A 72089-nucleotide genomic window follows, 5' to 3' on the forward strand; every position below is an offset into this window, starting at 1 on the left:
AACTCTTCCAGAGCATGGAAATAATATTCCAGAATATTTTTGCCAATGGAAATAAGATTTCAGAATATTTCGTTCATTTTAGTTCTATTCCATTACAATAGCGCTACATATAGAATCTATAACAATGTGGTACCACATTAATCGATTCTTGTACACGAATATCTCGTCATACTTTCAAACGGACATTGATTGAAAAAATATCTTGTGTGATTTTTTTACCCCTAAAATTAAACTTAAAAAGAATTAGTTATTTGAATTAACCAGGAAACAAAACCATAAACGTAAGTAAATTGCAATTCCATAAAGATTACCTGTAAAAACAAATACAGTTCAAAACATCGTGATCTGATTGGTTGAGTTTGGATTTGATTTCCAATAATATGTTTCATTAATGTTACTCAATATAAGCAATGTTATGAAGTTATACATACATAAATTTTTAATAGCTTATAGAGAATGTTCATTTCTACCAGTATTAGATATTGTTATGATATTGAAATCGGATGGCATTGCATATAAACTAGGATTGTGTATATGAGGATAAGTTATAAAAACAGTTTAAGGTAATGTGAGATATATATTTTTGATATTTTCGAAACCGATTTTTTTACATAAATAATGCCGTTAGTTTTCTTGCTTGAATTGTTTTACATTGTCCTATCGGGGCCTTTTATAGCTGACTATATGCGGTATGGGCTTTGCTCATTGTTGAAGGCCGTACGGTGACCTATAATTGTTAATGTTTGTGTCATTTTGGTCATTTGTGGATAGTTGTCTCATCAGTTGGCAATCATGCCACATCTTCTTTTTCATATTTTGAGACATCATTCATATTTTTCCATTTGCAATATAACGTTTTTTCCCTCCCAGAACCCAGCACAATGGTCCATGGTCGTATGAAATCTCATTTCAGAATCATACAAATTCCCCGAATGTGTCCTACAGAATTACAGAATCACCAACAGGAATGCACTAACATGAACAACATGACGGGTGCCTTACGGTGCACATGAGTCTCCTGAAATTACCCCCCGTTTTAGGTGGGGGTTAGTGTTGCTCAGTCTTTATTTTTTATGTGTCGTTTTGTGTACTATTGTATAAAAATTCTATTTTCAGAAGATAGAAGATCTGGGTGCTTTTTACCTTTCTATGCAGATACCTTAATTATGTCACGAAGTTTCCGTCTATCATATATCCATTGTCCTTGACCTCATTTTTATGGTTCAGCGACTGCTTCAACAAAAACCTTGTCATGTGATTCTCTCACTTTAATGAGTAATTTTATGGTTACAACATTTGGCATATGGGTTCCTTGCAATGTTAAGACTATTATTCGTGTGTTTCTCTATAGATCCTATATGTTCTGTCATTTATTTGTTTTGTAGTCCCATCATGTAATTTCATTGTAATGTTCCTATATGTTCTGCCATTTATTTGTTTTGTAGTCCCATCATGTAATTTCATTGTAATGTTATATTTTACATTGTCATTGAACCGGGAGGTTAGGCATGCCACAAAAACCATATGTTCAATCCACCATTTTATTTAATAAAATATCCTGTACCAAGTCAGTAAAACGGCCATTGTTATATTATAGTTCGTTTCTGTGTGTGTTACATTTTAATGTTGTGTTTCTGTTGTGTCGTACAAAAAATGTAGTTCTCCTTTTATATTTGATGTGTTTCCAACAGTTTCAGTTTGTAACCCGTATTTGGTTTTTTTTCTCAATCGATTTATGAATTTCGAACAGCGGTATACTACGGTTGCCTTAATTTATTTTAAACTTGTAGTAAAACCTTATTTTTTCTAGACTTTTTAACATAAAATCATTGACCAGTAAATCAGGAGGGACGTTTCAATGTGCCCACACTTGTTTTTAAACATTTTAATAATTCATTTCTCAAACCACAATGCAATTTTACGAAGCGTCAAGAACAAAAGCTTAATTATTGTCAAAAGACAATATCCAGAGCAAAATTTCAAAACTATGTCTCTTCATATTCTCTTATTTTGATGAAAAGACATATAAAATCACAATATACAAAATTGTGTAGTCCGTTAATGGTCATACAGTGAAACCTTGCTAAACCGAATCCTGCATGAAACGAAAATCTGTATAAACCAAACATGTTATTATGCACCGTCATATCAAATCGTATGCGTTATGAACCTGATGAAACCAAACATCGGCCAAAACTAAAAAAAAAAATTAAGTCCCGAAGAGGTTCGGTTTTAACAGGTTTCACTGTACATGCATATTGATATAGGTACAGAAAGGTCACTTGCACTGCGTATATCATATTAAGAGTACATAAATATTTGTATACCATTTATATTTGTTTTTGTATAAGGATAGTGAGGCACCTCATGGGGGGTCCTAGTAATCACCATTTTTTTGCCAATATAATCACATAATCATTAAATATTTGCTTATCTTTAGTAATCAAATAATCATAAACTAAAAATACAGTCCTAGGTAATCAAATAATCATGAAATATTTGGCTTAACAATCAAATAATCATTAAAAAAACGGCCAAGTAATCACATAATCAAAAACCCCATGAGGGCCCTCGATAGTGTCGTGAGAACCCGGATGTCGTAAGATACGATCTTAGCCAGGAGCACATACACCTTTCTTGATACGCTTTATAAATTTACAAATTTTTATTCATAGTTACTGTTTGGTTTAGTTTAAACATATTTATTTATAGTGGATTGGGAAACAAGTTTTACAACTTATATTAATCCCTTTCCACTTTGCGGGTGCGAGTGCTGCCTTGTAGCGGCATTAGCCTACTCTTTTTCGAAATCTACAAGGGTGTCTTTAACGTGCAAGAGATATGGCTCTCTCTTAACACGGGTCAGCCATTTATCGTCCCCGTCCGACGGACTATCATCGTTTCCTCAAGACCATACTCGCAAATGGTGTCAAGGGAGAGCCGAAAATTGAGTTTGGTTTGTTTGGTACTGTTTGGTGTCATAATCTTCCTACATTAAATTAAATATGAGTATTATTAATAATATTAAAATTTCGATATTATGAAATACAAATTAATTCTGAAATATGATGAAATTTATCGCGAAATAACTTTATTTTCTTTGAGGGACTTGATTGGGGTCCATTATTTTTGCATTTCTTCTATAATGATTTTTTTCTTGTCTTCATATCATTTGTGCCAAAATAAAGTATTATGATTACACCAATTTAATTAAAAAACAAAACAAAGACAACTTCTTTCATACTTAATATATGTATGAAGAGGTACTTAACTTCTTAAGACACTTGCATGTTCCTTTTACAAATATATATTCTGCAAACCCGTTTTGAATAGGCACAAAATATTTGCCACTGGACTCTAAGCAACCAACAATTAATCAATCTTTTGTATCTAGCCCCCCCCCCCCAAAAAAAAAAAAAAAAAGAATACGTAAGCTTCACTATCCAAAATCACATTGCATATATAATAATCATTAAACCTCATCTGTATTTTTACAATTTAACTACATGATATTTTTTCTTTAACTTTTTTAGGGAATTCACCTCCATATGAAAAATCTTCGATCATAAGATCTTAATATACTTTTTTTTTAATGGTTAACTCACCTTTCATTTTATATTTTAAGCAGCAATACTGTAAACCAACTTATTTTCGCGGATACTTTATTTCGCGTTTTACCCTTTCTTGACCACTTCGCGGCTATTTAATTTCGCGATTTTCTGATTTATTTGATTAAGTTTAATAAGGAAAGATCCAAGATTCACATATGATCACATATTCGCGACGAATTACATTCGCGTTATTTTTCTACTCGCGAAAGACGCGAAAAATAAATCGCTCGCGAAAATAAGTTGGTTTACAGTAGTCATATTCATAACATGCACTATACTTTTTAAGGTATGACTATCTAAATTTATCTATGATCATTTTGTATGATCATTATGAGTCCAGGTATAAATAGCGCAAATGAATTCTGTTTATTGGAGCATTTGATACCATTGTAAAAATAATATTTGGCTGAAATGATAAATTTCAAAAATAGTAATTGGCGAAAATTTACTTTTATTTTTAGTTCTGAAGAAGAAAAAAAGATTGATAGCGTCGATTAACTAAAAATAACCCCCTACTTGAAGTTAAAGGGTTGCTCCCTTTGATGGAACAATTATACGTTCGCAGTTGTATCATTGGAATGAAGAACAAAAAGTCAAAAGACAAAATTCTATAAGCAAAAAAAGTCAGACAAAAAGTCGCAATACAGTTTCGAGATTATTTTCTTAGGATAAGAAAACACTTCTTGTTTTACTAGAAACAAATCTAGCTATTTTCTTGAACTTTTAAAAAAATTATTTTTATTTATAAAACAACTTTGGAAACATCATCTATCCTAAAAAAAATGTTAAGGGGGGGGGGGGGGGTGTTGGTATTAAATGGTTTCATGGTGCCAGATATACCCTTTCTAGGATAAAAAAAATGATAAATATTTAGATGGACAATTTTTCTAACTGTAAAATGAATACATGTAACAAAAAGAAATTAATTCAAAAAATCTTTCTCATATATTAATTAACACAAACAATTTGTGACTTTTGTGACTTTTTGTCCCATGACCTTTTGTTCTGTGACTTTCAGTCCTGTGACCTTCTGTCCTCTAACCGTCTCATTGACTTCAGTTCTACCGCACATCACATGGTCTTCCGGTGATATAATATTATGTTTCCTTCTCTGACATGAATTTCCGCTATAATAGATATCAAATATAAGCTCGCTCATTAATAAGTAATAATTCTAGAACATTGTTATATCGACACCGAATCTTCGTGAAAAATCTTTTCTGTACAATTTCTATTACTGCATGTTTACGACAATAACAACAATTGTTCATTACATGTAAATAAATAAAAATTACACAGGCACACGTAATTGTTTTTTACACATTAAATGCTCTGATTACAAACAATACAGCTATCTCTAGACTATAACAAAACCCTTTGTCATACAGCCGGGGTACGTTTGAACTAATTCTAAAGGGTCTAAACGGGGTCTATAGAAATGTACAAAAAAAAAGGGGGGGGGGGGGTCTACGGAAAAATGGACCGAAACATAAAGAATAGAGAAAAATTGAGGAATGAAAGAAGATAATAATTGGTTGCTTAGATAAAAAGATGATAGTAGGATGCTAAGACATAAAGAATATAGAATAATTGGGGGGGGGGGGAGGGATTGATGGTATTTTTTTTGGGGGTGTGTGTGTTAAAATGGTAAAATTCAAAGAATTAAATAATATTTTTGGGTGCTAAAAGGGGGGGGGGGGTTAATTATAAAGAATAGAGAATACAATTCGAGAATATAATTCGGGGCTCTAATATCGGGAATAGAGAATAATGGGTTGCTAAAATATAAAAAAAATAAAGAAAGGAAAGTGGCAAAACAGCTAAATCAATTAAAGAACACAGAAACAAAGAAACCCCAATCTAGACCCTCACATTTTAAAGACTTTAAATTACGTAAAAGAACGAATAAATTCAACCAACCAGAACAGAGATAGCGATATACCCATTACAGGGTTATATAAAACAAAATTTATTAGCGAATGTATTTTTATTATACATTTAAAAGGAACTAAAAATGTGAAAGTAGGTTTTTTTTCAATGAAAGAAAAAAAATTGCTAAGTCATTTAAGGATTTGTTTATAAGTGTTGTTTTACAAATAATGCGTGTTTGTGTGTACAGGGACATATATTACAATACCATAGCGGATATATTCTAGTTATGTGAGTATTTATGTCTATAATCCGTTCAAAAATATTTGTGGTTTAATAATGAATACAAGGTTAAAAGAAGGTAGGCCTTTTTAATTATGTTTATAGTATTGATTATGTAAAACATGATAGAGAAAATGTAAAATCTGACAGCTGACCACACTATAATGACAATTATTCTAGCTACGTTTTAGGGGGCACATGCACTTAATATAACAGGTATATAGGTGTTTTTTTTCTGAGAAATGCGCCTGTGGGCAGGGGTCACAATTTCAAAATAAAGGACTTGAGTATCTATGGTCGGGTTGTTGTCTCTTTGACACATTCCCCATTTCCATTCTCAATTTTATTATAGATAAAAATTGAAACACTCAATGTAATTTTTGTGGTTGTGAAAAGCTTTTTTTTGTGGTTAAAAGGATGTTATATGTAATATGTATTGATATATTGGTGAAGAAATAAATGACAGACTATGAGAGTAGTGATATGCTGCAATTGTTTGCACTTGTCCTAAGTCAGGAATCTGATGTTTAGTGGTGCATGGTCGTCTGTTTATGTGGTTCATAAGTGTTTCTCGTTTCTCGTTTTTTATATAGATTAGACCGTTGGTTTTCCAGTTTGAATAGTTTTACACTAGTAATTTTTGGGGTCCTTTATAGCTTGCTTTTCGGTGTGAGCCTATAGGCTCTGTGTTGAAGATCGTACCTTGACCTATAATGGTTTACTTTTATAAATTGTGACTTGGATGGAGATTTGACTCATTGACACTCATACCACATCTTCCTTTATCTATAGACGGAAAGACGGGATAATAGAAGTTGTGCAGGTTTTTTGGGTCTTCCTTTAGGATTCTTGTTATATTGTTTGAAAAATACCATCTATTAATACATCATTGATTGTAAAAACCAATGTTGTATTCTTATTAATTCAACTTACATAATACCAAATTAACTCAAAAATTCAGAGAACAAAAAAAAAGGTCTCCCACCCTCTGAAATGAATGAGTATGAAATGAATTCGATCCATAATAAAGACCTTGAATGGAGATACAAAATTTACTATCTTTCCTTTTTGATAGGTGATAACCCTTCTCAAATTGGTAACCTATACAACTTCAAAAAACAATGAAAGGGTTTCCTCCTAATTATCCGATAGCCTTGTCTCCTCTTATATTATGGATAACATTGTCTCTCAATAAAATCATGTATAACAGTTTCCTCCGAAATTATTAAAAAACATCTACGCATTTTCCCATATAACCATGTCGCCTAAACACGTCTGCTTAAAAGAAATTGATAAATATACCTCCAAAATAATTGATAACACTGTCTACTAAAGTTCTCGGTATTCACTTCTTAGTATTTCATTAATGACAGTCTTCCCAGAAATGATTAATAGGACTGTATTCTTGATAATCATTGATGACATAGTCTTCTCAGTATTCATTGATGGCATAGTATGCTCTGTAATAATTGATGTTATAGTCTTCTAAGTAATCATTGGTGATACTGTCTTCTCAGTAATCATTGATGACATAGTCTAGTCGGTTATCATTGATGACATAGTCTTCTCAGTAATAATTGGTGACACTGTCTTCTAAGTAATCATTGATGACACTGTTTTCTAAGTAATCATTGATGACACTGTCTTCTCGGTTATCATTGGTGACACTGTGTTCTAAGTAATAATTGATGACACAGTCTTCTCAGTAATCATTGATGACACTGTTTTCTAAGAAATCATTGGTGACACTGTTTTCTAAGTAATAATTGATGACATAGTCTTCTCAGTAATCATTGATGACACTGTTTTCTAAGAAATCATTAGTGACATAGTCTTTTCAGTAATCATTGATGACATAGTCTTTTCAGTAATCATTGATGACATAGTCTTCTCAGTAAACATTGATGAAACTGTCTACTCGGTTATCATTGATGACACTGTCTTCTTTGTAATCATTGACGACATAGTTTTCTCAGTAATCATTGATGACATAGTCTTTTCAGTAATCATTGATGACATAGTCTTCTAAGTAATCATTGATGACACTGTCTTCTCGGTTATCATTGGTGACACTGTCTTCTCGGTTATCGTTGGTGACATTTTTTTTAAATTATCATTGGTGATATAGTCATCTAAGTAATCATTGATGACACTGTTTCTCAGTAATCATAGATGACATAGTCTTCTCAGTAATCATTGATGACACTGTCTTCTAAGTTATCATTGATGACACTGTTTTCTAAGTAGTCATTGATGACATAGTCTTCTCAGAAATCATTGATGACATAGTCTTCTTAGTTATCATTGATGACATAGTCTTCTCAGTAATCATTGATGACACTGTCTTCTCGGTTATCATTGGTGACACTGTCTTCTCGGTTATCATTGATGACATAGTCTTCTAAGTAATCATTGATGACATAGTCTTTTCAGTAATCATTGATGACATAGTCTTCTAAGTAATCATTGATGACACTGTCTTCTCGGTTATCATTGGTGACACTGTCTTCTCGGTTATCGTTGGTGACATTTTTTTTCTAATTATCATTGGTGATATAGTCATCTAAGTAATCATTGATGACACTGTTTCTCAGTAATCATAGATGACATAGTCTTCTCAGTAATCATTGATGACACTGTCTTCTAAGTTATCATTGATGACACTGTTTTCTAAGTAGTCATTGATGACATAGTCTTCTCAGAAATCATTGATGACATAGTCTTCTTAGTTATCATTGATGACATAGTCTTCTCAGTAATCATTGATGACACTGTCTTCTCGGTTATCATTGATGACATAGTCTTCTAAGTAATCATTGATGATATAGTCTTCTCGGTAATCATTGATGACACTGTCTTCTAAGTAATCATTGATGATATAGTCTTCTCAGTAATCATTGATGACATAGTCTTCTTAGTAATCATTGATGACACTGTCTTCTCGGTTATCATTGGTGACACTATCTTCTCGGTTATCATTGATGACATAGTCTCCTAAGTAATCATTGATGATATAGTCTTCTCGGTAATCATTGATGACACTGTCTTCTCAGTAATCATTGATGACATAGTCTTCTAAGTAATCATTGATGATATAGTCTCCTCAGTAATCATAGATGACACAGTCTTCTCGGTTATCATTGATGCCATAGTCTTCTAAGTAATCATTAATGACACTGTTTTTAAGTAATCATTGATGGCATAGTCTTCTCAGTAATAATTGGTGACACTGTTTTCTAAGTAATCATTGATGGCATAGTTTTCTCAGTAATCATTGATGACACTGTCTTCTCGGTTATCATTGGTGACACTGTTTTCTAAGTAATCGTTGACGACACTGATTCATAACAATGTATATAGAGAGCATTTTTTCTTAACAAAAACCAAAAAAATCGGGTTCACCAATAAAAAAGAATTTGTCCAGGTCTTGAGGTGCTAAAACTTTATAGTACGATTATAAATGTATATTAAGACTAAAAACAATAACCAATCAAAACACTGAATTTGATCTTTCAAGCAAACCCTTTGTACACCGAGTACTAATAGAAAATGTATGACCGATAGAGAATAATGTGGTGCTCAAATATAAAGGATAGAGAATAATTGGCAAACATAAATTGAGAATACTGGAAAAATTATGCCGAAAAAATAGGAAAATATAATAAGAATAAAAAAAAAATAAGAACAAAAATAAAGAATAGATAAAAGAGGACAAAATAAATAAAAGAGAGAAATTGGACAAAAAAAATGTTTTAGAAAAAGTGGACAAAAATAAAGAATTGTATAGGACAAAAATAAAAGATAAGAGAATAATCAGCTGTTGAAATATTTATATTTTTAATAGTGTATATATGTAAAACTATACGTATCAGAGAAACATAGCACATAGTATAAAAACAAGAATGTGTCAATGCTAGTACACGGATGCCCGAATCGCACTATCATTTTCTATGTTTATTGGACCGTGAAATGGGGGTCAACACTCTAATTTGGAAATACAATTTGAAAGATAATATCATAGGGAACATGCGTACTAAGTTTAAAGTTGATTGGACTTCTTCAAAAACTAGCTTGACCTTTTTTTTAAACCCGAAGCGGGACAGACGGACAAACGAACGAACGCACAGCCCAGAAAACATAATGTTCATCAATGAGGCATACATATATACAGAAACGAAAACCCATCCATCCAGTCCCTCAATTTCCCACGTAACAAACACGACAGTGACTTAATCATAATGAATTATGCATCTCATTATTCTCTGTTTATTGTTAGTTCGTACCAGTTTCTTACTCCCAGTTCATTTAGAATTTAAATTATCTGTTTCTAACAAAACAAAATGTATGTGTTAGTTTTGTTCTATTCGTGATCTTAGATCGTAAATCCCAATTTTCCTCGCCAATTTGAACAAATGACAATTACTCTATCTCATCAATTCGTAATTCTAAATTTATTACAAACTTGTAAATTCGTGCAGGATGTTGCACTATATAAAATTGATGCAAACACGTTGCATTTACGTCATTCTCTAAAGGTAATGTGCAATTTCAAATTCGATATATGGATATTAATATTTAACGAGCTTTTGTCATAATGAAAAAATCAATGTATACGTTTATAAAACAGAAGAACTTGTACTCCACACTCGAGTACATGCATGTAATTAAAAATAAATAAAGGAAATCAAGAATATACCATTACAGGATCAATTGTCTATATATATCTTTATTACTATATCAACTAGTACAGGGTACAGAGACGGCATATATAACATCATAAAAAAAATAAATGAATTACAATATTTATTGGTGAATTCTAAAATACTAATTCCCAGGTTTTCCTTTGATTATTTAATGCCACTGGCGTGAGGACATGGCTCGTCTTTTTATTTCAGTGTTTAACTTTTTTGATTGATTTCTTTAAAATAACAACTTATTTTCACTTATCTATACGATCTTACAATAGCATAAGTTTATAAGTGCTGTCCCCTTTTATTTGTAATTCAATTATTAAAAGTATTCTGGCTCAAACGATCTTTCAATAAAAGTACTTTTAGAAGTTTATAAGTGCTGGCTTATTGTTCACAAATGATATTGGGGCATCAAGTCTTAACTTTAATGATATTGCAAGATTGTATGCATAGACAAGTGCAATTAAGATAACATCAAACAAATTTACATCCGAGGCCAAAAGAGCCAATCGATTTCATTAGATATGATTATATTGTCGAAAAATGTAGTTGCAATTGCCTGGGATGACATACTTAATAAATTAATGTGTAATTTGTAAAACTGTTAATGACTTCCACCTCATCCGTCCGCATTTTTAACTGGGCGGTTGCTATATAGTGACAGAAGAGTCTATCCGTGCGTCCGTCCGTCCGTTCGTTCTGTTCGATTTTTTTTTGTATCCGCAACTGTCAATTAATTGAACACATGATGTACATTTGCAGCTCCTATTTCATTCCTTTTCAGCCTTCGGTTGTTTTTCTGCTCTTTGGTCGGGTTGTTGTCTCTTTGACACATTCTACATTTCTATTCTCAATTTTACTTTATCTGAAAGATTTTTGGGTTTAATTTGGAACGGCATGGACACATACCTCCTTATGTCTGCACGTTATAGTACACATACTTCGTCATCTACATTTTGTATCAACCTCTTCTTCTAAATCCCTTTACACAGTTAAACTTTCTAAAAATCTCAACAGTATGACATTGTTGGTCTCCTATTTTGTAAAGGGCGAGGGTATCATCTGATAAACTGTTTTCACAAAACCTCTTGTTTCTATTGGAGTCTTTGATAAATTTGGAAATGTTAATGAACCAAACGTGACTATAACAATTGCAATTGAACTTGAATCAATTAACAAATAAGCACATTCATGCTTCCCAGGGTTCATTGGGGCAAAGAAATATGACTATCTCTTGGTATCCCAGAACCTTACTGTTGTATAAGTTGTCAATGTTATCTCTCTCTGATCATGTTTGAAATATTTGCCACTTGACGCCAATCCATGATTTTGTTGTTGCAGAAACAGACATGGCCAGTGACGAAACATCTAAACCGGCTTGGTCAAACAGTGATGAGGCAACAACACAGGATGCGGAAAAATTACAACAAGAACGAAGAAACCGGAAGCCATTTTTCTACTGTAGATGGGTGGCAACACGTCCTTATCTTATGTTTTGTAGGTATTAATTAAAGGAATGAGTGAATGTCTATGAAGAAATAACACCAAAAATGTGGTGCACATGCACATAATTAACTAATATTTTGTCTGTCCATTCGAAATAATAACAAAAGTGTGATGCACACTTTGAAATAAAGTCGCTACGCGGGGTTTTCAGTTTGCACCTCAGTTTTGATGTTATTTCGAATAGACCATTATCAAACCATTCGGCCATTAAAGCCCCTTATATCCCTTTGTTACGCCGGTATCACAACCCTAGGATCTCTTTTTGGTTACAAGAGCGCAATTATTTGTTTACATTTTTACCCCAAGATGGTACTCAGATTAGAATCCTATACGGCTTCTGATTGGTTGATACAGGATTGGAATTACATTTAATCGAAAGCTTATCCAATTAGGTTTAAAAATTGCCGAACATCATATTCACATTTTACGAAGCATAGAAAATATCTTCAATTTCTGCACGTCGGAGCCATTAAAAATATGCCTTTTTCATTAAGCGAAAAAAGTAGACGATTTTTTTCAACTGCATTTTAAGTCAATTTGAGCCGCATGACCCTATATATTTTTTTAGTTTTAATGCAACATTGGCATTTCTAGAAACAGGAACTGCCACCAGTTTTTTCCTAGTTTGTGTAGTCTTCGAGAAAAAAAATACGGAACACTAGTGGTACCCTATGGAAAATGCATTACGAATAATTGCGCTCTTGTAACTTTTTCCTGTAAGGTAGTTTACATGTTTTTAATCCTTCAACCCTCGATATAACAGCCAGTCGCACTGCTATATTGTTTATAGATGATTTTCTTGATTAAAACAAGAAATAATGGAAATTAATGTCTCAAATTTCAAAGAATCCATCAAGAAGCTGTTAAAATTGGAGAAAATCAATATCGGTATAAACTCCGGATGATGCATCGTAAAGGTTAAATTCATACGCGTGGTTGAGATCAATTATTACCTGTTTTTGGTTCTTCTTTTGACGTAATTCTCAGCATTTTAACAGTCAATATAAGGAAAGAATTAATTACAACATAGAACACTAATGAAAATGTTCACGCGGTAAAAAGAGTGGTATGAAACGAGGGAGGTTCTCTTTTCTTTATTATTTTCCACGCCATTCGCTGTTCTTTATAATTAAGCAATCCTTTATTCTCTATTCATTATTTTATTTGGCTTGTATATTTTTCTTCAATTCATTCCTTTATCTTTTCTTCTTTATTTCCCCCTTTAAATATTGCTCATTATCCGTCAAAAAACTATTCAGACCCTCGTATACGGAGTTATCATGGACAGTGTAAAAAACTGAACATTTTGTACGTCATTAACAAAGTTTTTGGTTAATAACTTCCGCTTGGTAAATATATCTCAATCACGTTTTTGTAAATGCTTTTTTTAGCAACTGGCAAATGAGGGTCTGGAACTCCCAAGGGGATATAAGAGAAGAGATAATGATGTGTCAGAAAATAAAGAATAGGGAATAAAGAGTTGCTAAACTATAAATAGAAAAGATTCGTTGACACAACAACACAACAAACAACACCATCAACAACACCAACATCATCACCATCATTAAAAACACTATCACAAACAACACCATCAACGCATAATACCACCATCAACAACAACACAAACAACACCACCATACCAACAACACAAACAACACCATCAACATCACCCCCAAACAACACCACTACCAACAACACAAACAACACCATCAACATCACCCCCAAACAACACCACTACCAACAACATCACCAACAACAACATCACCATCAACAACAACACCACCAACACAAATACAAACACCACCACCACCATCAACAACAACAACACAAAAACCACCACCACCACCGTCACAAACAACACCACCACCAACACAAAAACCACCACCACCATCAACAACAACAACAACACAAAAACCACCAACACAAACAACACCACCACCACCATCAACAACAACAACAACACAAAAACCACCAACTCAAACAACACCACCAACAACACCACCACCACCACCACCAACAACAACAACACTAAAACCACCAACACAAACAACACCACCACCAACAACACCACCACCACCATCAACAACAACAACACAAAAAACACCAACACAATCAACACCACCAACAATAACACCACAACCACCACCAACAACAACAACAACAAATTTGGGAATTCTTTTGTCACATGTATTAATTTGATAGTCTTTCTAGTTTATTCCCTAGTTCTTAAACAATAAATTAAAAGAGAAAAATACAAAGTAAAGAAATAAAGAAAATAAAAAGTAAAGAAATAAAGGATCCACAGCCAAGCAATAACTTATGACGACTGTTACTTTATTTTGCAGTTGTGACACTTATTCTACAGTTGTTTCCGGTCGTTATAACTGGGATTCTGTTCGGTGCCAACTATGATTTGTTTCCGACAAACTTTGAAGTTTTACCTATGGAACTTTATGACATACCGTACAGAGTGAGAGATTATGCATATAGGGACAAACACATATATGACAACAGTATAAGCAGATCACTCACAGATACAGGGTACCCTACGTACGAAAGAGGACTCTCATATTCGTTTTCAAATATCGAACTATTTTTTGATGCGGATGGCGGAAACATTTTAACAAAAGCAAAATTACAGACTATCAAATATATTGAAGAACATTTGATAGCATCGGATGGATATAGTACTTCATTTTGTCATACTAAAAATTCATCCTTGATCTGCAAAGATCCGACTTCTCTGATAAGATATTTTGATGGAACTTTTGCATATGTTAGCCCGATTTTTAATGATCCGACATTCAGCAACATTGCTGGTGTTATTTATGAAGCATATACCAATAATTTGACGAAAGCAGATTTTGAGTATTTCTTGCCAAAGAGCTTCAGCATTACTCCGACAACATCCTCGGTCTCGGTCACCAGAACACAAATTGCAATTGGCTGTTCCTTATCCGGAAGTACAAAATGCCTTTTAATGAGAGATACAGCCAGGGAATGGCTTGGGAAAACAATGAAACCGAGGCTTGAAACTCTTCTTGATGATATTTCACAGTTTGATTTTTATTATATTTCGTCAAACCTATTATTCTATGACGTTATTCAACAAGCAATGAAAGACATGATGTTCGCTATTGGAAGTATGCTCTTCATATTCTGTTTCATGACATTCCACACGCGGTCCTTGTTCGTTTCCGGTTTGGCTGTTATGAGTATTTTAACGAGCTTTGCCGGGACCAATTTGATATACAGATGTATAATAGGATTTGAGTATCTAGGATTCTTCCATGTTTTGGCGATATTTATAATCTTGGGTATTGGAGCAGACGACTTGTTTGTTTTCTATGACTCTTGGCGGTTAACAGCATTTTCACCGTATCCCTCACTAGCACATCGTCTGACAGAAGCATATTCCAAATCATGTAAAAGCATGTTAATAACGTCCATCACAACGGCCGTCGCTTTCACCGCTAGTGCTTTATCCCCTTTACTTGCCACCAAGTCGTTTGGTGTTTTTGCCGCCATTTTGGTTATCTATAATTATCTATCGGTGATTATTTTCTTTCCAACGGTTGTTATGGTTTATCATATAAAATATGAGGACTGGACATGGCCCTGCTGCCGATGCAGTAAAAAGGGAGACAATGGCAAAATAGAAAATGACCAAAGAACGAACTCGATGTCCAAAGTCGTACCTGAGAACGTGTATACAGTACAGTCAAATGACTCTAAAGATCCTTCAAGCCCAATTAAAGGAGATTTTGTTCGCCCATCGGCTCGATTGAGTCCTATTAAAGCCAAGGAACTTTCTGATAAAAGTAAGATTGAAAACGGATACTCTACACGGAGCGTTTCCGAATACGACAATGATATTAACAAACATATGACTACAATACAAAAACTTAACTCTCCATGCATTCCAAAAGCGAAACAAAAGGAAAAAAAGCTAGTGGTTTTTTTCAGAGATCATTATTGGCGTTTCATAACATCAAAATGGACGAGATTTGCTCTCTTGCCGGTTTTCATAGCAACAGTGTGTGTGTTTGGTTACTTTGCTTCTACACTGGAACCAGACAACGAGAACGTAAGTAATACAAAATATTCAAATTTGTTGAAGTTTCCTAGTCTAAATAATTATGACGTCTTGAAAGAGTATTTTTTTCTTCTTTGACGCCTTATACATCGCCAAAGCAAAAACATGAAAATAGCCTTCAAAGACGTCACAATTATTTGGACTAAAAGTTTCCTTAAGTGGTAAATTGTGCTATTTTTCACAAAGCAGGATCGGAAGAGAGGCAACATTTATAAACTGAAGGATACCGTATTGATCCGTATTGATAAGAGAAAGACCAAATAAAATAAGTGAAAATATTTTTATAAATATTACAATTTAGATGCTTGAAACTTTAAGTTAAAAAACACACAAACAAATATAAGACAAGAGGGTCCTTTACTCAAGCGCCTGTTATCAAATCTAGTATGGAATTTTAAAGACCGGTCAAAGCAAACCATGAGATATGGCCGATAACCAACTTTTAACATAGAATTAAACTAAGTACGTTATATCGTTAAAGATCTTTTAAACACCCCATTGAATAAACTCAATGTTGATGTGTATTCGTCAAGGTCGTTTTATATTAATTATAGCGTATCAAATGAGTTCACACAAACCTATTGTAATTTATTAGGAAAATAATTAAATAAATCTGTTGTGTAATTTAGGGTTTTAAATCTTACAAACAAGTACGAGCGTAAAAAACGACGATGTGGGACAAAATTCGTACCCCCTACTTTTGTTAAATGAAATTGAGAACAAATGTTATTTTGTTTTATGATCGAGAGATTGCACCATGAAAGCAATTAGCCACTTGGCGTGCACTGACTTACGTGTACTGCATTTTTCATCTATGCACAATCGATCAATGTCTAAACTTTTCTTGACGTTTCATGTTGGGTATTTCATTAATAAAGATTAAAAGAGACCTGTTTTTTTTTACCTTAGGTCTGACATTCAAATATATAGGACACACTTCCGATTTTGAATTAACAATAACCTCATTTCCGTTTTTATCAAGAATTTCCGTACTATCTAGAAATCAAAAGGTACACTAATCAGATTATTTCCCCTTTTTGATTACGAATTCGGTATTGTCTAGAAATCTGAAGGTCAGAGGGTGTACGTTCAAAGAGAACTTGTGGTTTTGTCAGGGAAAGTATTTTTAGTTTTGATTTGGGTATGAATAATTATAGATACATTATTGGGTGTTGGCATGAGGGCGGATATGATTTTTACAAAGATAACTACGTTGAAGGTAATTAAAATTCCCAAATTCTATCTTATCAGATGAGTAAAAAAATCGTCTATGGAACTTAAAATGTCCTTTGTTGTTAATCTTCTCTAATCAACTCATTTGACATTTAATTTGTAACACTGAAGGAAAACAAGGACTAATTTACACTTGCTTATGTATAAATATTTTTTATTTTTTATATTTAATTTGCATGTCCAGTGGCAAATATTTTAAACATACTAATATTAAAGATTTTGTTGATTGGTTGATATCCAGTGGCAAATATTTCAAACATATCCAGGACATTGTGGATTGTTTTCAAGATGCACAGTGGCAAATATTGCATGCATATTAAGGAAGTTGTTGATTGTTTAATGTCTAGTGGCAAATATTTCATCCATAGTCAGGACGTTGTTGATTATTTAATGTTCAGTCGCAAACATTTTATATCTTTGGTGACATTGTTGACTGTATGATATGCAGTGGCAAATATTTCATTTTTATTGAGGACTTTTTTTTTATCCAGTGGCAGATATTACGTTTATAATCAGGACTATAACATTTATAATCAGGACGTTAGAATACAAAAAAAAAAATGGTTTAGGTTTTTAAAATTGATATACCCCATCCACACCATCATGTATATTTTACACGATTTGAGTCGAACCATACATGTATCTTATGTAAACGTAACAGAATATACAACGATATACCCACTAGTGTAATTACGGATGGATAAAGCTATAATTAAACCTAGTAAAATGTTGGTTGAATAAATAATAATATAGAAGAAAATATACAAGAATATACAGTGTAATTAAGGGATAGATTATAATTGAAATAATTATATCAACTGGCATAATGTTCATTTGGTATTAAAGACAGATATGAACTTTTCACTGGTGATTGAACCATTTGAGGCCAAGTTATTGTTGAGAGTACAGTCGATAATCTGGTAATTGGATATATTCCCTTGGGAAAGCATCACCGTCAGTACTGGTTTACCTTAATACCTACTTATATACAATATATCTATCTATCTAATTACTGGACGAAGAAAGTGCTGTGTTGGCAACTGTTCGAAACAATATATATTAACGTGTATCTAAATTTGTCTTCGTGACCAATGGTTTACAGCAAATTAGATGCCTTTCTCAGTCAGAAGCATATAGCTTAGTGGTTGTCATTGTTTGATGTCTGTCATATTTATGTTTACGACGTTAAACTGCTTATAATTCATACTTATATATCTTAGTATCTAATTACTGAATGAAGATGATGCTTTGTCAGCAACTGTTCGAAACAATGGCTTAAACTTATCTTAATTTCATCGTGACCAATTGTTGACAGAAAATTAGTTTCATACAGACAGCTGTAATTAGATATCATTTAGACATAGGGCTTTGCTCAATATTGAAGGCCGTACGGTGAACTATATTTGTCAATTTCTGTTTTATTTGGTCTCTTGTAAAGAGTTTTCTCATTGGCAATCATACTACATCTTATTTTTTATATAGTTCAAACAATTTTGACTCTCATTAAATATAGGTCTGAAACTCAACGTTAATTGGACCAGATACAACACTATAGATATATATAACAAGGACAATATTTCACTTCACAGAGCATCATCGTCAGAACCCTTCTAGTGCCTAAATGCATATCTGCTTAATTAATGAATGAAGCCAGTTACTGTTTGAAACAATGGCGTTAACATGTTATTTGGATTTCTTAAAAATGGATGACAGCAATTTGATTCACACAGACAGCTTAAAATTGATATAAAATAGACTTCACTCAAACCATTAGTATTACATTAGAGATAGGTCTTAAACTCATCGTTGACGAACCATATACAAGTTCTTGTCAAAAGTACATTAGATATATAACAAGGACAATATTTTATGATATACGTTCGCATTTCACTCCACAGAGCATCGAACTCGGTACCCGTCAAGTATCTAAATGAATATCTAATTAATTACTGTATGAAGGAAGTGTTTTTTTAGCAACTGATCGAAACAATGGCTTAAACATGTTTAATATCTTAATTTTTTCGTGACCAATGCTTGACAACAAATTAGTTCCATACAGACAGCTTAATATTTTATATAAACTTTGGATTTCAAATATTTTGGCCACGAGCAACACTGAAGAGACATGTTTTGTCGAAATGCGCGTCTGGTGCAGAGAAAATGCTACCGTTAATGTTATTAAAATTGACATCATTTAGACATAGGGCTTTGCTCAATATTGAAGAGCATACGGCGACTGAAAAATTCTTATTTCTTTAATTGTTATTTGGTCTCTTGTGAAGATTTGTCTTATTGACCCTCTTTACACATAGATGGTCTGTTGTGGGGAGTTGTCTTATTGGCAATCATAACACATCTTCTTTCTATATTGCTCAAACGATTTTGACCCTCATTAAAGATGGACCTGAAACTTCATCGTTGATTGGACCATATTCAAGTTCCTGTCAAAAGTACATAAGATATATAACTAGAACAATATTGTTATATACGGTCGCATTTCACTTAAAAGAGCATCATCGTTAGTACCCGTCTATTACATAAATGAATACCCCGGTATCTTCTTAATTACTGAATGATGGAAGTGTTTTGTCAGTAACTGTTTAAAACAATGGCGTAAACATTTTATCTGAATTTCTTCATCTAAAATGAATGACAGCAATTTAATTCACAAGGACAGCTTCAAAAATTGATATAATATAGACATTACTCACACCATTTAGAATAACATTAAAGATAAGTCTGAAACGTCATCGTTGATTGGATCATATTCAAGTTATTGTCAAAAGTACATTAGATATATAATGTTTTACAAGGACAATATTGTTATAATATACGTTTTATATATTCGCATTTATAACTTCACAGAGCATCACTGTCAGTACCGGTCTAGTACCTTAATGAATATCTAATTAATTACTGTATGAAGGAAGTGTTTTGTTAGCAACTGATCGAAACAATGGTTTAGACATGTTATCTAATTTCTTCGTGATTAATGATGGACAGCAAATTAGTTCCATACAGACAGCTTAAAATAGACATCCTTGAGACACATAGGGCTTTGCTCAGTTTTTTGAAGGCCGCACGGTGACCTATAGTTGTCAATTTCTGTGTTATTTTGTCTCCTATGAAGAGTTGCTTCATTAGCAATCATACCATATCTTCTTTTTATATAGCTCAAACCATTTTCAAAACCCTCATTAAAGATAGGTTGATTGGACCATATTCAAGTTCTTGTCAAAAGTACATTAGATATATAACAAGGACAATACTGTTATGATATACGTTCGCATTTCACTTAAAAAGGTATCTTCTTAATTACTGAATGATGGAAGTGTTTTGTCAGTAACTGTTTTAAACAATTGCATAAACATTGTATCTGAATTTCTTCATCTAAAATGAATGAAAGCAATTATTTGATTCACAAGGACAGCTTAAAAAATTATATTATATAGACATTACTCACACCATTTAGAATAACATTAAAGATAAGTCTGAAACTTCGTCGTTGATTGGATCATATTCAAGTTCCTGTCAAAAGTACATTAGATATATATAATAGTTTACAAGGAAAATATTGTTATAATATACGTTCGCATTTATAATAACTTCACAGAGCATCACTGTCAGTACCCGTCTAGTACCAAATGAATATTGTCTTGTAATTAGTAATTTACTAGTACTGAATGAAGGAAGTGTTTTGTCAGTAACTGTTTGAAATATTGGCGTAAACATGGTATTTAAATTTCCTCGCGATAAATAGATGACAGCAGCAAATAAGATCCACTATAATTGAAAAGAATAAAAAGATGTTTTTTAAACGAAAGACTGTTTGTTCTTTAGCTGACTGGTTGCCTACGCTCAAGATTTATCAATTCGTCTCAACTCGGACGATTCCGTACCCTCATGGAGAGTAACGGATTCTACCGAGGATTGCCGAATGAAGATATATCAATCAGACTATCCAACAGAGACAAAGCAGTAAACGTGAGGACATTCAAACATTAATTAACATAGTGGGAGTATATAATATATACAGTGAAACCTGTTTAAACCGATCTTCTCCAGGACTTAAGATTTTGCTCGGTTTTGGCCGATGTTCGGTTTAATCAGGTTCACAACGCATGCAATTTGATACGACGGTGCTTTCGAACATTTTTGGTTTATACAGGATTCGGTTTCACTGTACGAATAATCTTTGTTTCTATTTTTCTATGTTGTGTTTTGTATACTATTGTTTGTCTGTTTGTCCTTTTATTTTTTAGCCATGGCCTTGTCAGTTTATTTTCGATTTTTTGGGTTTTGTATGTCCCTCTGGTATCATTCGACCCTCTGTTTAAACCAGTTATATGTTTAACAACACATTCAGTGAGGTCAGTTAGATTTGGCTTAGAAAATTGATAGAAATATCTGTTTCCCAATCAAAAGCACAGTTCCGGGTCCATTTTTACTTTTGATATGGGGGCGTACCAAGGCAGTTAGTTAAAGGACCGGTAGAAAGTTTATGTATTAACCATAACGTGTAGCTTTGAGGGGATGGCGATGGTCCTCCTGAATTCACATGGAAACACATAGCTATTACAATTTATGATAGGAAATCCACATTAATATCCCGAGGGGTTGAAGACATATGAACATTACAAAGATATACACCATGCACAAATTGTAAGATATTAAACATATATAAAAAGAGATAATATTATATGTACTCTTATGCCTTATTGTTATTACATTCAAAGGGTTATGGTCCTCTTTTATCTTGTTAGGAAATTTGAACGATCCGTAATCTGCCCTAGTTCTTAGTCTATTTTGCATAATATTAAAAGTATCTAGATTTAATTTTAGATTACTTATATATTGATTTAGTATGTCATTATGTATATCTGATTTCAGTAGCTTGATAAGGTGTAGGATTTCATGATTTCAACAGATTGATGAAGTGTAGATTTCATGATTTTTTGTAATGATTAAATTTATATGATAAACATATCTGATTATAGCTGTAAGCTTTTATATGATAATTCCGTTACATACATTGATATGATTTCAAGAGAAAGAAAAATCATCCTACACAATTCATCAAAGTAAATTCACTCAAAAGAGATACCAAGAATAATTTTATTTTAAGAAATACGGCCAATTTCCTCTCTATTTGCTTCACTCACAAGATCAAAGGTCAGATTGTGTTATAAGCCGAATTTGAACAACAACATATTTAAAATATATTCAAACAATTAACAGATATCAATTTAATCCCAAAATGTAATTCAATCTGCTGACAATTTTGATACGACATTGAAAATTTTAAAGCATTTTCATCACATCATTAGATTAAACTTGAAAGTTTTATCTTTTTGCACGCATACACACATACTATCGGTAGCCATGTACTGAGAATTTATTTCAATTGTTTCGACACAATGGATCACAGTCTCTGTATTCTAGATGGTGAATTATTTAGAACGATAAAAGCAAAGGGGAAAACCTGACTTTCTGTATAAATAAATAATGAAAAAGATTCGATTACACATCAACATACGTATGTGCCGATGGATATGAAATATACAGAGCAAACAGTTGCAGTGTATGATTTCCGGAAATGTATTTGGGAAAAATGGGAATTAACAGGCCACTAAACAGAAAATTTGCTCATTGATGGAGAGGCTACCTATAGTTGTTAATTTCAGTGTAATTTGGTCTCTTGTGGAGAGTGGTCTCATTGGCAATCGTACTCCATCTTTGTTTTTTTTATATAATACATATTACTCATTTATTTATTAAGGTGGTACCCAACACTTTCACTAAAATTGATTTGGCTCGTTTAATTTTCATAAAATTTTGTCAAAGTATTTACTTTGACCCTTAAACAAAATATAAACATTTTAAAAAGTTTGAACCAACCATTTTCTCAGAAAAATTACGCTGGTTATATACTAGTAGCAGTTTGACAAACACCAAATTTGATCATTTAGAAGCTTAATATTCCTTTCAAAACACACTGTAATTAAAACGGTTAGCTGCCTTTACAGAGTTATCTCTCTGCAGTGTAAGGTACCACCTTAAGCTGTAAAGACAGTTATGCTCATGGAAAACTTGATCTATTTAGTTTTCATTTAACTTGATTATTTACTACAAACAAAGGGCTATATTACAGTCTTATTGTATTGTGAGTGTATATTCAAATTATATGTATCCATACTAATCAATCTTTTTTTTCTTTATACGTGTATTCCCTATGTAGCGGGGTTGCTTCCCCTTAGTACAGGTAGAACATATATAGCCAGTCTTAATCAACTGAGCTAGGGAATCGATTCTTTGGATCAGTGGGTCACGCAGACGACCGGGGTTCGAATCCCGGTGGTGACAATATGAATTTGTAGAGTAGATACGTGCTCTCCGGTTACACCTATATGCCCCGTGATAATTTTATATATTTTGTGATATTGTGTTCATTCAATATATGGATGATTTGTCTTTCAGTTACAACTTTTCCAAGACGACCACCATTATTCCAAAGCCCAGTACGCACAAGAGTATACTATGTTAGTTAGCACAGACGACAGTCTCGTCCAAATCCACGTGGTCTGGGGACTAAAGAACAAGGATCGTAGCCATTGCCACTTTTCTTCTATACAATGTCGGGGCAATAATGTATATGATGATGATTTTGATCCGAATACAGTGGTTAATCAGCAGGCATTGATGGTAAATATATGATTTAACTAACAAGTTATTATAAAAATTGGCCATGTTTTCAAATAAACAACACTTATCTGTGTCCACACTTATTAATTTTAAACACTTTTTGTCTATATAATGTGGTGGCAATAATGTATATGATGATGATTTTGATCCGAATACAGTGGTTAATCAGCAGGCATTGATGGTAAATATATGATTTAACTAACAAGTCATTATAATAATTCGCCATGCACTCAAACAAACAACACTTATCTGTGTCCACACTTTTTTAATTTTAAACACTTTTTGTCTATATAATGTGGTAGCAATAATGTATATGACGATGATTTTGATCCGAATACAGTAGTAGTCAAACAGCAGGCATTGATGGTAAATATATGGTCATTATAAAAATTCGCTAGTCATACAACATAAGTTTGTGTCCACACTTGTCTGACTTTAAAAACACCTTTTGGTTGTATTACGTCGTGGTTATAACGTATATGACGAGGATTTTTTTTTTATCAAAAATCAACGGTTAATCATTAGTTATAATTAACTAGTAAGTCAATATAAAAATTTTCCTTTCAGACAACACAAGTCTGTGTCCACACTTGTTTAACTAAAAAAAACCATCCTTTTGTCTTTATATTATGTCGTAGCAATAACGTATATGACGATGACTTCGATCAAAATCAATTAATTAATCAGCAGGCATTGATGGTTAATATATATGATTTATCTTATAAGTCACAATTAGTATACACCTATTGACTGGATGTGAGGGTAATAGCAAGTTTGTTGTTCCTGAGGTACCAACTATTGCTCGAGGCAAAGCCGAGAGCAATAGTTTGTATGTGAAGGGACAACAAACTTGCTGTTACCCGCACAACCAGTCATTAGGTGTTTTATTATACTGAACAACACAGCCATTAAGTGTTTTATATATATATATATATATATAAACGAGTCTAAATTGAAAACTACGTTCAAACCTATGACTGCGTTGGATAAAAACCGCAATTTTTATACGTGTGCATGTCAAACAAATTTCGTTGTAGAAGGGTCTAAAAACAGCACAAACAACATTTTCCAAAAGACCAAAAGAGTGAAAAAGTATATTTAAACAAAACGCATGTGACTAACAGGTCGAACAACTGATGTTCTTTAACCCTGCTGACTGCCATTGGCGATTGCCAAATAAAATTGATCACAAGATGTAACAAAATGGATTCTCATATAAATTTAATACGTCACAGAAAGAAAAAAAAAATTGTTAACTTGTGGACAGGATGTTGTGCCACAAACATTCGGTGTCAATATTTCTTTAGTACACCATATCCGGATTTCGACAATAAATGTCTCTTCAGTGATGTTAGGGATCGAAACGGTATTTGGAAGGCCAAATCAAAAGTACCCTCATTTTCAGAGAAAGTAACCTCATTTTTAGATTAACTCTTGAATTTTAAGAGTCAATATATAGGATGAACGGATCATATAAACCGGAGGGAAAATATGATACATGCCCAAACAAAAAATATAAACGAGTCTAAATTGAAAACTACGTTCAAACCTATGACTGCGTTGGATAAAAACCGCAATTTTTATACGTGTGCATGTCAAACAAATTTCGTTGTAGAAGGGTCTAAAAACAGCACAAACAACATTTTCCAAAAGACCAAAAGAGTGAAAAAGTATATTTAAACAAAACGCATTTGACTAACAGGTCGAACTATATATATATACCAAATAACTAATTTTTTAAAAGTGTATAAATATCATCTGAAAGAAAAGAAAAATGTCACATAACTTTATTTGCACATGATGAACTATACTTTTTTTATAATTCGTTTTGTATTTATAAATATTTCATTAATTTCAATCAAGACTAGAAATACTTTTGTTAAACTTTCCGTGCTTATTACAAATTCTAGCTAAAGTACACCGAACGCAAATTCACTTTTAATATACGGAGAGAAAACCCATATTTTGAATAAGGTACTTTATTTTAGATCTTTAAGAAAATTCCCGTGAAGATTTTTTTTCTTTAATTGCTTCTTGTAAGTGAAATTACAATCAACACAAACAGATTCCACTTTTTACAATATTCGAGGGAGTTTGACATTGTAAAGCATGTGTAACGAAGCGAAGTAGTGAATGACATCATTATCGTCCAATGAAAAATAAGCATGAAAAAGTACGGGAAAGATGATTATGAAACTATTCACCGGGGCAATAGTCTTTGAAACTATTGACTGGCAAATGGTTCTGTGGAATGAAATAGCACAACTATTTTATTACTTTTTATATAGAAAAAACATACTGAGGTATAATAAAATTCGCTATTCAGTCAACACAAGTCTGTGTCCACACTTGTTTAACTTTGGAAACACCTTTTGGTTGTTTGACGTCGTGGTAATAACGTTTATAATGATGATTTTGATTCAAATTCAGTGGTTAATCAGCATTGATTGGAAATATTGTGGAGATTTATTTCCCCTAGGGTCTCACCAGCCCAGTAGTCACACTTATTGTGCTGACATGAATTATCATTGATATGGTTATATTTATAAATCAACTGTTTACAAAATTTAGAATTTTTGAAAGACTAAGACTTTTCTACCTCAGGCATAGATTACCTTTGCTGTATTTGGCATGACTTTTAGGAATTTTGGTACTTAAAGCTCTTCAACTTCGTACTTTATTTGGCCTTTTTTACTTTTTTGGATTCGAGTGTGACTTATGAGTCTCATGAAGACAAAATGCGCGTCTTGCGAATATACAAAAATGTAGTCCTGGTATTTATGATGAGTTTATATATACTATTACATCAAAATTTCCATTCGCCACCAAAACAACCCAAGTCTGTGTCCCCACTGAAAATAAAATTATAAACATACTTTTCTTATTTAATGTGGATGCAATAACGTATTTACGACGTTGATTTAGATCCACTGGTTTATACACAGGCATTGATGGTATATGATTTAACGAACACACTTTTTTAGAACTATAAATACTCTTTTCGCTATGTAATGTCGTCGCTATAACGTGTATGACATTGATTTAGTTCAAAATCAATTGGTTAATCAGCAGTCATTTTAAATCAGTTTTCTGAGCATAAACAAACATTATAAACTGACAAAATATTGACTATGTTTAAACTGATGCAGTGTATTGTCATATTTTGTTAAAGAGAGAAGGAGAGAGAAATAGAATGACAGAGAAAGAAAGACAAGTAAGAGACAATGAGCGATAGAGATAATGATGACGCAAATCATTTCTTTTTAACGTGTGCCGGTATAATGCTTATTTTGTTTGGTTATTTTATAGACGTTCTGTAACAGACTGCATAACATGACAGCAGCAGAAATACAGGAGTACAAGATACGAACAGATTCCTCCACAGGACAGCTAGAGATTGCGTGTTTTACTAAGGATTTAGATACATTTCTTCAAGTAAGTATATTACCTTTGGATGATCTCGAGGTTATCCTGATTGAGGGGGGAATTTACAAAGGTCAAGAGGTGTACCGTATAGCGGGTTATCTTCGCGGGATACTCATTTTCGCTTATTTCTTAGATGGAACAAAATGGCCAAAATAAAATCCGCCAATTAAAAAGTGTACAATCAAAGGTATGATAAAAGTGTTGAATCTGCCGAATCCTAACCGCCAAAATATTTTAATTTTCGTATATCTTATTTAATGAAAATCGCAAAATGTTACACCCGCGAAAATAACCCGCTATACGGTCTATATGGCTGACCATGCAGTATGGATTGTGCTCTTCGAATGACAGCCGGTTTCTAAAATCGACGTCATTTTGACTCTAGTCGGTATTTGTCTCATAGACAATCATTAATAAAGGCAACAGTATTATACCGCTGTTCAACAGTCAAAAATTGTTTAAGCGAAGACAAATGCTGATCACAAACCAAAAAAAAGAAGAAAACAAAGAAACAACATAAACACTGAACTGCTTCAAAAACAAACGCCATCATATACAATAGGTCCGGGAGAAGGTGTATAGAATTAAAAAAGTTAAGAAAATGGACAAGCATAAAAAAGAATAGAGCACACTGGGCTCTTGGGCTGCTCCAAATAGAAAAAGAAATAATACTGAACAAAATATATTAAGAAAAGAAAATAATGGTCAAACTAAATGGAGAACGACAAGAAGAGTACAAAAATAGGGATAAAAGTAAAAACACAAAAATACTAAACTCAGAGGAAAATTCAAAAAGGAAAATCAAAAATCAAAAGGCAAAATCAAAAGTCCGAACACATCAAACGAATGGATAACAACTGTCATATTCCTGACTTGGTACAGGAATTTTCTAATGTAGAAAATGGTGGATTGAACCTGGTTTTATAGCTAGCTAAACCTCTCACTTTTATAACAGTCGCATCAAATTCCATTACATTGTCAACGATGAATGAACAAAACAAACATACTCAAAAAGTAAAAATGTCAAAAATAGGGGTACCTTTTTGTATAATATCGAGATCCTCTGACATTGAAAAAATAAAACGAAAATTGATAAAAACTCAATAACCTTTATATACTGAAAATAATTCATCATAAGTTTCAGTGAGAACATTGACCCTCGTTTCATTATACCGTATATAATCTAACACACTGATACTATTGTATCATCAATCCTTATTTATGAATTTAAAATTATTTGTTTCCAGATTTGACCGATAAATATACTTTAATTTTATGTAATGAATATACGTTAGTTTAGACTTTTTTTCTTTTTTGACAGATTTCAATATTTTAAGTCGATATGAGAAAGTTACATCTATGAATATATTTTGTCTTTAATGCGGTTTAGGAGACTTGTGACTACCCTGACAGATACAAATTATCAAATAGTTATTGTCAATTGACAAAGTAACGTCTATGAATTTATATTTTGGCATTAGTCGAAATAATCTAATATCGGTATTTGAGACTTGTCACTAGCATGGCACGAGCAAATTATTGAATATTTATAGTGAATCTGAAAAAGTTGTATCTATCCTTCTTAATTTAGTAATTGATCTTCGAAATCACATGAAATTGGTACAGGAAACTTATGACTACCCTGACAAATTCAAAATATTTTATATTCAAAGTCAATTCATCATTTGTGATTTTTGTTTTTGACTCTTTTGAATTATTGAATGTTCATTATATATGTAATATGAGACTGGTAGTAACAGTTACTAATTCATTTCGTCTTTAATACTCGTTATCTACAGACATTGGTGTTTGAGACTTGTCAGTACCCTGGCGGATTCAAACTAATGAATATCTATTATAAATCTGACAAGGTCCTATCGTTAAAGTTATATTTTGTCTTTTATTTACATCTAGAAGACTTAAAACTACCCTGATAGATCTAAATTATTTAAAATATTTAGCTAATCTGCCATTTGGATTTTTTTGTTTTTTTAGTGTTGAACTATTGAAAATTTAGTGTTGAACTTTAAATTATTTTAAGTGAATCAGACAGTAACATCTGTAAATTTACTTTGTTTAAAGTCGAAAAGAGCAAAAAATGATAAATGAGATTAATAACTGTGTTTTTATGTCATGAAGTTGTCAATTTATTTTCGAATTCGAAGTTTGGTATCTTTTACTTATAGTTAAGCTTCCATCTATAATATACATTTATTGTCGGCACTATTAAACTATTGATTATAAAATGGCATTTACATCTTTGAATTTATTTTCAGTCGAAATCAGCAGACATTGGTATAGGAGACTTATCACTACCATGGGACTATACAAAGACTATGAATTTTACGAATGCCTTACCATCTCACTACGACACATCCTCCTTTACAACAGCTTTCAAAGACTATTTAGCAGTAAGTACAAATATATAAGGTCCCTCATGGGGTGTTCAAGTTATCACATAATCAGACATTGGTATAGGATACCCCGGGGACTATACAAAGACTATGAACTTTAAGAATGCTCTATCATTACACTACGACACATCCTCCTTTACCACAGCTTTTAAAGATTATTTAGTAGTAAGTACAAAAAAAATATATTGAACCCCTCTCTAGAAGTGGGGCTGAATTGTAACCGCCTTGTCTGTTTGTCTGTCCGTCCCTCTTGATTTAGAGATTACATCACAAATTGATGAGTGGTACCAGTGAGCACGTTAAAATCTATGATGCAAATTCAAGATGTTGGTTAAACCAGAACCCATGCATGTTTGTATGTATGCCATGTATTTTATCAAGAACACCCTTGCAAGTTTAGATATAAAGGAGGAAATTTAACACACGCTAACGTCACAGATTAATGTGATCATTTATCTACCCAGTTCTCCCGCCTGGCTGGTACATGTAAACGAATAGACCAAACCATCTTAGGTCACATAATTTATAAAATAACTATGTAGTAAGTACATGTATTTTTAAAGTAAGTAAGTAAATAAGTAAGTAAGTAAATTATTTATTATAGTGACATGTGTAAAGATGTATAAATTATAAACATATAATATATGATAAATATTAATACAACCGACCCAATGGATCTATAAGTCACCCCAAATGAAATTAAATAATTTTAAAACAATAATATCTTTATTGCAAAACACATGAAACCCTGACGGGTTAAGATGCAAACATAGTACATTGTATACACAAGTGACAAGAAACATATCTATACATGATAAATGTTTTTAAAAAGTGAAGTTGATATTAATAACATATATCTATATATATAGATGTATATAATAATTGACCAATGTGGACCTTATTTTCGCAATTCCATAGATTGCTTTATATAGTCTACAACACTAGACAAAATATCTTTATTGGGATCTAGAATAGTTTTAAGTTTAGAGTTTGAGTCAAGGTTAAAATTAGGATAATGGGTTTAAATTGCATTTATAAGGGAATGTCTTACATTACTGTTAATTTGGCAATGAAGGAAAAAGTGTTCCTCATCATCTAAAATTTTACAAACTTTGCAGTCTGTGTTTTCTTTGAATTTTTTTTATAACGTCCTAATTCAAACAATGATATCACGTTCTAATCTTTTGTTGACGAAAGTTAATTTCTAAAATAAATAAAAATTTAAATATTTGTAAACAAAATGTAAGCTTTTAATATGCAAATGTATATTCTCTATTGTAGATACCTGTTGGATACTGGCTTTATAACGAGTTTCAGAAAAATTACACGGCTGATTTTGGACATCACGATGCCCTGATTGGTGAATATAAAAATACAAGTGGATTTACAAAACAGCTTCTGTCAGATTCTTGTAAGCGCTTCTTTTATACTTACTGTTATTAAATTTATTAAACGGGGTCACGTGTAAATAAACTCATCATAGATACCAGGAATTAAATTTTGTATTTACGTCAGACGCAGCCCTGAATGACTCAAAATAAATGTAACAACGATGAACGCAGAAATAAACTTTTGTTCTCCAGTGTCAAAGTAAGATACATATCATTTAATGTCTCAGAAAAGGGTTAAAGGAATAGAAAGTAATAGCCATAAAGTGCATAATAAGGGCAAAAATGTAAAGAACAGCGAAAAATAGGCCAAAATATAAAGAATCTAGGATTATTAGGTGCTTAGATATAAACAATAGAGAATAAGGATTACAAAGAATAGAGAATAAAGAAAATAGTTTTCACAGTGTAAGAATAAATAACAAATAACATTCAGTCTCTCATGACAAGATCGCTTTAGGACAAGCATGATTTTTGTCGCTATATGAGTAGCTTTGGTAATCTTTTAGTCTCTTAAATAACAAGTTTAATCAAATCAAGTGTAATAACACTTGAAAAATAGATATATCCGGGTTCAAAACAGTAAATATAAAATACCGTGATTATATGGGTCAAACATATATTTAAAATGAAACCCAATTGCTTGTCAATGGTTCTCAATTGGTTTCAAAGAATTCCAGCAGTTTATTTCTGCAATAAAGGCAACAGTAGTATACCGCTGTTCGAAAATCATATATCGATAGAAAAAAAAACCAAATCGCCGTTACAAACTAAAACTAAGAGAAACGCATTAAATTTCAAGAGCAGCACAACGACACAACATTCAAATGTAACACACACACAGAAACGGACTAAGCATTTGACAAAATATAACATCAAATCTAAATACATGCATTTGGGATGAAAAGAACCGTGACACGTCTTATAGTAATGTGAATTCACACTCAAATATAAGAGGAAACAAACGACACAACAGAAACACAACGTCAAAATGTAACACACACAGAAACGAACTATAAAATAACAATGGCCATATTCCTGACTTGGTACAGGACATTTTTTTTAAAAAGAATAAAATGGTGGGTTGAACCTGGTTTTGTGGCATGCCAAACCTCCCGCTTTAATGGCAATGTTAAATATAACATTAAAATGACAACATAACATTAGAGGACTACAATACAAAAACATAAAACATATTGGACAAAGAAACACGAATTAATTTTCTGCATATAAAGAGGAAACTTATTTTACATGTGAATGAAATAATATGGTTTGTTCTTAGATTAGTTTCAAGCAGTAAAACTTGACTACATTCATATTTACGAGGTTAAAAATAAATTCCGAAAAAGCAAATTTGAACTTATATTTTTTTTATATAAATCAAGTGGAACTATATAGCTGCAATAACACTTTAAATATTGATATATTTGGGTTTAAAACAGTAAATCTTAAAACACAATATAATGGGTTAAAAATAAATCTAAAACAAATCTAATTCCACCAAGCACTTGTTTGAATTGTTATCAAGTGGTGTTTGTCAATTGCGGTAGTATATTCCTAAAATAACTTTCTTAGTTGTGTCTTAAAATTATTTGATGAGAAATAAAGATTTTGTCCTTGTTTGCCGTCTAGCATAAGCATGATATCTTCTACTTTTTCATGGTGTGTTATGACTTGTCTCAATTATTGTTTGGCCTCCTGATTTCTATAAAATTTCGATTTTGTCCTAAGTCTCCATAATTACAGTGAAAATGATTTAAATAATACTAAAAGCATATGTGTTTCCGACTTTAAAACAGTTAATCTTGGAGGGAGTTATATCTCGTGGTTTGAAAACTAATTTTGAAATAAAACCCACTCATTACCAATTTTTATTTGACTTTAAATAAAGTGGTTGTTAATGGTTCACAGTTAGTTCCAAAAGTATCCGTGCAGTGTGCTTCTATATTGCCTTTTCAGTGGAAGGGAGATAGGAGTGGGATATTATCCCGCGTTCCCGAAAAAAAGAGTAAAATTTAATCATTCATGCAAGTCCCGAAAAAAAATAAAAAATAAAAACCCAATCCTGACTTCCAAATACAATTCTCCCGCTTGTTATGTGAGGAGAAAATGCTTTGATGAGTACACAAAACGCCAATTTCTAAAGATATGCTTTAAAGAGAGAATATGAAATACTATGATGACATTCCTATCGACAAGACGAAGTTGTAAACATCCATTACTCTTGAACAAGTATACAGTAGCATCAAATGATTGAAAATAATCGTCTATGTTTCCCAAAGATTCTTTTTATAAATTATAAAAAGACCGACGACTTACGAGATTTATCATTGATAACTTCAGTTTAGGACCAAGTTAGGTTAAAACATTACGAACTCTCCTATATGTTAGTAATGTGGTAAACATTTTAAAAACTTACTTTGTAATAACGTTCAAATCAATTGAAATAACACTCAAAACATATAATATATACTAGTATATATATATATGTAGTCCGATGGGTATAAAACAGTAAATCTTACAAACACGGTTGATATCTACGGGGTAAACAAGTGCATTTGATAAGAATTATAACCCATTTCAGCAAATCAGTTCATTTGATTATTAATTAACTGTTTGTCAATGGTTTGTATATACATTATCTTGAATAATTTACTTTAAATGTGACAGAAACATGTTTAAGATGTAAATAAACTAATGTGTTTTATGGGATGTGTACGCATTATAAATAATACATCTTAAAGACATAAATTGGGTTGAAATAATTATCAAAGAAGCCAATTTAAAACATGCTTTCATTTTGTAAATCAAAAGTAATCTAACCAATTTCAAAAACCACTTAAAACATTGATATATCCAAGTTTAAAACAGTAAATACATAATGGATTCAAAAATAGAAAAACAGGATTTTGTTTGATTATTTACAACACGTGTTTGTTAATATTTTGCGCAATTGGTTCCAGAGAATTCAAGCAGTATATTTCTAAAATAATTCGTTTTACGTACATTGTATGTTCAAAAATCTGTTCATACTTGGTTGTGGTCTGACATAAAACATGATATCGTTTGATTTATAATGGTTTGTTACGTCTTGCCTAATTTTGTATTGGTCCATGGACTTCTCTCACATTTCGATTTAGCTATATTACTCTCTAAATATAGTGAAATTGATTAAAATACTTATACTTAAATATAATTGTTTCCTTGTATAAAAAGTAAATCTTTAAAAACAATGAAATCACCGAGATAAGAAAATAATCTAGTATCAATCAACCTTATATTTGAATATTAATCAACAGTATGTTATTTGTATTCAATTAGTTTCAAAACAATTTCAATAGTGTAGTTCTATAATGACTATTTATGTGATCGAGGAGAAATTGTTTTGAAAAGCGCTTAGCGAAACAAAAAATACGTAACATTCAAAGTCAATACCAATTTATTTAATAAACTTAAAACAAAGGGACTGTAAAATTCTATTGTGAAATTTCTTCCTCAGTATATATCATCGGCTTGAAATGGGGATCAATTGGTGTGTTTTAGTTTTCATTCATTTTTCTTGTACATCAAATGTTTCAAAATAATGTTCTAAGTTTTCCAAGAATATGTTATAAATAAAAAAAAGTCCCTAGGGTTGAAAATCAGTAAACTTAAGTTTATGACCCAATATATATGTTGATATATCCTTTTCCCCTATGTCAGTAACTGTGGTAATATGTCGTCATTAACATTTACAAGTACAGTCAAATCAATTGAAATAGCACTTGAAAGATGTGTCCGGGTGGGTTTAAAACAATAAATCTTAAAGATGTATAGTTCTACGGGGGTTAATTATCTTTTTTTCGAGTAAAATTATACTTCAACTTTACATAAATTTGTAATAACACTTGAAACATATGTGTCCGCCTGGTTTAAAACCGTAAATTTAAATGACATTTAGCTGCACAGGTTTATTTACCCATTTTTGTCGAGCCTTCGACTTTAGTCGAAAAAGCGAGACTAAGCGATCCTACATTCCGTCGTCGTCGGTGTCGTCGTCGGCGGCGTCCACAAATATTCACTCTGTGGTTAAAGTTTTTGAAATTTTAATAACTTTCTGAAACTATACATGATTTCTACCAAACTTGGACAGAAGCTTGTTTATGATCATAAGATAGTATCCAGACGTAAATTTTGTAAAAAAATAAATCCATTTTTTCCATATTTTACTTTTGAATGGACTTAGTTTTTCTGCGGGGAAACATTACATTCACTCTGTGGTTAAAGTTTTTAAAATTTTAAAACTTTCTTAAACTATACATGATTTCTACCAAACTTGGACAGAAGCTTGTTTATGATCATAAGATAGTATCCAGACGTAAATTTTGTAAAAAAATAAATCCATTTTTTCCATATTTTACTTTTGAATGGACTTAGTTTTTCTGCGGGGAAACATTACATTCACTCTGTGGTTAAAGTTTTTAAAATTTTAATAACTTTCTTAAACTATCTGGGTTTGTACCAAACTTGGACAGAAGCTTAATAATGATCATAAAATAGTATCCAGAAGTAAATTTTGTAAAATAATAAATCCATGTTTTCCGTATTTTACTTTTAAACGGACTTACATTTTCTTCCAGTTAACCATACATACATACACAGTCTGCAGTTGTTTTTAAACATTTATTAGATTCATAAACTATCCTGGATTTTAACCAAACTTTTACAGAAGCTTCTTACAATCAGAAGATTGTATCAAAAGGAATATTTCTATTGATTTTTTTCCTCATTTTTGTTGAGCCTGGGATTTACAGCAAAAGTAGGCGAGACACTGGGTTCCGCGGAACCCTTACAAATTTTTCTTGTACAATATCTTCTAACTTTTCCAGGAATCTGTTATGAATTAAAACAAAGTCCTTAAACGAAATACTTTCATGGATTTACATGGGTAGGACATCGATAAACTTTAATTTATGAGCTATTGTTTTTGCAAATATTGTATCCTAGTATAATCTATGATGGGTTTATTAAACATCCCAAATTCCTATACATTTACAATGAAAGTACCTGTGATACTATTTTGGTCTCTAAAATCAACACTTGAAAATGCATGCAGATTTCCGTTTGGTTAAGAACAGTAAATCTTAAAGACGTTGTTGAGTTCTACGGGGCTTAAAATACAGTTGAATAGATCGCAAAACCAATTTCAACTCACCCTTTTATTTCATTATTTATCAAGGGTTTGTCAATGGTTATCAATTGGTTTCGAAGAATTCCAGGTGTATTTCTACAATAATTTGATTTATATGAGGTGGATATATATTTGAAATGTCAATAGAATAATGTGTTTTTATTGGATGCGTTTTGGTTTAAAACAGTAAATTATAAAACAAATAACATAAAATATAGGGGGAGTCCCTTGGATCACCCCACCCTTCAATTTGAGAATATGCTATTATCTTGTAAACGGTCAAGATCCCGACCCAAAACCAAATATATTCTTGTATAGGACAATAAAACAAATCAAATGAAATAAAATTAAAGTCCCTAGGGGGTCACCCCACCCTGTTCAATTTTATAATGTGCTTTTATTTTGTAAACGGTCGAGACCCCCATCCATAAACCATATTTTTTCTTGTATGGGACAATAAAACAAATCAAATGAAATAAAAGGGAAGTCCCTCGGGGATCACCCCAATCCCTCTTTCTTGTTTGAAAGCTTGTAAAAGGTCAAGATCCCAACCCCTAAACCATATATATTCTTGTTTGGCACAATAAAACAAATCAAATAAAATAACAGGAAAGTCCCTAGGGGGTCACCCCACCTTGTTCAATTTTAGAATTTGCTATTATTTTGTAAACGGTCGAGATCCCCACCCCTAAACCATATATTTTCTTGTATGGGACAATAAAACAAATCAAAGGAAATAAAAAGGAAGTCCCTTTGGGTCACCTACCCCCTCTATTTTGAAAACTTTTAAACGGTCAAGATCCCAACCCCTAAATCATGTATATTCTTTTATGGGTCAATTAAACAAATCAAATGAATATGGGACCATAGGAATGGCGAATTATGGAAGCTTTGTTTGGGCGACTTCGTAACAGTATTCTGTTCAGTTAATTCTTGTTTATTATATCAAGTGGAAGTCAATAGTTCAAATTGGTATCATCGCCTCCCTAGACAGAACTTTGTTACCGACATGATCTGCAATAAATGTTTTATGAATTGTTCAACTTTGGTTTCTCCTCCATCCGGAAAATTTGACCTTAGCGGGATTTGGTTATTTTTTATATTATTTTGGTCATATAGGTCTCCAACTGATCGGTTCAGTGATAGTATTTGACATTTTAAAATAAGCGTTTCTGATGAAGCGTTGAATTGAAAAGTTCTTCCTATTCATTGAATTGATAAAGAGTTGATTAGTTCTTTTTTAAATAATGAGTTTAGTGAATATTGATGAGAAAGGATCAACACAGGTATGCAACAAGTTGGCACATTTTTAAGTGCTCATTAAGTTCATTCATGAAAAATTACGCATACATTGTCTTTTATATGTTTTATTTTTTTTGGTCATTATTTAGGCTGTAGGGTTTTCTTATTTAATAAAGGCAACAGTAGTATACCGCTTCTCGGAAGTCATAAATCGATTGGAAGAAAACAAATTCGGGTTACAAACTAAAACACATCAAATATAAGAGGAACACAACGAAACAACAGAAACATTAAAATGCAACAAAAACTCAAAACGACAATACAACACACACAGAAACGAACTATAAGATAACAATAGCCATTTTCCTGACTTGGTATGAGAAATTTAAATATTTTGTTATGTAGAGGCCTCTTATAGCTGACAATACGGTATGGTTTTGTTCATTTTCAAAAACCGTTCGGTGACCCATTTATGTGCTCACTTCCTTATACAGATTTCTTTTAGTACATCAGGATAAAATTTCTCTCAAGCTGACAATAATATGCATCTTATTACAGCAATATATTATGGAACACAATTTAAGTACATAGCCGTAGAGATCAATACCACTATCAACCGGAAAACAACCGGATATGCTACTGGAATACCGTTAGTGGAATTATGGGAAACATTCATAAATGATCAGGTGAGATGTAATTCTACTTCCTTTAATGTTAACAGAAAAGAACATCTGCCCCATACTTTGAAGATATGAATATGAATGATAAGCTTTCATCATAATTTAAAAAGTTCCATTAAAATATCAAGTAACAATCTGATCGCAATAAAATGACTTTTACTGGTAGACTTTTCGAAAAAGCATACATTAAGAATACATCAAGAACAGTATTCAGATTATATTTCAACTTCACAGTAAAAGATACATTAAAATATCTAGTAACAATTTGATCGCCATAAAATGACGTTTACTTGTAGTATTTTTTAATAACATGAATTCAGAATGCCCTAAGAACAATTTCAGGTTATATTTCTATTACACAGTTCTGAAGTATAATCCTAAAATTATTTGTTTATGGTCACAGATCTCAAAGATGCCGACTGGTCTAAAAGGCGGATTCCAACTTACATTCCAAACATGGCACTGGTTTTATGTACAGAAGGTGAGTACGCTAAGGGAGCTACCATTTGATTTTTATGGGGGGGGGGGGGGGGGGGGGGGGGGGCTAGGATGAAATTTGAAAAAAAAGGCAGGACAGGATTTTGAGTAAAAAAAAAAGGCAGGATGAGTACCTTGGCAAAAAAAAAAAGACAGGATGACAATTGTAAAATAAAAAAAAAGTCAGGACACAATTTTTCATCCTAGCCCCCCCATAAAAATCAAATGGTAGCTCCCTAAATAAGCTCGTTATTGGTACCATGTTAAATTGTGTATGCCAGAAGGGTTTTATGCCTACAACACTGACTTATCAGTGACGTCAATCAAAAAATTGAAAAGGCCAAATTATGTACGAAGTCAAAGAGAATTGATGACCCACAGATCTGGAAGGTTTTGCCGAATGCAGCTATATGGTAGTCTTTTCCTGGGGTATATATCCTTAGATATAGGAAGATGTGGTGTTAGTGCCAATGAGACAACTCTCCATCCAAATAACTATTTTAAAAAGTAAACCAATATAGGTCAATGTACGGCCTTCAACACGGAGCCTTGGCTCACACCGAACAACAAGCTATAAAGGGCCCCAAAATTACAAGTGTAAAATTATTCAAACGGAAAACCAACGGTCTAATCTATATAAAAAAGTTTAACCGAGAAACCGAGAAACACGTATGAATTACATAAACAAACGACAACTACTGTACAACAGATTCCTGACTTAGGACAGGTGTACATTTAGTATATCGAAAAGTTATATGCGGTTAATTTCTAGTTTTTTGTGATCATATTAATTATAATTCGTGTCATCAAAGAAGTGAGGACTACTGAGCTAAAGATAAAACCATCTCCTGCCGTGGTCATTGAACAATAAGGAAACGCAGATCGTATACAATAAATTCTTAAATGTCCCAGCATGGCAAAAAGTAAAAACAATCCAAACGAGAAACCTAACAAACTGATCTATGCTAAAATTAAAAGTGATATACAATTATGAAAGTCAGCAACCAACTAAAATCGCAGGCTCCTGACTACTGAGTTATGACAGACACTTAGATAATGTGGACGGGAATAAACATGGTTGTGTTTATTTAAAGAATAACTAATCGAAGAATTCAAATAGAAAAAAATATTCAACGACTGACCGAACAACACATTAATTCACGAATGCGCGTAGTGCATGAGTTAATAATCATTGTTGTTCTGTCACGAGTTGAATATTTTTCGATATTGGAATTCTTATATTAGTTATTCTTTTTATTACATTGACAAATGGCTTATTTTAAAGAAGTTAATTTAAAACAAGTAAGGAACTATATCTTTTCTCTACGCATTCACAATTTGTTTTGGTTCGCCGTTATACACGTCTTGACAACGCCTATTGTTGTATGACGCCAGAGAGAGAAATAACAGTTTAGTGGATATTTCACATGTGGAATTATCGGTTTTTATCTAACTGGGAAATCAATGTAATTTATTGCAACTAATGTAATAATTTAGTTTACCTATCAAATCGGAAACAGAACGAATGAATTCGTTTAAGGAACCAATATGCCAAATAAGAGACAATCTTAATAATTTTTCTATCCACATGTTTCTAAATTTAACATCACTTAGCAGCAGTAAAATCTACTGGACAAGTTTTTACTTTAAAATGTTATTCCTTTACTATTTTTTTTTAATTTGAATTGAACACTTTTCCTTTATTTCCTTTATAAACATGTTTTGGTGTAACTTTGGTCTGTCTTTTTTTGTAGAGTTTAGCGGACAACGCAGTACAAGGAATCATCATAGGTGTGACCTTGGCCTTTCCTATCCTGACCTTGACAACCATGAATGTGATAATCGGATTTTTTGCAACAATGTCAATTTGCTGTACAACAATTTGTGTAATAGGAGTGATTCCCCTTGCTGGTTGGAAACTTGGAGTAAGTTGTATATATAAGTTTTCAAAGATACAAGAGAATGAGATATGGGTCCCAATGAGAAATCTCTCAATCCAAGTCACAATTTGTAAAAAGTAAACCGTAATAGGTCAAATTACGGCGTTCAACACAGAATAGAACAGCTAGCTATTAACGGTCGCCAAAAGGACTACTGCAAAAACAATTCAAACATAAAAACCAACGGTCTTATCTATATAAAAAACGAGAAATAATAAACCACATCAACAAACGATAACCACTTAACATCAGGTTTTTTACTTGAAACAGGTGCACACAAATGCAGCGGGTTTAAAAACGTTATAATATGTGCCAATCTTCACCCTGAAGTAATAATGTAACATCACACCATAGAAAGACACACAATAAAATATTTAAAAGAAAGGCTAAACTCGATCAAGACATATTAACAAAAACAAGTGAACATACAATGAACACATACCCTTGATCTATGACACAGTGTAAATGAAAAAAAGTTATTAAAAAAGGGGATTACTTTGTTTTAATTTCTTTGTATCACATAGGAATAAACCGATTTTGCCGTTTTCTTAGAAGCCGTTAGCTAGAATGAAATTTTGCATAGAATTTGTTATCAATTATTGTTTAACCCTACTAGTACTTTGAATTTTACTTTACATTTTTTTAAATTCATTTCAGTTATTAGTTTCGTTGAACATGTGTATTGTCGTCGGGTTAGCTGTGGATTATGTTGTGCATTTGGCGGAAGGATATCACTTATCACTACACAAGGATAGATTAAATAGAACACGTGACATGCTGGAAGAAATGGCAACATCCGTGTTTTCAGGTGCATGTACAACTTTGGGAGCGTCGTGTTTTATGTTTTTTGCAATGGTTCAATTTTTTCTACAGTTTGGGATATTTTTATTCTGCACAATTGGGTTTTCTTTGTTTTTCTCTCTCGGTTTGTTTACCCTTTTAATGGGAATGCTTGGTCCCGAGAACAACACAGGGTGTTTGAAAACATTGTTTGCCAAGTGCAGAAATAAATGGAAAAAGGCAGAGAAAAAGGAGAAATCGGAAACAGATTCCGAAATAACTTTGAACCCGTCGATGTCAGCGTCAACGATAAGTGCTGCTGGATCACAAAACAAATTAATTCAGTCACAGGTTCCGCCGCACGTGTCACGAATAAACGTTAATGGATTTGACAACAAAAATGTATGAATTGTCCTAACTACGATTTGATTTAGGTAGTTTAGCAGAATATTGCATCAAAGACTGTTGGAAAATCTGTGATAAGAAATATATTCTGTGCTTTAGGTCAAACTTTCATGTTAAGAATTAGTAATGTATTGTAATACAATGTAAGGAAAAGAGAGATTATGATCACAGGTGAATCTGTTTAATTTATATATTTAGTATTGTGGATCATCGGAGAATCTCAAAACTCTTGAAACATTAATGTTTTTAAAGAAGCCGTTCAGGATTTTAATTTATACTCATCCCCATTAGTGTATTTTATGTATCATTTTAACATCATCAAAACGTAAAATGTAACATTTTAGACATAACATAAAATGTAACATTTTAGACATAACATAAAATGTATCATTTTAGACAAAACATAAAATGTATCATTTTAGACATATCATGAACTGTAACATTTTAGACATTACATTAAATATTCACTCCATGTACCATTTTAGACATATTAACATTAAATGTAACATTATGTATATAGAAACATAGAATGTTACATTTTAGACGTAACATAGACCATTACATACAATGAAGTGTTTTAGACATTACATAAAATGTAACATTTTCGACATTCCATGTAAAATATTCTACTTTTGGTATGTTATTTGGGTGAACAAAAATCCCATTCAGCGTGTCGCATGAATAAAAGGAACAGTCCAAGTTCATGGGACAAAATAACCCATTTAATTTTCGAAATAGACTCTGATATACTACAATCTAATCTGATCAAAAAGCGATTCTGCGTCATAGCGTACAAGGATCTGTCAACACTCCGTGTTGCTATCTGTCCCAATAATATTTACATGAGCGAATGAAATACCAAACTTCACATTTTTGTCGGTATGCATTTATCCGACAAAGCCAGAGCATCCCGATAGTTGTTTAAACAGAAAGTAGCACATGACGTTTTCATATGCTTGGACACTGGATCTGTATTTCAGTCACATTGACTCAAATTATGTAACATTTCAAAAATCTGATTTTGACCCTTCTCGTGATATAGATAAAGGGCTATTAAGGGTTATTGCCCTTTTAATCGAATGAAGATACATTGTTTATTAGTTTAACGCTGTATAAAATATGTAAAGCATTGTTACCTGGAAGTATGTGTAAAAAAGTATTAACATATTTTAGGGAGAATATAGGCATAAAAAGTCGCTATCTCGATTGGTGCTGAATTTGAAATTTATATATATGAGGGTCTGGATTGGGGGGGGGGGGGGGGGGGGGCGAGGGGTCCTTCATTTCTTTATTTTTTTAATTTTCAAAATCATTATTTATTTTGTCGATTATCGCTATTTTTTATATTTTAAACACCACATTTTTCTCTATTCTATTTTTTGTCCTTTATTCTGGACTTTTTGAACATTATTCGCTATTTTGAAAACCAAATCCACACCCTCATATATTTATCGATTTTAAATAGAGTTGTATAATATTATTATTTTTTTGTTTGTTATATCATATCGTTACTAGATGGATCATTGTAAATTTTATTAAAACATTGTTAAACAATAAGTGTGTTTGAAAAGATAGAATTCGTAACTGTGTCCCCTGAAATCGAAGCAGTAGCGACATGTGGGATGCCTTCATATGACGTTTGTCGTCGTGTTTTTTTAAAACTGCAACACTTAAAGAATGGCTATATAGATTCTATCAAATTTAAGTACAGCTCTTCATCTTTTATATAAGCTTTGGATTTCAAATATTTTGGCCACGAGCATCACTGAAGAGACATGTATTGTTGAAATGCGCATCTGGTGCAAAAAAATTGGTACCGTTAATGTTATTGTTCAGAATCACTCGCGATTTAGAAAATTTAAATGAAATCAAGTGTTTTACGATAATCCAGTCTTTTCCGTCTTGGATCTGAACTCGCGTGTCGTTGAATGATTACTTTGGTTAATATTTACAAAATTGTGTTGTGCAATTATAAAAGGACGGTACTGTTGTACTTTAAATGTTGTATTCTATTCATATATATTAAGAGAATATTAGTCCCACTCTCAAATCGTCCTACTAGGACTGATGTATTATTTTAAGTTTAACAATATTTTATCCAAGTAAAAGTATCCATCGTAAAAGAAATCCTGCATTTTTAAGAGGTGAGCAGCATTCCAAAACAATCAAAAACAATCGACCATGTCATCATGACTGTGATATTGTGCACGTGACATGACGTAACTTTTGTAGCCAATTTATACTTCTATGTTGTTTTCATATTTGTAATATTTGTTATATTTTTATATTTAAAAATATATATTTCACAAAGAGAGTTTTTCAATCCAATGTTGCTTTGGTAAGACAATCATAATTGTAGCTTTAATTAAAAGAAGGATACAGTATTTTTAATTTGTTTAAAGATAACATAGTGCTTTAATTGTAGTTAAATGAGACAATGACATGCGTGCGCATTTCTTTGTTTGAATCGACAGAGAAAGGAAAATATTTTTGAACCCTGAAATTGCTAAAAACAAAACACCTTTTCAAGCCTTTGAATATTATTTATGCTAAATATATTAATAAATGAACGATATGTTTTAATCTGAAAGTGCAGAAACAGTATGAGATTTACGAATTTGAAATAGAATTGAAATATAATTGAAATTGCCTTTTTCATACTTAGTTTTTTGTTCCAAAAATATATTAGCAAGAGCTTTAAACAAAAGATATTTCTCATGCATTAATTAATATATTTTTAAAATACATTTGTTGCCAACTATATTTTTAGGTACTCTTGCTCATATGTAAGTCAAAATTGAAAAAAAAAATTCTGCTGTCCAACAGTCCAAATATATCTGTACAACAGACTACTATCACATGAACAGCCAAATGATGAAATTATTTAGTTTCTTGTTTGGAATTCAAGGTGCCAAAAAGTGGCCAAGCATACCTTCTTCCTTATAATAAACGTAATACGAATGTATTTTAAGAAAATTAAGTCTCACATGCCTTTTAATTTGTTTGAAACAGTTAACATCTCTTGCTTGATTTGTCAAATAAACGTGATCCCCTTTATATCGTTCTAATAAAAGTTTGATTTCTGTTTTATTTTTAACTTTAAAGATTGCGCACACGCGTCTGTGTGGATAAGAGTGTGTGAGAGTGTATACTTGGGAGTATTTTAAATGTAAATATAACAATACAATGCATGTTTACTGTTATAAATGTTTGCTTAATTGTTGAATTAAATAAAGTTTTGTTAAAGTTGTATATGATAAATGTTTGGTTTTTAGCGTTCCTGGTGGAAAGTTAAATAGCACAATTACTGAACTCAAAGTAATATTCAAAACGAAAAGTTCTTTTTTAAGGTGTTAGACCTTGGTTCAGGGAGATAACTCTTTAAATCAGTTATGTGTTTGTAAAAGTCAAGTTTCATCAACGTATTTTAAGCATTTACCTAAAATAGATTGAAAATAATCTATGTAACATAGAAGCTTAGAATATATTTATGAAAATGGTTGAAACAAACGTACTGATGATTGTAAGAGTTATTTCCCTTGACCTAGGTCTACCTCCTTAAATGACAAAAATCAAGGGCTCAAACACAGCACACGGTGGAAACACTGTCATATTCCTGACTTGGTACAAGCATTTCCTTATGTTCACAATAGTTGATTAATCTTGTTTTAATAGCTATCTAAACCTCTCATTTGAATGACAGTGATATAAGTGAGAAGTTTGAAAAGCCATAAACGCAGATTTAACCAACCAAGAAAATGCTTGTACCAAGTCAGGAATATAACAGTTGTTGTCCATTCGTTTGATGTATTCGAGCTTTTGATTTTGCCATTTGATTAGGAACTTTCCATTTAAAACTTTCCTCGGAGTTCAGAATTTTTGTATTTAATTTTTTCTTCTAGAATTCCTTTATATTGATAACAGTGTGTAAGCAAAACAAACAGACATAATAGGTAAAAATTTCAAATATTGGATTACAGCAGTCAAGTTACACATTGTTTTTTTTTTAATCTTAATCACTATTAAGGTGGTACCTAACACTTTAACTTAAATTAAATTGGCTCGTTTAATTTTCTTAAAATTTTGACAAAGTATTTACTTTGCCCCTTTGACAAAAATATAAAAATTTCAAAAAATTTGAACCAACCGTTTTATCAGAAAAATTACACTGGTTATATAGCAGTTTGACAAACACTTATTTTGATCATTGAGAAGCTTAATATTCCCTTATGAACACAACGTCATTAAAACGTTCTGCGGATTTCACAGAGTTATCTCCCTGTAGTGTTAGGTACCACCTTAACACATATCCAGAAAAGTGCTTTGGAGGTTTTACATTTATCAGGTACTATATTTTTTTATTTTCTGACACTAGATAGATGCCGTAGCTGCAGAACTATTTTTTCATTAAGAGTATCATTAATTTAGTCAATAAAAACTGGCAAAATCAAACGTTTTCAAACAACACAACGAGTGGAAAAAATATTCCTTTCTTAGAACAGGAATCATTCCAAAAAACAGATGGGCTAATCCTGATGTTTAACATTGTTGTCAACAGTATGCTGATGGCTTGGATGTTCATCTTTTGTGAAAACTAGCCTGTCAACACGGATTTTGTGTTCACAAATAATATGGACAGACGGAAGCAAGTCATTTCGTACCACTTTCATTTCGTACCCAAATTTGCCGTTTCGTATCCAACATTTACCATTTTGTACCAACGATATTATCCATTTTGTAGAGACGGATGAAAAATTATGGCAAATCATTATGCTACCCCTCACCGGTCGTAAAAATAAACTGGTATGATTAAATGTAATTAAGACATGTCTGTTTTGCAAAATAACATGTTTACGCGTTAGTACTCTTGTTTGTGTAATACGGTCTGAGTGAGGTTAATTTATAGATTAGAGAATAATTGGCAAAGCGTGCACACAAGGTAAAAAATACAGAAAAATTGTCTAAAAAGTTACAGAATAAAGAAATAAGGACCCTCATGCAGACCCTCATTTACACCCTCAAATAAGTGAATAAGGTATAATGATGGAAATGTTCAACGACCTTGACTGGCTATACAGCCCTTGCACGGTCGGGGAATAAGTTATTGGCTTTAATATCAACTGGCATCATCACGTGACGCTATTCCGCAGATTCCGTACCTGCTTTTAGACTGAGAGCACCAGATTCAACCTAAATTTGTCGATTTTTGGCATGGGTCATTGTTCAAGCTAATATGGTGTATATAATATTACTTTAAAGGTAGAAGATTACAAGGTAAATAATATGTAACTTATTAATTATATTGTGAAATATCTCTTATAAATCTACAGATCATTTTAAGGTAGGATCAGTTTACTTAACCGATATACGACCTTCTGTAAAATCATTGAACGAAATAAAAACATAAGAAGATAGAATAAAATTGAGAATGGAAATGGGGAATGTGTCATAGAGACAACAACCTTACCATAGAACAGACAACAGCAGAAGGTCACCAATAGGTCTTCAATGCAGCGAGAAACTTCAGCTGGCCCCTAAACAAATATATGTACTAGTTCAGTAATATTGGGCGTCATACTTAACTGCAAATTATACACAGGAAACTAAAATTAAAAATCATACAAGACTAACAAAGGCCAGAGGCTCCTGACTTGGGACAGGCGCAAACATGCGGTGGGGTTAAACATGTTTTTTGAGATCTCAACCCTCCCCTTATACCTGTAGCCAATGTAGAAAAGTAAACGCATTACAATACGAATAAAAAAGAAGCTATCAACAGTGTTGAAACACATGGTTTTGTTTTGCATTTTAGCCACCGTCTATTCATCTTTCCCGCATACTTGACAATGGTTCTACGTATGCTATCTGTTCGTTAAAGAACTCTTGCAACAACTTATTGAAGTTCTGTTGGTTGCCTGTTGCCAGGTAAAATATCTGCTCTAATCCAACATACTATTGTATTTAATTGTATTGAAGAGGAAATTCAAATACCACGTCATTCGGCTCTATATCTAGCAGAATCTATTGTATAAATGTTCAGTTGCTCGTCCTGAATATAAATGAAATATTTGCCACTGGATATTTAAACAAAGAACAATCAATCATGAACCTGTATCTTTGAAGATTGATTTTTGATTAATTGTTTAGAAGTATTTGTTATGCCCCACCTACGATAGTAGAGGGGCATTATGTTTTCTGGTATGCACGTCCGTTCGTCCGTTTGTTCGTTCGTCATATCGTACGTCCGTTCGTCCCACTTCAGGTTAAAGTTTATTTGTCAAGGTAGTTTTTGATGAAGTTGAAGTCCAATTAACTTGAAACTTAGTACACATGTTCCTTATGATATGATAAGTTTTTGTTCGATATCGTTTGGACACGTAGAAACAGTTAATGTATTTAGATGAAAAAACTTTTATTGACCAGGTTTATAATACTATCCAGCATTCTCTTCTTTTATTTTTGGAATATTGTAAAATTACCTTAAACTATATTGATTGATTTTTGCTTCAAGTCCAGTGGCTAATATTTCATGCATAAAAATGAATTAACTGTAAATCTAGGTAGGTACTTGGAAGTGGGGTTGACCTGTTCAAATGGCGACAGGTTCTACTGCAAATGGAAAAGGAGGGTACGTATGATAGCGGATAAAATCTTGACTTCCAATTCACCACTTATTTCAACATTTGCATAATCAAAATTACAAAAAGGCGAGACATATCTCTGTGATAACAGTTTATTTTTATTCATTTCTTATTTTCATTAACTTTGTATTTACATTGTATCATATATCAAATTTATTCGTTCAGTGTATGTTCATCTGTGTTACTACTTTTTTTGATTGAGTTAAGCCATTCCAATTGATATGTTACAGTGTGTCTTTCTATGTTGCGATGTTACTCTTTGTGTTTTACACAAGGGACAAGGTTTGGATACATTAAAACGTTTAATCCCGCTGCAATTGTTTCCACCTGTTCTAAGTCAGGAATTTGATGTTCAGTAGTTGTCGTTTGTTCATGTGGTTCATAAGGGTTTCTCGTTTCTAATTTTTTTATATAGATTCGACCGTTGGTTTTCCCGTTTAAATGGTTTTACACTAGATTTCTCTTTGGCCCTTTATACCTTGGTTTTCAGTGTGAGCCTCTGTGTTGAAGACCGCACCTTGTCATATACTTGTTTACTTCAAATTGTGACTTGAATGGAGAGTTATTTCATTGGCACTCATTCCATATCTTCCTATCTTTATTATCCCTGGACTAATCTATTGTATATATTGTTAATTTTAGTTCGTCCAAACATGCATAATTTTGAAATATTTGTCATTGGATCTAAAGCAACCAGTATAATCAATCACTAATTATTGAAATTAGATCTAAAAGTTTATTATGGTTTCTTTGATTTGATTTGAGAACGTTATACACGAGCGACAACCACATCCTACTGAGTAAATTAAAAAATATAAAGAATTATAAAATCTTCGGGTTTTTCAAAACTAAAATTTGCACTGCAATTTTTCTTCTTTAAAATTGCAATCATAAATTACTACTACATGTATTTCGGTTATTGATTTATATCGTAAAATTTGGCGAATGATGAATGAATATTTAACAATGATCAACAAAATATTTAAATCAATCAGTCCGCCATTATCTATTTATGCAATTGTCATAAGTCGTCACTTGGCAGACGTTATACAAGTTTTGGCGCGAATCCCAACATAGGTCAAATTTTGAATAAAAGTTCGTATTCATCAATTTTAACATATCTTAATATTAATTGTAAAATTTTGGCAATTGTTTCAAATTCATTTTGTAAACGTCATCAATAATTTTTGGAATTATAACTTCGTAGTATGATCTGATCCTGCGATTTTTGTAAGTATTGTTATAAATTTTATATTTTATATAAGCAGTAGAACATAATCGGCACAGGACTTGTGCATTACATAAAGAAGTAGCTCAATTGGAGCCACGCAAATTATGGACCAGTTAAGGAGGTGCGGAAGGTACCGTTATTTTATAATGTCATCTTTTAAGATATATTACTATTCTGGTTGCGGTCAAAATTTAAAAAAAAAATACTCTCTTTTTATGGTTTTAAAGAATCACAGAGTTTCATTACGCGTTAAGAGGTGTTAAATAAAGGCAACATTAGTATACCGCTGTTCGAAATTCATAACTCGATTGAGAAAGGTTGATTTCAGAGGTGTTACACAATGTTCTTATGTATTTGATATTGTGAATTTTATTTTACTTAATAAATTTAATAAAAATGTAGATATGATAAGAATCCATCAACACAACGTATACCTTAGTATAAAGTTTTTCTAGTTTATTTCTAAATTTTTTCCGTCTTTTGGAAAAAATAATGCAGTCTTTTCATTAATTTTCGCTCCCCATTTCAGATTTGCTTCTTGAGAAAAGATTCATGTTAGATTAGAGATTGATTGTAATTACAGTCTAAAAAGATTGTATCCTCTATTTTAATCAATTGATTTAATGACAAAAGCTAAACGAGAGACACAAATAACGAAAAGTCATCTATAGGTCAGTCTACGGTCTTCGACAAAAGACAGATGACTATACAACGCTTCAAGATTTTAATTCCATTACAATTCTCTACATGTATGTAATAATTTTAAAAAGATGAACATCCGTTTCTGTTTTTTTATTTTTAGCGTTGGTGATATGAACAGTCCGCGAGAACAACGCTGCAATGTTTGCCAACTCCGACGTGTATACAATACTGCTGTCGTCTGGTGCTCCGAATGCGAGGAAGCGCTATGTTCCGAATGCAAACAATATCACGGCCTGATGAAAATGTCCAGAAACCACAAAACAGTTTATATAAGCGACTACCAACGACTCGCCCCATCTGTTCTTGCTATTAAAAATCGATGTGATGATCATGAAGAGAAGTTTGAATATTTTTGCGATCGCCATGGTAAACCATGCTGTATCATTTGCATAAAAGATCGCCACAAGGAATGTCGCGATTTAAAACAAATCAGCGATTTAATTAAAGATTCGAAATCTTCAAACGAGTGCATAACTATAGAAAGGGGTCTGAAAAACGTTCTGCAAACCATCGACCGCGTTCGGAAAGATAGAACGGATAACATATTAACCCTAGATGATCAGGCGACCCGATACCAAAACGAACTCCGAGAAATGAAGCGTGCCATTAACGACCATCTTGATCGAATGGAAAGCCAATTTCTTGACGAAATGGCAACAAAACAAAGGGAAATGAAATCAAGGATCCAAAGAGTAATTGACGATATTGACGAACGGAGAGAAAAAGTTCAAAAGAAAATCCGAAATATCAACGCCATGAAAAGGTATGCATCTGACCTTCAGAATTTTCTTGGTATCAGGGGAATGGAATTCGATGTCAAAAACGAGCAAGAGTACTTGAAAGCTTTAAAAGAAAATGGTAGTCTCGACAGCCTGGACATGTTTGTGCATTTCCATTCGTTCTCAGCTCTTGAAGCCATCAAGAATAATGTCACGGTTTTAGGACGTATCACAACAAAAACAACGAGATGTACGCTGAAGGTCACGCCACAAAATTCCAACCTGGACAGATTCAAGTCGATTTCATGGTGGGATCTAAATGACAATTGACGAGTTACGTTTGAAATAAGAATAAGTTATACTTTCCGTATCTGATTTGTTTGCATTGTTTTGATAACAATAGTTTGTAAGTAATGTAGGATAAACTGTTTTGGTCGTTTTAATCGGAAGTGACGTATGGTTTTCGTCTTGTTTTCTCTGTCATAAATCCAGCTTTACAAAGATTATTTCCGGAGCGGTTAGAGGAGACTTTTTGTTATGTTTCTTTAGTTCAAAACTAAGGTTTGACACGTTAGATAAAGGGAACGCACTGGTAACTGAATGAGTTTCGTCGTTCAGCAATCTAACTTTATTGTATAAAAAATGTATCGACAAGGATTGGAAATAAGCGATTTATCTATTTTTTCCTTCTTAAAGCACATATTTGTTGGATAAAACATGGCGGTGAGAATTTCTATTCGTAGATAGTTACTGTAAGACTTATATCTAAAGTATGATTTATAAAGTATGATGTAATTCTTATCTGGAGTAAATCTTGTCGTTAAATCTGAGTACAACCAGAATAAAAATACCATTGAAAGATAGGACTCCAATTAAAGATCAGGAACTATTAAGTGCACGCTTTATCAGTTTTTCTTATATCAAGGTCTTTCAAGCTTTTAGGATATTACGGGAGATCACTCATAAAAATCGCTGTAACGTTTGTGTCATCACTTTCCGTAAATATTTTTAAAGCTTCTTAGTAACAAAGGTAATTTAAATTTAATACAGAAATGTTAGTCCTTTGCTGCCTTTTGAATAATTGACCAAACGGACACCTAACCACTTGCTATTGGCTTTTATTACATTACTTTCAATGGTATTTTCAAACGCTGTGTATAATTTGTGTATTTCATACAATTGCTTGACACTAACGACACATAGGTTTGCTTCGTTTTTTTTAGGATTCTGTAATATGGAACATTGTTGTATTTAATATTGACGTCACAGATATGTCTTAAAGTATTTTTATGGTTGTTATTTATTTCTTATGTAGGATGAAAAAAGGAAAGTGAAATAAATAATGAATAAATAAACCACATTGTATGGGTTTGAATAGACAAAAAAATGTGATAGTCATTCCTTAGGGAGCTACCATTTGATTTTTATGGGGGGCTAGGATGAAAAATTTTGTCCTGCATTTTTTTTTAGCTGTAATCTCTGTCCTGCCTTTTTATTTTTCACTCTGTTCGGTCCTGCCTTTTTTTTTTTAGTTTATCCTGACTTTTTTGTACCTAAATTGTCGTCCTGACTTTTTTATTTTGCAAGTGTCTTATCCTGCCTTTTTTTTTTACTCAAAACTCCTGTCCTGCCTATTTTTTTCAAATTTCATCCTAGCCCCCCCCATAAAAATCAAATGGTAGCTCCCTTATAATTAAATTCTTATTACAAATTGAATTGATTGGAAATTTCTAAGTTCATAAATACTCAATTTGGATTATAAAACACAGCAAGATATTACATAACACAAAACAAAACAGTCTTTCAATTTAAGGATTATAATTAATGGTTTTGTCATTAAGACAGACGTTATTATATAATGCACACAAGATCGTCTGGTCGGAAATGTCTTTTGATAATAACAATGATCCTTTAAGCTAGTGATCAAAATAATTAGTTTTAGGTCACCTGATTTAAATTGGTTCTTGTCTTTTGGGTGTTTCCCAGTATGAAAGAAGCTGTTTTTGTATGAATATGTCATTGTTGACCATTAAATAAAGTTTTTAAGTAATACGGATTAAAAAAAAAAGAATTATCATATTATGTCAGCAATGGTTAAAATGGAGCTTGCACACACAGTGCTCAATCATTGAAATACATACGCCGATCATTACAACGATAGACCATTTTCATATTACCGACTTTTGACTCCGGGTTCAACTTTATTCGACAGGGAAGACGGATGATCTTTGAACTTAAAGTCGCATCATCGATCAGTTCTCAAGCTAATTTTTGTTCAAATATTTGATAAGAACAATGGTCCCAGGAAATGTTAAAGAGTTCCTTAATTTTTCAGTGCGAATTGCATGCAAATATTTGAGTGGAGAAAATAAGAACATGGATCATTATGCATAACTTAATATTCAAACTGAATGTTGACTTTTGAATATCCAATTGCAACTAGTTCATGTACATAAAGGACGAAAACAAGCACAAGTCAGAAGTAAAAGTAAAAAAAAAAACCCAAAAAACTGAACGTTTTGAACTCCTTTGAAAATTCATTTTGAGCGTTGAAAAGACTAATAATATGTGATTAAAACGTGCAGCTGATTTTTAAGAGTTAACTCCCTTAGGTGATCTGTACCCCTTACACAAACAATAGAAATCAATATGTGAATCATTTGTGATCCGTTAATTGATATAGATGATGTGTTCCGTCAAATAATTAAAATTTGGGGACTATGTTGAACACATTGACCTATTCCTTTAAACTCTAAATAGTGGATACCGGTAAAACAGTTCAGTTTGTTAAATAACTTAACTTACTAACATAAGTTGAAAATGAGGGTTGGCGGAGATCTTAATTTTCGACAAAAGAGATAATCGTGAACCATCCATTTTACGTATCAATATTATCAAACGGCAAAATCAAAAGCTCAAACACATCAAACGAATGGATAACAACTGTCATATTCTTGACTTGGCATAGACATGATCTTATGTAGAAAATGGTGGATTAAACTTGGTTTTAAAGCTAGCAAAACCTCTCACTTTATCTGATTTATCTCTCTACCAGAGACAAATGGACATAGATGTTTACAAACAACTTATTGGTGTAAAGAAGACAATCAATCAATCTCACTTGAATCAAGCACGATAATACACCTTAAAACGACTAAACATATTTGAAATACATGAACTTATGATGAAGGTGCTAGAATCATACACACTGCTCGGTTGTACAATACACTATTTGCAACAAAGACAATTCCCATTTACAGCATACACCATTCCCAGTTTATACACGATATAACACTTTTCATTACTACCAACAATATTAATAATTACAAAATACAAGTTTTTTTTCAAATTGACACAAAGAGTAACACATGTGGATCAGAATCTGCTTACTATACGAGAGCACCAGCGATCACCCTCAATTTTTTTCTAGCTTGGTGTTGCTCATTCTTTAGTTTTGTATGCTGTGTTTTGTATACTATTGTTAGTCTTTTTTTTCCTTCCGTTTTGTTCATGAAGTTGTCAGTTTAGTAGAAGACTTTTTACTAGTAGAAGACCTTTTACTAGTAGAAGACTTTTTACTAGTAGAAGACTTTTTACTAGTAGAAGACTTTTTACTAGTAGATGACTTTTTACTAGTAGAAGACTTTTTACTAGTAGAAGACTTTTTACTAGTAGAAGACTTTTTACTTTAGCATATATTGCATATCTTTTACACCTTCCAAGGACTGTACCGACTAATTATTCAATGCTTTTCAATTCCTAATTATAAACTGTCCATATTTTTAGTCAGAGCTGGCAGATTATTCCATAATTTTGATATAATTTATCCTTATAGTAATACACTACGTCGAAAACATATTATTGTGAAAACACATTTGTTTTAATACACATTTCATGAATGTTACCTACCAAATTAGACTATTTACCGAGTTTGTTATCACTTAAGCAACACGACGGGTGCCAAATGTGGAGCAGAATCTGCTTACCCTTCCGGAGAACCTGAGATCATCCCTAGTTTTTGGTATGTAATGTGTACTTTAATTTTTCTGTTTGTCTTTTACATTTTTAGCCACGACGTTGTCTGTATATTTTGGATTTATGAGTTTGACTGTCCCTCTGGTATCTTTCGTTCTTGTTTTTTTTTAAAATTTGTATTTAGATTCTTAAGTAATTCTGTACGTTTTGGCTGTGTTCTCTGGCATATAAGTGTCCTTGTGGATGAACTTTCCTCATGGCTTAGCAAGGGTTATTTATCAATGCAATTATTATACGGCATAAAGTGTTCCATAGAAAGAAAAATAGTTTGTAAAGATCGCCTTATCACTAAAATTTCCACATGGCTTAGCAAGGGTTAATTTATCAATCAATAAAATAATTATAAGGCATAAAGTTTTCCATAGACAGATTTTTTTTTGTAAAGATCGCCTAACCATTAAATTTTCCTCATGGCTTAGCAAGAGTTACTTATCGATGAATTCATTATACGGCATTAAATTTTCCATAGACAGAAAAATAGTTGGTGAGGGTCGCCTCACTACTATTACTGGAATGTTTTCTTTAATCCATTCTTCAAGTTCATGGATCGGTAGACTGAGATCTTCTTCAATATCTTTGTACAGATAACCAAGGGAAATATGAAATTTCAGGTCTGCATCACTATTGTAAAAGTTAGATGCGCACCACTTTCTCAAACTATTTATTTGAGCTTTTTGCTTTGGAACCCGGATGTCAACACGTACACTAACTACTGTTGATCCTTTTCTAATTTTAGAAAAAGTTACCTGTATTTTATTAATATCTTTGAATTCCTTGATTTTGTTTGTCATCTTTAAGAGTGCAGGTTTCATAACACGATTCATTGCGTGCGACTCTCTTTTTGGTACTCGCCCGCTCTGGTCCATCTGATAAGGATAGAATGGTCGCCTCTGAGACCACATATTATAGACTGTCATGTGATACGTTGTATAGTTTAGAGGTTTGTAGTATTTAGAAATAGATGATGAACTGAAAACTTTATACAATTCTATTAGTTTCGGTGTTATGTCGCACATAGATATGATTGAATAAGCGAGAAACGGTACATAATTCCCATAATCATCTATTTTGTCTGTTTTGCCTACCGTACGTTTGTGTGTATTCGGTAAAACGTACAACAAATATACACATACACAAAACACACACACACATAATATTTTATAGAACTTTTCCATTTGTTTACCTTTTATAACTGTAACGATATTGTTAATTGTTTCCTTCCATGGAATATGGTTTCTATGGACAGCAGTAAATAATCAATGATATGCACGATACATAATATGTAAGATCCTATTTTTGTGCATAATATTTACCTGTACCATCAAGCGTTTGTTGATTGAAAGTTACATGTCACTCATGTAACCACAAATGTAGTGCAAGTTCATACATTTTATCCAGGATGTAAACTATATAGAAGAAAAAAATAGAATACAAACAATAATGTTTTACACTCTAAATATAGATAAGATCGTTGGTTTACTTGTTTGAATGTTTTTTCACTAGTAACTTGTAGGGCACTTTATTATATAGATTAATGATCGTTGTGAGCCAAGACTCCATGTTTAAGGCCATACTGTGACCTATAATGGTTTACATTCACACATTGTATGACATGGATGGAGAGTTGTCTCATCGCCACTCATACCACATCTTCTTATATCTTTCATAAGATATCTTTAGAATAATGGATGATACAATACTTAAGTTAGTTATCAAAGGTACAAGGATTATAATTTAGTACGCCAGACGCGCGTTTCGTCTACGTACGACTCATCAGTGACGATCTAAAGCCAAACAAATACAAAGTTGAAGAGCATTGAGGAGCCAAAATTTCAAATTTTTTTTTTCAAAGTTTTGTAAACAGGAAATTTATAAAAATGACCACATAATTGATATTCATGTCAACACCGAAGTGTTGACTACTTCGCTGGTGATACCCTCGAGGAAGAAACGTCCACCAGCAGTGGCATCGACCCAGTGGTGTAAATGCCTGGGATAAGAAAATCCTGAGTTTTTCGAAAAATGTAAAGTGAAACATGTCATTATTGATGTTTATAAAAATTGTAAGGCATAACCCCCCGTCCCAAAGGAAAAAGTCACCCAGCATAAAGCATGTAAAGTGAATTATTCATTCATCTTAATAAAAGATGCCTATAATAGAATCCTAGAATTTGAAGTCTTTATGGAATGCTTTTAAGTACCGTATTCACTACTTTTTCAAAACGAGTTTATTCTATTTAAGGAGGCCTGACACGATTTAAAAAAAAAATCATTTATTAATTCAATTATACTATATAAAAAACATTTCATTTATTGAACTATGTATTGAAAACACCCAAATTAAACTAATTACATGTTTTGTAATCACCGCATCTCCTGACCTTTGAATTTTAATCAGTTAGGCGATGACGTTACCCAATGATGTGACTTGGTAGTCATTAATTCAACCATCAATTATTATCTTAGTTAGGAGTGGCACTTGGTATGTAATATAAAGATATATATGATAATGTGGTATAAGTGCCAATGACACAACTCTCCATCCAAGTAACAATTTGTAAAACTAAACCATTATAGGTCAAGGTACGGCCTTCAACACTGAGTTTTGGATCACATAAAACAGCAAGCTATAAAGGGCCCCAAAAATTACTAGTTTAAAAGCATTCAAACGAGAAAACCATATAGAAGCACATTTCTACAAGGTGGTATCACTTTGTTTTTCAAGTATGATTGAACTTATTTAAAAATAAGGGCGTAATAACATAATTGTTGAATTCTGTAGTTCTACGATTAACATTGCATACATGTCTAAAACTTTTGCACCTTTTCCGTATCATTTCACATGTTATTGAGAAATCAGCATGCACACAATATCTCAATTTTACCAAGAACTAAACTGTTGTCATTAGGTAGGGGACACATCAATGTAAAACACACCTAAGTACTACTATGTTACCTTCAACTACATATGGGATATACGTTTTTTTTTTAACTTACTTGGTATTCAAGAAGTTGTAGCTGCTTATCAAACTTTGTTAAACATCACCAGTGTGTGAACAGGAAGTTGTAGCTGCTTATCAAAGTTTGTTAAACATCACCAGTGTGTGAACAGGAAGTTGTAGCTGCTTATCAAACTTTGTTAAACATCACCAGTGTGTGAACAGGAAGTTGTAGCTGCTTATCAAACTTTGTTAAACATCACCAGTGTGTGAACAGGAAGTTGTAGCTGCTTATCAAACTTTGATAAACATCACCAGTGTGTGAACAGGAAGTTGTAGCTGCTTATCAAACTTTGTTAAACATCACCAGTGTGTGAACAGGAAGTTGTAGCTGCTTATCAAACTTTGTTAAACATCACCAGTGTGTGAACAGGAAGTTGTAGCTGCTTATCAAACTTTGTTAAACATCACCAGTGTGTGAACAGGAAATTGTAGCTGCTTATCAAACTTTGTTAAACATCACCAGTGTGTGAACAGGAAGTTGATGTGGTAGTTCAAAGAACGTCCCGTCTTTTTTGTTATTGTAAACAATGTTCATCGGACTATACCAAGACCTTGTAGATAACTAATCCATATCAACATCACACATACTTCACGATGGTCTTGAAGTAAAGATTCAGAGTACTAACGTTCCTATTATCTGAATGATGTGTTATAGATAAACTCATCATAGATACCAGGACTAAATTTAGTATACGCCAGACGCGCGTGTCGTCCAAAATTCATAAAAGTTGTGCCAAATACAGCTAAGGTTAGCTATGCCTGAGGTAGAAAAGCCTTAGTATTTCAAAAAATTCAAAAAATTGTCAACAGTAAATTTATAAATATAACAATATCAATGACAATTCTTGTCCGCACAAAAAGGGCTGACTACTGGGCTTGTGATGCCCTCGGGGAAATAAATCTCCACCAGCAGTGGCATCGACCCAGTGGTTGTAAATAAACTAATCATAGATACCAGGACTGAATTTACTATACGCCAGACGCGCGTTTCGTCTAAAAAAGACTCATCAGTGACACTCGAATCCAAAAGAGTTAAAAGGGCAAATAAAGTACAAAGTTGAAGAGCATTGAGGACCAAAATTCCTAAAAATTGTGCCAAATACAGCTAAGGTTATCTATGCCTGAGGTAGAAAAGCCTTAGTATTTCAAAAAATTCAAAAATTTGTAAACAGTAAAATTTATAGATATAACAATAACAATGACAATTCTTGTCCGCACAAAAAGTGCTGACTACTGGGGCGTTTCGTCTACTAGAGTAGTATTCTTTAATTTGTATTTTTTTAATATTACTTTTCCTGTCTAGTGTATTTTTTTAGTGATATCCATTTGACGTGACTCAGTTTTTGTCATCCCGTGATTGTGTTATTGTGCCTATGGTAAATGTTTTAATTTTGTCTTTCGTTTTTGCCCATTTTCATTGTCTATAAGCCCCTTTTTTGTGTTTCTATGGGACATATTTATTTTTGTTTTTATAGTGATAAAGATTATAACAAAACAATGACCGTTGAACCCCTATTTTGATATTTATACTTAAGTATGTTGTTTTGTTTCCTTATCGATATCGATATAATGAAATTTTCTGCGACTGTCATACAAGTGAGAGGTTTAACTAGCTATTAAACCAGGCCAAATCCACCATTTTCTGTGGAAGTAAATGCCTGTACAAAGTCACGAATATGGCAGATGTTATCCATTCGTTTGATGTGTTTGAAGTTTAGATTTTGCCATTTTGCCAAACAGAGAACAACTGTCGTATTTCTGACTTGGTAGAGGCATTTCCTTATTTAGAAAATGTTGGATTCAACCTAGTTTAAAAGCTAGCTAACCCTATCACTTGCATACAGTCGCATCAAAGATGTTATTCCTGTAAAATAGATATTTAGGTCACAAATGTTTAAGTTGTGTTTTGGTCCTGTTCAGTAGACAAACAATTAGTATATAAGAATCTGTTAAAGTAAAATAATGATACAATTATCCATATTTGAATCAGAGCTGGTTGTCTTTTCTTTAACTTTGATAAATTTTTTTCAAAGTAATACATTACACCGACAATTCTTTATTATATAAAATATGTTGTAAAGAAATGCAATACATCATGGCTGTGTTTTTTCGCATAAAAGTGACCAGTTTACACACTGCTTAGCAAAGCATTTATCTATCAGTTTAATTATTATACAGCATAAAGTGACCATCCGCAGAAAAATAGTTGGTGAAGCCTGCCTAACCGCAAAACTTTCTCCATTGCTTAGCAATGGTTATTTATCGCTGAAATTATTATACGGCATAAAGTTTTCCATAGAAAGAAAAATAGTTGGTGAGGGTCGCCTGACTACTATTACTGGAATGTTATTTTTTATCCATTGTTCAAGTTCATGTATCGGTAGGGTTAGCTCTTCTTCAATTTCTCTGTACAGATATCCAAGAGTAATATGAAAAATCAGCTTTGCATCATCATTGTAAAAGTTATCTGCGCACCACGATCTCAAACTATGTATTTGAGCTGTTTGCTTTGGCTCCCGTATGACCACTCTTAAGCTTATCCCTGCTGACCCTTTTTTGATCTTTTTGAGCTTATTTGGAGTAACTTGTATTTCATTTATATCTTTAAACCCTCCGATTTTGTTGTCCATCTTTAAGAAAACAGGTTTCATGACACCATTCATTGCGTGAAACTCTCTTTTTGGTGCTCGCCCGCTCTGGTCGATCTGATATGGAAGTAATGAATCCCGCTGATTCCACATATTATAGACTGTCATGTGATACGTGGTATAATTAAGCGCTTTGAAGTATTTTGAAAAAGGTGGTGAATTAAAAACATTATACAATTCAATTAGTTTTGGTGTAATATCAACCATAGATATAATTGAATACGCGAGAAATGGTATATAGTTCCCAAAATCATCTATCTTGTCCGTGTGAACTGCCGTATGCTTATTTGTATCACGATAAACGTATAAATATACACATACACAAAAAACACATATACATATTATTTTATAGAACGTTTTCATTTTTAACCATTTGTTTACCTTTTTCAACTATTACAAAAATATGTACTTGTTCCTCTAAATTGAATTGGTCGACGTGTAAAAAAATTACGAGCAATCCAATATAACTCGAATAGCTTAAAACACATCGATTGGTGACTGAAATTGGAAGACTCCAAAAAGAATGAATATCAATAGTTTTTATCCACGTTGAAAGCTATATAAAAAAGACGAACTGATACAGTATAAATCATTTAAACTCCATGTAAAGAGTCCCTTTAAAGTTAATTGTCCACATTGAATGAAAGTTGTCATAATTTTCTAAAAATATATTGATACTACGTAGTACTTATATAATGTTTCTTAAAATAACCAATGGTTCTAAAAATAAAGTACGTTTATTTACATCGCACAAAACCGGAACTTTCCTTCAACTTGATCTTTCATGGAATATGAATGTTGTTAAAGTAGATGTTTGCTCCTTAAATTTAAGATGGAAACATATATTCATTTTAAGATTCATTTCAAAAGCTGAATATACCTAATTGTCGATTATTATCCTTACAGTGCAAAAGCGAAAAGCGAAACTTTGTAAAATTATAAGTATATAATGTTGTTTGATAAAGTCATAAGACTAAAATTAGAAAAAAATGGATATAAAACAATAATATTGCACTAATGTCATTCAAACTATATAAATATATATATACAACTCGTCTAAATATCAACCAAACAATGTTAGATCTGTAAATTTGCTTTTGCAAATTTTTTGTTGTTCCCTCGCCGGGATTCTAACCCTGCTTCTGAGATATCTTGACGCCAAATTGCATGCACTGCATCCGGCGCGATAGACAACACGACCACCTTGGCTTCACAAAAAATAAAGCTTTTGGTGGCCGGGTGTTACCTTACCTTGTCAGTTTTTATTTAGCGTCGTAATACAGTACATGATATATAAGGCATGGAGATGTTTCTGTTACAGATCAGCTAAATGATCTATAGTTAAGGATCCTATAAATTAATGCAAGATACAGTCACAGAAATAATTATATTTATAAGTTATGTACATGTAGCCGATAATGTTAAGATTTAAGATAGTCTAAGGTACTCCATAAGGGTTAACAGATTATTCCCTTAAGTAGCAGTTGTAAGTGCTGCCTTACAAAGGACACATGCCACAGGGATGAATGTTGTTCAGAACACACAATACAAACATTTGAGAGAAGATGTGTAAAAATAAAAAGGTTAAGAAGAAGAAAAACCTGTGGCCGAATGAAAAAGTTACGAACAACCACCGGTCCATAACATACTACACATGACGTTACAAATTATCAATAGAAACTTTTCTGTACTTGATTGGCTCATTAAGATTGTTTAGGAGTATATAAACTAGAGGCTCTAAAGAGCCTGTGTCGCTCACCTTGGTCTATGTGAATATTGAACAATGGACACAAATGGATTCATGACAAAATTGTGTTTTGCTGATGGTGATGTGTTTGTAAATTTTACTTTACAGAACATTTTTGCTGCTTACAATTATCTCTATCTATAACAGTAGTTTCTTTGGAAAATGTTAGTGAAAATCTACAAATTTTATGAAAATTGTTAAAAAATTACTATGAAAGGCAATAACTCATTAAGGAGTCGATTGACTATTTTGGTCATGTTGACTTATTTTTAGTTCTTACTTTGCTGTACATTATTGCTGTTTACAGTTTGTCTCTATCTATAATAAAATTCAAGATAATAACAAAAAAAAAGCAAAATTTCCTCAAAATTACCAATTCAGGGGCAGCAACATAACAACCAATTATCTGAATCATCTGAAAAGTCCAGGGCAGATAGATCTTGACCTGATCAACAATTTTACTTCCCGTCAGATTTGCTCTTAATGCTTTGTTTTTGAGTTATAAGCCAAAAACTGCATTTTACCCCCATGTTCTATCTTTAGCCATGGCGGCCATCTTGATTTGTTGGCCGAGTTACCGGACACATTTTTTAAACTAGATACCCCAATGACGATTATGGCCAAGTTTGGTTTAATTCTGCCCAGTAGTTTCAGAGAAGAAGATTTTTCTAAAAGATCACTAAGATTTACGAAAAATGATTAAAAATTGACAATAAAAAGCAATAACTCCTAAAGTGGACAATTAACCATTTTGGTCATGTTGACTTATTTGTAGATCTTACTTTGCTGAACATTATTGCTGTAAACAGTTTATCTCTATCTATAATAATATTCAAGATAATAACCAAAAACAGTAAAATTTCCTTAAAATTACCAATTTAGGAGCAGCAACCCAACAATGGGTTGTTTTATTCATCTAAAAATTTCAGGACAGATATATCTTGACCTGATAAACAATTTTACCCCATGACAGATTTGCTCTAAATGCTTTGGTTTTTGAGTTATAAGCCAAAAACTGCATTTTACCCCTATGTTCTATTTTTAGCCGTAGCTGCCATCTTGTTTGGTTTGCCCGGTCACAAAACACAATTTTTAAACTAGATAGCCTAATAATGATTCTGGCTATATTTGATAAAATTTGGCCCAGTAGTGTCAGAGAAGAAGATTTTTGTAAAAGTTTACTAAGATTTACGAAAAATGGTTAAAAATTGACTATAAAGGGCAATAACTCCTAAAGGGGTCAACTGACCATTTTGGTCATGTTGACTTATTTGTAAATCTTACTTTGCTGAACATTATTGCTTTTTACAGTTTATCTCCATCTATAATAATATTCAAGATAATAACCAAAAACTGTAAAATTTCTTTAAAATTACCAATTTAGGGGCAGCAACCCAACAATGGGTATTCTGATTCATCTGAAAATTTCAGGACAGATAGATTAACAATTTTACCCATTGTCAGATTTGCTCTAAATGCTTTGGTTTTCGAGTTATAAGCCAAAAACAGCATTTTACCCCTATGTTCTATTTTTAGACATGGCGGCCATTTTGGTTGGTTGGCCGGGTAAAAAACCACAAACTTTAAACTAGATACATCAATGATGATTGTGACTAAGTTTGGTTTAATTTGGCCCAGTAGTTTCAGAGGAGAAGATTTTTGTAAAAGTTAACGCCGGACGACGGACGACGGACGCCAGACGACGGACGCCGGACGACAGACGCCAAGTGATAACAAAAGCTCACTTGGCCCTTCGGGCCCGGTGAGCTAAAAAATAACAGAATTTTATAACAGAATTTTCTTATACTTTGCCAAAATGAAGATTTCACTATGCTTTAAAAAAAAGTTTGGGTTATCGCGCTATTTTTCTAGGTACGAGTCGTTCAAAATTCCAAAATTTGCTTAAATTGTTCATGATTAAACACATTTTTATGCATAAAAAGAAATCTATGGGACAAAATTTGGAAAAAATATAAGAAGGTAGGTTTTATAATATATTTTCAAAATATAAAAAGAAACAATGGTGTCACTGAACTTGTTTTCTTGCTACAAGTAAGAAATGAAAATTTCCCTACATGTCCACCTTAAATTTTGTACTAAAAGAGTTATCTCCCCTTAAATGGCTTATTTGAAAAAAATATTCTTAAAGGACAAATATTTGGTATTTGTTAAGACAATTGTATAATGCAATGAGTAACCACGTTTTCTATATATTTATAAACAGTGTCACCAATGTATTGCAAATCTGTCTCCAAATTTGCAGATTTAATCAAAGAACTAGACCGATTATTTACTGTGATTGTACAATTCAAGATGGTGGTATAACCCTGAACTTCCTTAATCGCTATTATTTGTATTAAAACAGCCCATTTTTTCACATTATTTTTGTGAGAATTTAATTGTTTTCTTTGTGGTTTTATCCTTTATTAGATGTATTTGCCAATTATTCTCCATTCATTATATATTGCATTAAGACCTTCCTACGTTCATGTTGTCAATGCTGAATCTTGACCTAAATGACCTTTTGATTGTTTTTTTGTTGTTGCTAGGTGACTATTTAAGTTGTTTAAGTATCTATATTATGAAATTTTAACATAAATTATATTTGGATGATCAAAAGGACAGGCATCAAATTGTGAATGGAAACTGGGAATATGTCAAAGAGACACCAACCTGACAAAAGAGCAGATAATAGCATGACTGTATAAAATTTGAAAATAATACAAATAATTTCAAGTTATGTGTTTTATTTGACCTTCTACTCTTGACCTGATGAATTATCTGCCTACGATAGTACTTTCTGAAAAAGAAATTTAAACTTCATTATGATATTTAAAAACGACATTTTTTAGTCAACAAACGAATTGTTTAATTTAATTCATAGTATATTGTAGAAATGTAATGTACATGTCTTAGACTACGTCAAATTGTTGTGCATGGTTGTCATATAATGGAATTTGATGCAACTGTCATACGAGTGAGAGGTTTAGCTAGCTATTTAACCAGGTACAATCCACCATTTTATATATAAGAACATGCCTGTACCAAGTCATGAGTATGACAGTTGTTATCCCTTCGTCTTATGTGTATGAGCTTTTAATTTTGCCGTTTTAATTAGGGACTTTCCTTCTTGAATTTTCCTCAGAGTTCAGTATTTTTGTTAATTTACCTTTTCCTTCATGTACATAAGGACAACATACCAAAAGTTACTTAATTAACAGCTGCACGTATTGAAAGTGATAGCAAAAAATGCCGAATGTGTTTGACTGTAAGACCTGTTGAATTTTCATCTTTGTAATTGACAATTGTTGTTCACCTCCCCCATCGTTAGGTATCAACTTGTAGCATTGACACTACGTGAACTACTGCGTTTTCCAAAAATGTTTTTTTCTTGGACAGAAAGTGCTTACTATTCAAGACTACCGGACACCGACACTCAGTTCTGCGAAATGTTTTGTAGACTACTGCTTGTTCTGCGGGATCAGCTCACTCTTTCGGATCGTCTGAGATCACTACTTGTTTTAGATGGGGTTGGTGTTGCTAAGTTTTTTGTTCTCAATGTTGTGTTTTGTGTACAGTTTTTTTTCTGTTTCCGCCGTTCTTATGTTTATAATCCGATACAAGATTTAAAGCTGAAGCACGACTCTGGGTGCGTGAATTTCTCGCTGCACGGAAGACCCCTTGGTGGACTTCGGCGGTTGTCTTTTCCTCAGTCGGGTTGTTATCTCTTTGACACATTCCCTATATTCATTCTTGAATTTACTATATAATTAGTCTTAATTCATTCTAAGTCAACGTAGAGACTGAAATAATTAATAGTTACTTTTCAAAATAATTTGTATATGCAGTACTTACGTGAAACTAAAATGATTGAAAAAGAGGCTTGAACTTGTCCTAGTGGATTGGATGCCGTGCACATTGCTGTCCCAGATCTATCAACATGACTCAATGTCAAGGTCGAATTATCAGACGATAATGTCTGTTGAATATGACTAGGTCCTACAAACTGAAATCACCAAAAAATGATATTATTTGAAAAACATCTTTATTTCCTCAGTTTACAATAGGGAATATATATATGCTTAAAACTAATCATGTGGCATTCCGAAATTCCGGATGCTTCCCTTTTACAGCAACGCCATAAAAGATCAGGCTATCGTTTCACAAAAGATCGTAAATCGTAGGATAGGTTACCGACCAAGTTTACGAGCGTTTCACAAATAATTATCGTACTACTTCCGATTACTTCCGACTACTTCCGATTATGGACCTCGGTTTTAACAGCTCTTTTGGTAGCAATACACAGTTAGGAAAAAAAACTTAAAATTGACACGCATAATTTTAAACACCCTCTTTCCCCTCCTGTCTAACTAATAAGGCTTAATATTTGCGTTAAGATCAATGATTGCATCTCTATCTCGGTTGGTTTGCCAAAAAATAAACCTGACAAATTGTTTTTAGGGTACTCATGGTACTGAGGGTACGTTTTTAAAATTATTTAATTAATATATCAGGTGAGCACACTACACAACAGAAAATGTGGAAATTTTTGGATGGAGTTAAAACGCCGGGCAATACAAATTAATTAGCTATGCGACATTCAAAAGGAAGATTTTTCAAACTGACAAAAGGAAATGTGAATATAAAATATCCTGGGAAAAAGATCTAGCATGGTTAAATTGTAAAGTCGATCGTTATGTAATGCATTGTAAAACATGTGAACAATTTGCAGTGACAGACTTAGAGGAAAAATGTATTTTTGTAACGGGATCTTCAAATTTTAAGTAAGATTTCGTACTTGCTCATGAACAAACAGAACAGCACAAAAATCTACTGGAATAAAGAAGAAGAAAACAGCTGAGGAAAATAAAACTAAACATCTGTCATATCTTTTAGCGGTTATCAAATGAATGTCATTTTTGTAGGACCAGTAAATTTTGAGCCGGATAAGTAGATTTGAAGTCCACTGGTTCGCCTGGCCAGTACACTAAAAAGCTTAAATTCGACCCCTGTATGAATGTATATATAATACTAAAACTTTTCTACCTCAGGCATAGATTACCTTAGCTGTATTTGGCAAAACTTTTAGAAATTTTGGTCCTCAATGCTCTTCAATTTCGTACTTTATTTGGCCTTTTTAACTTTTTGGGATTCGAGCGTCACTGATGAGTCTTTTGAAGACGAAACGCGCGTAGTATATGCAAATTTAGTTCTGATATCTATGATGAGTTTATTTATAGAAAGAGAATCTTCCATAGATTTGACTTCTAATGGTCATGATGATGAATTATAAACTCTATCGGGTGTAACCATGGCAACAATCTGCATTTCTTTGATACAAAAATATAGCAAAAAAGGGGGTTGAACATGTCACAAAAATCTCCAAAATTCAGTCCAAATTAAAATTTCAATCAATTACAGTGATACCTTTCCTGAAATCATAGGTTTATATCTATCAAGTGGTAAAAAAAAATCATATGCATTTCTGCTCGTTTCTTTTTCTCCATAAAATTTAATGGAAAAAGATCGAGCGCAAAATTTTGTTGCTAAACACTACACTAATTTATGGACCTATGGGCGGTACGGATAGGAAAATACGGACTGTCAAACATACAAATAGCATAAAAAAGCTAAAACAATCTAAATATTCATACAAACCCACTAAGAAGGCTATATTATTCTCCAATTATCTAAAAATCAATTTTATTGTACAAACACTTTCATATCTGAAAAATTCACCATGGCCAAAATGCGAAACTAAACTTCTAACTGTGTATTGCTACCTTTGAACGAAGGTCAGAAAATGAAGTCAACAAGAACCTGTAAGTTCGTTAATAAACAACTGTTGATTTTTGAATGTTCAGATTGCAGAAGTATAACGTATTGATAAGTCGTAAATCGTGAATCTTTGTGAAGCGGTCGCATATTGTTAAAATGGTCGTACGACCTTTTTTACGATTTACGACCTTTTGTGAAACGGTGGCCCGGCGGACACAATCGAAACTGTACAGTCTGTACACAATGAGCAATATTCATTGTATATCAGTTTGAAATAATGAATGGCGTTCCCTGAAAAATATCAGAAACAAAAGTGTTTTAACTATTAGATCTTTTTTTCATAATTGTGTCAAAAATAACAGTATGTGTATTACGAATTAGAGAATGTCTATTGATAGGAATATGCTTTCAGAGAAGGATAGCCTTTCCGCTAGAATTGTTAAACATTTGTCATTTCGGTGTCTTTTATAGCTGACTATCAGGTATGCATTTTTGCACATTGTTAAAGGCCATACGGTTACCTTTAGTTGTTAATTGTATGAATGAAATGATATGCCCCATCCAGACCCACTGTGAAGATATTCTAAATTTACCTACTGCTTGAAACCTCCATGTGATTGTTGGAGGTGGATTTCCTGTTGCATTACACGTCAGTGACACAGGTTTTGTGGAAGTTGTTGTGACAGTTGTAGGCGTTGATGTCACAATAGAAGGATGAGCTTAAAAATAAAAATATAATACTAGTAGATAATTTTATTCAATTCGATCAATTCAGTTTTTCGATGTTCTGGAGTGCTTTGGATTCCCTTAAGCATGACATTATACAATATTAGATAATGATGATGAACGGCAAAAAAGTGGCGATTAAGTATCGTTATAGTTATTTTTGTTCTCTTAAAATAATAATAATAATAACAATAATAAAAAAAATCTTTATTTAAAGAGGGTAAACTCAGTTAATTACAATAAACTATTATACCCTGAGGCCCTCAAAATGTCATTTCTTATTCGGTAACAGTTTTTATTTCACAGCGACAGTAATTTCTTTTCCTTTTTTTAAAGTTAATTTATATTGTAAGGTGTAATTTCAAATAATGATATTATTGTTAAACCGAATCATAAACTGTCCCTTGCGTCATCGAGAAAATTTTAGATTTTCGCATCTTATTTTGCTTTCGTTACAACAAACAATGGTATTGTGCCTTTCTAAACCATAATTTATTATCAGACTTTTGTACGTGGAAAAAAAAATGTCTTCTACCCATTTTTCATGCTTTCATATGAAACAAAATTTTTCGATTTGTGGGTTCTAATAATATTGGAGTAAAACCCGGGCGATATATTTTTAAACATACTTCCGGAAACAAGTAGAATTGACGTCTTTTGATCTCTTCCGGCATCATTTACAGCAACACATACATAAGCTCCTGTGTCTATAAGTTTTGCCATGGGTATGATAAAATCCTTCGATTTCCCGCTTTGTACCTATATGAAACAACATACATATTCACAATACACAATATTGACTGCTGTACCTCTATTTATGACATTTATACCTATTATATAGATATAGGAAGATGTGGTGTGAATGCCAATGGAGATACTCTCCATCCAAGTAACAATTCACAAAAGTTAACCACTATAGGTCAATGTACGGTCTTCAACACAGAGCCTTGGCTCACACCGAACAACAAGCTATAAAGGGCCCCTACATTACTAGTGTAAAAACATTAAAACGGGAAAACCAACGGTGTAATCCATATAAAAAAACGAGAAAACGAAAAACACGTATAAATTACATAAACAGACGACAACTACTGTACATCAGATTACTATTATGTCTGCATATTTTGTTCACACATCGTTGTCAATATGATGGAATTTTATGCGACTGTCATACAAGTGAGAGTTTGAGCTAGTTATTAAACAAGATTTAACCATTTTCTACATAGGTAAATGCCTGTACCAAGTCAGGAATATCACAGTTGTCATCCATTTGTTTGATGTGTTTGAGCTTTGGATTTTGCAATTTGATTAGGCCTTTTCTTTTTTACTTTTCCTCGGAGTTAAGGTTTTTGTAATTTTATTTTTATATACATTAATCTTATGTTGACAATATAATTGTTTTGACTTAGTCGATTTCAATTTTCTGTACCCACATAAAACATCATACATTCATACCTTATTCTTTTTATGTTGACAATATGATTGTTTCGATGTATCGACAAAGTGAGTTATTCTATAAAATGTTAAGCCTTTAGTTTTTCACCTAACCTTGTCCAACTCTCTTTTTTCACATTAAGGTGGTACCTGACACTACAGGGAGATAACTCTGTAAAATCACCTAAACGTTTTAATAACGTTGTGTTGTAAAAGGAATATTAAGCTTCTCAATGATCAAAATTGGTGTTTGTCAAATTGCTATATAACCAGACGTGTAATTTTTCTGACAAAACGGTTGGTTCAAATGTTTTGAAATTTTTATATCTTTATTAAAGTGTCAAAGTAAATATTTTGACAAAATGTTATGAAAATTAAACGAGCCAAATTAATTTTAGTGAAAGTGTATGGTACCACCTTACATGGAAAAATGTCCTAGAAATATGCGATTATGACTACTAATTTTGTAATGTGCCTGTCTTAAGCCAGTAGCATGTAGTCTGAAGTTTGTTATGTTTGTTGATGAATATTATAACTGTTAATTAAGAATTGAATGCTTCTTTTTGTAAATTTATTGGGGTGTAAAAGCGTTGACTGAAGTACATTTTGTATGAAGCGCGGACGCGCTTCATTCTTTAAATGTACGCACGGTTAACGCTTTTACAACCCTATAAAGTTACAAAAAGAAACATTCAATACTTATAATTACATTTTTTAGCTAGGATCATGAAAACCCGATTTTTATCCAGTTTTATTTAATTCACCTGTGCACTTAATTGTGGGACTTCGTGTCATCATACATAATAAATGTCATTGTCTAATGCAATTGTTTACGGAATAACATGTGATGTGCTGTTAGCCAATCAAAATAACGTATTATAATGAAACATACATCTAATGTAATTATTCGTATATAGTCATGTACACACCATGCAGAAATCATGCCATAAGTTTTCTCGTTTCAATTGAGTTATATTTGTCATTGTTAGTAATCTTATACTTGTATCTTGCTATATGGTTTTATTTTGACGCATTGGTTAAAACTGAGCGCTGATATATAGTTGCTAACTTATAGGTCGTAATGGGGTCTCTGTTTGAGAGTTGTAACATGCTTTTCTTCTAATTCAAGATAACTAAAACAAGGTATAAATAATTATCAAAGGTACCAGGAATACAAGTTAGTACGCCAGACGCGCGTTTCGTCTACATAAGACTCATCAGTGACGCTCATATCAAAATATTTATAAAGCCAAACAATTACAAGTTGCAGAGCATTGAGGATCCAAAATTCCAAATTCGGCTAAGGTAATCTATGCCTAGGATAAGAAAATCCTTAGTTTTTCGAAAAATCAAAGTTTTGTAAACAGGAAATTTATAACAATGACCACATTATTGATATTCATGTGAACACCGAAGTGTTGACTACTGGGCTGGTGATACCCCCGGGGACGAAACAAGACATAGATAAAAGAAAAGGTAAATGAACAGTAATCTGCATGTTGTTGCTTCTGATG

General features: G+C 32.5%; 3 protein-coding genes across 7 annotated transcripts in view; 2 read left to right on the forward strand and 1 right to left on the reverse strand.

Annotated features, from left to right (window-relative positions):
• Positions 1 to 373: 373 nt before the first annotated feature.
• Positions 374 to 43168, forward strand: LOC134719014 (uncharacterized). 3 transcript variants are annotated; one of them, XM_063581922.1, is made up of 11 exons: positions 374 to 563; positions 11795 to 11950; positions 14305 to 16046; positions 23766 to 23990; positions 27300 to 27425; positions 29693 to 29827; positions 31112 to 31241; positions 38189 to 38316; positions 38714 to 38791; positions 40542 to 40712; positions 41385 to 43168. In XM_063581922.1, exons 2-11 carry the CDS (start codon positions 11803 to 11805, stop codon positions 41913 to 41915), a joined length of 3414 nt encoding a protein of 1137 aa, XP_063437992.1. In that variant the 5' UTR covers positions 374 to 563; positions 11795 to 11802; the 3' UTR covers positions 41916 to 43168. The 3 variants fall into 3 exon arrangements, with proteins under 3 accessions (XP_063437992.1, XP_063437993.1, XP_063437991.1); XM_063581923.1 differs by lacking the exon at positions 374 to 563 and adding an exon at positions 5539 to 5771; XM_063581921.1 differs by lacking the exon at positions 374 to 563 and adding an exon at positions 5804 to 5841.
• Positions 43169 to 49750: 6582 nt separating this feature from the next.
• Positions 49751 to 52604, forward strand: LOC134719015 (E3 ubiquitin/ISG15 ligase TRIM25-like). 3 transcript variants are annotated; one of them, XM_063581926.1, is made up of 2 exons: positions 49751 to 49783; positions 50587 to 52604. In XM_063581926.1, the coding sequence occupies exon 2, from the start codon at positions 50597 to 50599 to the stop codon at positions 51533 to 51535; it is 939 nt and encodes a 312-aa protein (XP_063437996.1). In that variant the 5' UTR covers positions 49751 to 49783; positions 50587 to 50596; the 3' UTR covers positions 51536 to 52604. The 3 variants fall into 3 exon arrangements, with proteins under 3 accessions (XP_063437996.1, XP_063437994.1, XP_063437995.1); XM_063581924.1 differs by lacking the exon at positions 49751 to 49783 and adding an exon at positions 49805 to 49914 and having other exon boundaries at positions 50587 to 52603; XM_063581925.1 differs by lacking the exon at positions 49751 to 49783 and adding an exon at positions 49817 to 49905 and having other exon boundaries at positions 50587 to 52603.
• A 12785-nt stretch (positions 52605 to 65389) lies between these two features.
• The window catches only part of LOC134718151 (hemicentin-2-like), a 21699-nt gene continuing 14999 nt past the window's right edge, over positions 65390 to 72089 (reverse strand). The window contains exons 13-16 of the mRNA XM_063580640.1: positions 69771 to 69900; positions 69013 to 69134; positions 66493 to 66643; positions 65390 to 65437 (exon numbers count right to left, since the gene is read on the reverse strand). Coding sequence (XP_063436710.1) covers positions 65415 to 65437; positions 66493 to 66643; positions 69013 to 69134; positions 69771 to 69900 — 426 coding nt within the window. The 3' untranslated portion in view covers positions 65390 to 65414. The remainder of the gene's footprint in view (positions 65438 to 66492; positions 66644 to 69012; positions 69135 to 69770; positions 69901 to 72089) is intronic.

The sequence above is a fragment of the Mytilus trossulus genome, chromosome 5 (genome assembly GCF_036588685.1).
Source record: "Mytilus trossulus isolate FHL-02 chromosome 5, PNRI_Mtr1.1.1.hap1, whole genome shotgun sequence".
In the NCBI taxonomy this organism is placed as follows: domain Eukaryota; kingdom Metazoa; phylum Mollusca; class Bivalvia; order Mytilida; family Mytilidae; genus Mytilus; species Mytilus trossulus.

Excerpts from the sequence above, each read along its gene's own strand:
- LOC134719014 (XM_063581921.1), top strand. The coding sequence starts at position 5,820 with ATGAATACAAGGTTAAAAGAAG. Across the intron at positions 29,828-31,111 it reads CTTTCAAAGACTATTTAGCA|ATACCTGTTGGATACTGGCT; the intron begins GTAAGTACAAAT and ends TCTCTATTGTAG. Across the intron at positions 40,713-41,384 it reads TTGCTGGTTGGAAACTTGGA|TTATTAGTTTCGTTGAACAT; the intron begins GTAAGTTGTATA and ends AATTCATTTCAG.
- LOC134719015 (XM_063581924.1), top strand. The coding sequence starts at position 49,889 with ATGGACCAGTTAAGGAGGTGCGGAAG. Across the intron at positions 49,915-50,586 it reads CAGTTAAGGAGGTGCGGAAG|CGTTGGTGATATGAACAGTC; the intron begins GTACCGTTATTT and ends TTTTATTTTTAG.